The sequence below is a fragment of the Protopterus annectens genome, chromosome 3.part0 (assembly GCF_019279795.1).
Source record: "Protopterus annectens isolate FY-2018-M chromosome 3.part0, PAN1.0, whole genome shotgun sequence".
In the NCBI taxonomy this organism is placed as follows: Eukaryota; Metazoa; Chordata; order Ceratodontiformes; family Protopteridae; genus Protopterus; species Protopterus annectens.
The window spans coordinates 870792813-870864901 of record NC_056731.1 but is presented as its reverse complement, the minus strand read 5'-3'; positions in this window follow the sequence as shown (position 1 = coordinate 870864901).

Genomic DNA, 72089 nt, shown 5'->3' with positions numbered 1-72089 from the left:
TGGAAATATATGTACATATACTTATCCAGATAGCCATATATATATATATATGATTACACATGTGTAGTACTTCCAATTACCACTGTCTTGGCAACCACCCACTATAAATCCCTACATCATGTGGGCATGGTCCCTTTACATTTCCTGTGTGTGGGCATCAGTGTTGCAGACAGCAGGTAGCACTACCACTTACAGGAGAGCCTGCACACTCAGGGCAGCTACATATCTGTAGGAGGTTCAGGAACTACAGACAGAGTGTGAGTAGAGTTGTGTTATGCTTTGTATAGCACTGGTGTTACACTGTGTGTGTGTACAAACAACTATACCTTGGAATGCAGTCTGTCTGCATAGCTCTCAACTGTGGGTCTATCCACTTGGTGGCCAGAGGTGTGCCTATCATGTGTTGTCTGTCCACCACACAGGTCCTGTGTCAGATATGTCACTGGCAGTGTGTGTGTTGAGTGCTATCAGTACATGGGTACATCCATTTCTGTTTCTCATCTCAATACCCTGACTAAGGGTTTGTTGCAGACTATCCTGTAACACCAGAACCTGCTTAGTGTATGGAAACAGTTATCCACATGTGTGCCTGTGTCCCAGCCACTGTTCTCCACCTACATATCAGGCTTTGCACATATGACATACTGTAGGTAGTTGTTCCATAATGGCCAGTGAGTACATCACACTGCCATTGCTGCCAGCAGTCCACTTCTGTTGTATCCCCCACACATATGGTGGGGCTGGGGGCCATATATGTGTGGGCATCACCTACACAATACATGTGTGCTCTTAAGCACTCCAGAGGCCAGTGTATGTAACAGTGGTATATGGCCCTGTATTAATGAGTTGGGGGGAGCACCATAAATGACCTAGGCTGTTAAAATATGTGGGGTATCAGGGGTAAGCTGCCTTAAGGTATCTAGATGTACAGTACTGTATACTTCACCTATTTTTACATTACTTACATATCCTGGGTTAAAACAAGCCTACCGCCTCCTGCCATACAGACTGTTCTGTTTGTCAGTGTGCATGTGATGGTGTCAGTTATGCCTTATTATGTAACAGTTACAACCCATTTGGTCACATGATCTTTACCACCTACTGATGTGTTTAGAGGATAGATAGAGGCTGCTGAACTATACACCTGCATTACATGCTGTTGATCTTTTGGTATCCTGTGGCACAGTCTGTCCTCACTATTGCACAAATTGAAGGGTTTGGCCTTGACAGCAACAGTTGTGAATCTTTCCAGACTACTGTAGTAGTGTAACTGTTTCACAGTTGCATTCCTCTGTGTATATGGATGTCAGTGTCTGAACAGCTATATGACATGGCATATAGAAATGTAATAGCACACAATAAAAGGTATTACATTTCTGCAGACCTGTGTGTGGTGTTTTCCCTATGACCTCTCTGTGGGTATATGTTGCAGGCAATGAATGTCATTTGTATGGGTGGCCCATACAGTGTCCAGTTGTTCAGGTGTTAACTGTAGGCATAGTGGCTGTTCCATATTGTGTGCACCTTCTACATATGTATTGTACTGTACATATAACTGCATGTGTATGTGTAGTCACATGTATATACATATATATGTATATATAGTTATCCGTATATATGTGTGTGTATGTATATATATATATATATATATATATATATATATATATATATATATATGTTGTTGTTTTTCTTTTGGCTTTTCCCAGTTAGGGGTCGCCACAGCGGAACTCCGGTCCACTAATGATTGGCAGTATGTTTTTACAGTGCTGAGGTGCCAGCCTGATGCCCAGCCTTCAATGAAGGCACACCCATTCACGCATGTCTTTCGAACGCCACTCGACAATGGGGAGGACATGCAGACTCCACACAGAAGCCGCTCAAGCTGAGAATTGAATGGGAGAACCTCTTGCTGTGAGGCGATAATGCTACCACTGTACCACCGCGGCTGTCATATAAATATATATATATATATATATATATATATATATATATATATATATACATATATAGATATATATATATATATATATATATATATATATATATATATATATATATATATATATATATATATATATATATATATATATATATATATATATATATATATATATATATATATATATATATATATATATATATATATATATATATATATATATATATATAAATACACACACACACACACACACACACACACACACACACACACACACACACACACACACATATGATGGCTTCCACAGTTTACATTTCCTATGGGAGGCAGACTGTACTGCATGAGATGTGACCAATACCAGCCTGACATCATACAGGTGGCATGTAGTGCTGTTAACATCTTGTGCCTATGTCGTGTCAAGTCCTGGTTATAGGTTTTGCAACACTTGTATGTGTGTAATGCAGGGCGGATGTGTATGACTGTGGGGGGGAGGCCTATTTGTACAAGATGTATAGTGTGTGGGGCCTCCCAACCCCATTAACAGTGCATGTGGGCATATGTGTGTTTGTTACTTTGCCATTGCTATCTAAAGATGTATGGCCATATATACCGATATAGAAATATATATCTGCTTACATATAAATAACTATGTCCATATATACCTACATAGATGTATATCTGCGTACACATATGTAACTTGCTGTGTATATGTAGACATATAGGTGTAGACACATATATGTGTTGATGAAGGCATTTGCATGTATATATTTTCATATATACTTATATAAATGTATAGAGATCTAGAAATTATATATATATACATATATAGAAATGTATCTGTTTACATATTAAAATATTGCCACACATACATCTAGAAGATGATATACATTCTCTGTACTGTTACATTACTGGACTGGATGATATGTTTGTGAAAACATCAAGATTATGCATATCTGCCATGGCTTAGTGGTAAATCACTTTGTGTATGGGGTGCAGGGTGCTTGGTTCGAGCCTTGCAGGAGCTGTTTGTTTTGTTGTTGGGCAGAATGCAGCCCATTGGATACAGACAGATTAAGGCAATTTTTAGCATTTGTAAGCAGGTCTGTGTGGAGGTAAGCACTGCCTACACAGGTTAAGCAATACAGAAGCTAACTGACTGTAAGTTACTGTAACTGGAAGTTGGCAGTGTTTTGCTCTGAGCAAACCCACGCAAACCTGCTTAGAACTGCATTAAAGTGCCTTAATCACTCTGTATCCAATGGGCCGTGTTCTGCCCAGCAACAAATTGAACATATCCTGCAAAGCTTGAAGCCAGGCCAATGCACACCATACACAAAGAAAATTTACCACTAAGCCATGGCAGATATGCATAATCATGATGTTTTCACAAACATATTATCCAGCCCAGGTATTCAACACTACAGGGAATATATTCCACCATGTAGATGTATGTGTGTATATATATTTATATTTAAATTGATATAACATATCTATATATGTAGATATAGATATAGAAATAGTACACACACACACATATATATATATATATATATATATATATATATATATATATATATGACAATATATACATATATATATATATATATATATATATATATATATATATATATATATATATATATATATATGCCAGTATATACATATATATATATATATATATATATATATATATATATACATAGATACGCATACATCTATAGATATATATGCACACATCCATATGTTCACATATATACAGCAATACATGTATATATATGTAAGCATATATATGGTTCACCTTTCAGAAGGAGAAAATCATTTCTCCGAAAGCTGGAAGATTGAAAGTAAGTTTTCAACATTGCAAAATCTTGGAATAAATGCATCGAATGTGCAATGAGCGAATGTCACTATGCATTCACTCATTGCAGATTCTGCATTTTGGGTGTGGATTGCACTATAGTGGGGATCTGGAAAATGTCCCTTTCCCCACTGTAGTGCGATCTCGGAGTTAGAATATTAAAGTAGGGGGGGTGTGGGGGCCTCAGCCCCCCAGATGGGGGGTGTAGGGGGTCTTGCATTACAATATGTATTCCAACTAGTAGTTTGAAAATCAGTGAATCTGCTTTTTGATTTGCTGAGTTTTGAACTCCTGTGCAATTCGAAATGACGGATTCGTCCTTTTGGTTCGCAGAAAGGGCCGTTCAGAGAAACGATTTTCTCCCTTTCAAAGCTAAACCCATATATATCTATATAGGTATATATGGACATAAATTTGTAGATGAAATTGGGAACATAACCAAAACATATATGCCTACATGCACCATTAATGGATTTGAGAGACCCAAACAACATACGTCTGGCATGGATAGGTATTCCTCCCCACAGCCAAACATGTCTGGCCTGCAATACACTACCAATCTTAGCAGATCCCATAACCAGGACCTTACACAACAAGGGCAGTACATGTTAACAGTACACCACCCCACCTGTATGAAGTCAGGCTGGCATCAGTAACATATTATGCAGTACAGTCAAGTGAAGTGTCATGCTTGAGGGAACCCCCTGGGTAGGCTCAGTAAGTAGCTGGGATCCCTCATATGATCCAATGATTCACCAGTGTTGCCAAGGACAACTACAAATCCACCATGCCAGCTGGGAACTACCACCCAGTAGACTGATGAGTCTGGTCTGCAGGGACATGGAACATATCAACAATGAACCCATGGCCAGTGTCACTGTTAATCTTCAAAATATAACCACAAAGCCTTCTTTAGTTATGTTAAGAATCTAAGTGGCAACTCGCAGATATGCACTGAACTAGTGCAAAATAGCACAAAATATACTGAACCTACAGATATTCCCAACATCCTGGCAGATAGATTCAGTGCAAACTTCAACCCCCCCACCTCCAAAAGGGCCCACAACAATACCGGAAAAGTGTAGTGTCCTGAAAATCACAGATGCACAGGTGAAAACAGCCCTTTCAAAAGCCAAAAACACAGCATCAGTGGGACCATATGGTGTCCCAGGCTGCATCTTGCATGAACTACAGAACAAACTAACCCCCCACCTAAACACGCTGTTCAACCTCAGCCTCCCCACAGGCTACTTGCCTATAGAATGGCGCACAGCAACGGTTATTCCTTTCCACAAAGGAGGGACCACAACTGACCCTGGTAACTATTGCCCCATAAGCCTGACTAGCCTGGTCTGCAAGGCTATGGAGCGCATCATCATGGAACTCATTAACAAAGACATTGGGAACCTCCAAATACTTGACCAGACCCAGTTCAGCTTTGTTAAGGGCAGATCATGCCTAGTAAACCTGGTTGACTTCTTCGAGACAGTCACCAAGGCCATAGACGAGGGAAAGGTGGTTCACGCATCCTACCTTGACCTCGTCAAGGCTTTCAACACCATCCCCCACTCGGGTATTATAGAAAAACTCACCAGCCTGAACATAAACCCCTACGTCATGAGATGGGTTGCCAACTGGCTTACAAACAGAACTCACACGGTAAAAATAGCGGGTTCCAGGTCCGACTGTAAACCAGTCACAAGTGTTGTCCCGCAAGGCTCAGTCCTGGGACCCCTACTGTTCGACATATACTTCTCAGAAGTACAGGCAAACACAGGAGGACCATAGCTAACCAAGTTCTCTGATGACTGCAAACTGGGAACCATAACTGACTATCCGGCTGACACGGACATCCTCCAAAAGGGCCTTACTGAGACAGACACCTGGTGTCAAAGTCTTGACCTCAAGCTAAATGCCAAAAAATGCATAGTCATCCCATTTGGGAAAAACAAAACACCCACAAATTACCACATAGGTGGCAACCCCTTAATACAGAAGAGGTAATAAGAGATCTGGGGACCCAGGTTGATAGCAATCTCTCCCTTGACAATCATATTGCCAAAGTAGTTAGGAAATCCTTGTATGTGGCCCATCTATTACTGAAGGGTTCACATCTAGAAATAAAGAGGTTATAGTGCCCCTCTACTCGTCACTCATTAGACCCTTCATAGAGTACAATGCCCCATTTGGGATGTACCTCACAAGACACTTCCAGCAGCTGGGAAGACCACAGAAGTACCTCATCAAGAGGATCACTGGTCTCAAACATATGTCCTATGCAGCCTGACTGAAAAGACTGTGGCTGTACTCAGTGGCATATTGCTTACTCAGAGGTGATCTCTGCCTGACTTACAATGCCATGTCCAACTCAGAATTGATGGACATGCTCCACCTAAAGAAATCCAAGTCACTGCAAGCCACGTGCTCTAGTGAGCTAAACCTCACCACAACAATAAATAGAACATGCTGGAGGGATAGATTCCTGTCACAGAGACTCTCCATGCTTTGGAACAAAATTCCAAATTACATCAGACAGAGCCCCTCACTAACACTCTTCAAGAGAAACCTTGACGAGTGGATGGGTAACAGAAAATACACTCCTGGGATCACTTCATTGGCTCTGCTTGACAGAGGATCAGTTAATTAATCAATGTGGTGATGAAAGCCGACACACTCTGGCTAGGCTTATAAATGCCCTCGGCAGGTAGCCTAGTACCTACCTATGAACCTATGAACCTATGGACCCCACCAATGTTGGACTTGTCAAAGGCAGAGAATACCACGTGAACCTGGTATACCTCCTTGACGCAATCATGATAGGTGTAGATAAGGGTTAGGAGGTGCACACAGCCTATGTAGATCATAGCAGACTTTTGTACACCATCCCACATGTAGGAATGTGTGTAGATCTACCTCCATTCACAGAATATGTTTCCCCCAGGACTGCTTGGCAAATGCCAACATTCCACAGATGCCATCCCGTGGACATACAGTCTTTCACAGATTGTAGATGTGTTAATGCCCTCCTCCACACAGTAGAGGTGTGCAGTAATACTGGGATTGCTATAACTCACTGGGTGTGGCTGTTGTGGACACATCCACCATCATTGCAGTTACTGTTGCATCTATCCCCCCACATAGCTATCTGTGGTACTGTACAGTGTATGTTATCAGGTTGGTTAGTTGTTGTTTACACCATTCACAGTAGTAGAGCACCTCACACCCTCCTAAGGGTAGGGCTATGCCACTGGCATTGGCACACCCATGTTACTGAGGTGAGGATCGCAGTAGAGTGGGGAAAGGAACATACACCCTGCTGTTAGCATGTTCAATGTCATTCAAATAGCAGACTGCGTATATAACAATGTGTGGTTGTGCCTATCCTGTCTTGGTGGGATTAAATGGGCAACATATGTATTACCTGCGTGGGGACATACCTCCATGTGTACAGTCTTGTATCTGTACTGCATCCAAACCCAAGGTTCTGTGTGTTGTACCTAGCCATGTCATGTGTACCACCCACTACACTTACTGGTGTCCACTGTAGAAGGCCTGCTGACATCACTACACCCATCAGCTATGTAGCACATGGACAACCACAACACAATCAGAAGAGATAATGGTGAAAACAATACAACATTGTTAATTACAGCTATAATGCATCATGGCTGCACAGCTACACCTTCCAGGATGTTAGCATTTCACTTTACTGCTGACAACATGCTACACAGCATTCCATTGCTACACTGCTGTACAGTCACCCTGTACATCAGCACCATGTTAGCCTGTCCCTGCATCAATGTTACGGATGACAGGATGTGGCACAGGTATCATCACATGCACAGGGCGTGTTGTTGGTTTGCCAGAGGCCTAGGCTGAGCCATACAATTGACAACGTGTGTTTGTGTGTGTAAGGGGGCTGAGTAGTGTTATGGGCCAATGATGATGTCATGTGTGCAGGTATGTGGTTGCCCTAAGTTTGTTGTTTATGTGTGTGTGTCTGTATGCACACAGTTCCACCATGTGGCTGCCCTATACGAGGATTTGTGAGACAGTTGCAGACTGTACCTGGCAGAGTTTGCAGTTCTCCATCGCCAGCCATGGACATGGGACATGTGCTTGGCAGGGGTGCCACAGGCAGTATCAGGTACAAAGCCAGATAGGGTACTATCCCCCGAGGTTGACAAATGTCCACTGGATTCAGGACCCTCCTGGAACTGGCTAGGGCCACGTGCAGGTGGTATGCTATGATGGTCTGTGGACAGCACCCACCACAGTGCTGGTTCTGGTACTGCCACCACGGAAGCGGCTGTGATGGGTGGGATGTCCATGGCAACCTCCAGCTGCTGATGTTGCTGGCATACATCCATGTGGCTGTCGCAACAGTCCCGCCCTGTCCTGACACATGGACATGACATTGTTGATGAGATCCAGTGTCTCACCCCACAGTCTATCCATGACCTTGGTGTAATTACGAATGGCACCTGCTAGGTCATGGATGCTATCATTTACAGAGGTGTGATGAGCCCTCTGCACCCTTAGACCCTGTCTGGTGTACCGTTCCATTCATGCCTATGCCTCCATGACAGCCTGGAACATGTGTGTGCTAGATACACATGTGGCACGTCTGCCGGGGGCATGATGACCAGCAGTGCTCTGACGAGCACCCCTGAACATCTGCCTATGTGGTACGCTGCTGGACATCTGGCTATGGCTGCTGTGTCCTGACTCACATGTCATGGATACCACACTGTTCTAGCCAATGTCAACTGTAGACTGTCCCTCAGCTAAGGCCAGTGGGGATGAGGTATGTAGAGGCAGTGTGACTGTGTGCGTGGATGGGGTAGATACTTGTGGGATGTCAGTTGGTGGCCTAGCGGCAGCCCCTGATGACCCTGCCAATGCCTCAACACACCTATCCTCACTGTCTCTGTCTGTATCAGTGACATCAGATTCCCTGCAGGAGGGACCCAGCCCCACCTCGCCACCTGTGAGGGGAAAACAAGTAACAGACTGTAAGACCTGTACATCACCACTAAACAGTACACACACACACACACACACACACACACACACACACACACACACACACACATGTAGACATGGCCACACACACAGACATACACATATGCAGTCGACATACATGACCACCCATACACTCCACCAGACAGCACTTATAGACAACTCCAGCACCCCCATAATACACACAATAGCAGATGATGGTGCAGTACATTATCACACACAGACCTGTAATTACACACACGTCAGCATGCAGGACATGTGTTGCTCAACAGCATGCAGTGCAACTGTAGTCAATCCCCTTACCAACATTATACATGGCTGTGATGCATGGTTTCTGTTAGTAGGTGATGGCCCTCACCCTGGAACACACTGCAACCATGTCCACAGCATTGCTGTGCATCTGTTCAGCACCCTGGCATGTACTGTGCACCATACCTCACAGGTGTACACACCATTGCAAAAGTGTATCTGTGTGTCAGTTATGTTTCCTCTGCTGCTTACAGCCTCTGCGTGTTTCTGGATTATATGTGGACACGTGTTTTTTGAATGCCTGATGTGTATTCACAGATGTCATCATCAGTAGTGCATGTATGAGTGATAGAATACCATTAGACCGACCACAGACACATTGTACTGTACCTATGCTGAGTGTACAGACCATTATTGACATGGCACCCTCTTCCAAGACATGCCATGGTGCAACACTACTGCATATGGCAACACTGCACATACCTGATATGTGACATATGACCTAGGCAGTCAATTGCATTAAGAGTCATATGTGTCAGTTGGGCAGATGCTGATTGGCATGCATACCATTTGTGGGTGCATATGTGTGCACACACATATCATGATGGCATGTAGCAATAACTGCTATGTGTATTACTGTGGTCACAACACCTGGCAGGGGTATAGTAGCATGTGCCATTATCATGAGCCAGTAGTTGGTCAGTCAGGCCTGCAAATGTTCCCCAAACCTGCATGTTTGCATGCTAGGCATGTGCACAGCCCTTGGAGGTCAGACAGTACCATCACTAGTGCTGTGGAGTCAGGGTTATGTCTGCCACACTTCATGACCTTGACTGTGTGCAGATACATCCATTCTCAGTGGGTTTGTCTCTCCCCTCCAGTGCACTGTTGTGTTTCAGGATGACACACCCTCACCATCTCCTGCTACATTGCAAATGCTCAACATCTGTGGCCTACACATGTGTCATATTGCAATATCCCAAACTAGGAACACCATGTGTACTGGCATATTTCCTGCCAATGCAGGGCAAACATGCAGGTGTACAGTGGCACCAGCATTGTACAGATGGGAATGTCATCCCTGGGATGGGGTGAGATGTGGATTGTGCAGCACATGTATCATAACTGCAACTTCCTGGACTTGTGCTGGTACATCAGAACACATGGCAACACATGGCTTTGGCAATGTCCCACCATTATGCAGGTCATATTTGTATTGAGCCCTGGCTGATGTTGCCTGTGGTACACATAGGTTCATAGGTGAGTACTAGTCTATTGGTCCTGGGGCCTACATAAGCCTAGCCACAGGGGTTCCCAGGCATGTACCACCCAATAATGTTATTCCCCTGTGCCCCTGTCAGGCTGTGGCACAGATATACTACCCAGGGTGAATTCCCCATTTCCCATCCAGTTGTCAAGTGTTTTTGTAAAGAGGGCCAATGAGTAGCATTGCCTGACATGAATGGTTAGTCTGTTCCTGAGTGTGGGAATTCCCCGGGGCAGGGCCCTATCCCTCCAGTATATTCTGTTTAATGTGTTGATGAGGTTTAGAACCCTGGAGTGTGTGTTTGCAGAGGGACTGGGATTTCCTTATGTGTAGCATGTTCAACTGCTCTGAGTATGACATAGCTGTGTATGTTTAGGCAGATGTCAGCTGTGCCCGGACAACATGCACTGGAGTGTAACCACAGTTGTCTGAGATGGTCTGTGTATTGCATGTGTCTGAGGCTGGTAATCCCATTAGTGAGGTGTGTGCTCTGTCAGTGAACATGTACAGCATGCATTATGGGTAGGTGTGTTAGACGTGTACATGGCCTACACCTTAGCTATGACATGCACAGTGTATTGCCAAGCATGACCTTAAACCATACTCACCAGCATCTGGCCGCTGCCTTGTGGTATCCCAGAGGTACCTACATTAGGATGAGATAGAGTTGATGTCAGTGGCCACAGCTGTGGCATTGCTACAGGGTGGGTGCAATATTAGAGTAAAACAACAGCTGAAGTCCACAGTACTACAGATTATGCACAACTGATTATCAGTACTACATAGCAATAGACTCCACATCTCACATATGCATGATCTACCTGTACAGACGCATACACAACAGTGGTCTATTGATACGGCTTGGAACCTTACCTGCATGCTCCATGTGTGGTGTGTGGGTAGCACCCACCTCCATGACCTCTTTAACTTTGCTAGATTGTGTTAATAGTCTGCTGAGTGGGGGCTGGTTCTTTTGTGTTCTTGTAAAAAAAAAAAGTTGTTCTTCTGGTATTTAAGCCCTAACTTTGATAGGGTTTCTGTCTATACACACTGAGCAGAGTGGATAAGTTGTTGACCGCAGCTGTTAGCTGAGATACATAAGTATCCTGTTTTTTTTTTTTGATTATTTATACAGATTATTGTTTTTAACAATTAATATATAGCACGTTTATTGTCTGCTTTTTAGTCTTCGAGTGTATTTTATTGCTATTAACTAATCTGAACAAGTAACTGATTTGTCTGCAGTTAAAGGCATTCTGTATCTTTACAAATCTTTATCTGTTTGTGCTTTCTCTAGTGCTATTTTCTGTAGGCTATTGTCCTCACCCTCCCTCCCAGTTGGTGTCTTGCTCTTATACTTGGTTGCTTTGCAGTTGCCCGCCCCTACTGTAAATCTGATCTGTGACACTCCTCCCAGTCTAGTGTCATTAGCTCATTGCCTTAATATTGCTACAACTCAAGTGCTCTAGGTTGCACTGCATCTGAAGTGCTTGTGTGTTTTAGCTGCTTTTCTGTATATATAGACTTCTCTGTTTCTTTAACTAAATAAGCTCTGCAAAGTGGTTTTATTGCATTCCTGCCTGTATTTCTGAGTTTTTTGCACGTTTAAAGTTTGTTTTTGCTTAGTTTAACTGGTAGGCTACACACTCAAGTGCGCTAGCCAAATTAAAGCATTTACTGTGTTTCTGTACCTAATTTCTACTACTTTGTTAAAAAAAAAAAAAAATCCTTGTTTTCGCCTTTACTGAACTAGAATAGTCCAGTCTTCAGGTATTGCTGATCTCTGGGCTGTGTCATAGTTCCTGTGTTGCTCATATCCTTATTTGGATAGGAGGAATCTTCTTTGTTCACCAGTGAGAGTGGGGAGCTCTGCGCAGCCTATCTGTCCCTTGAGGAGTGGTTCCAGCCCAGTGACCTGTAGCTTATTGGCTGTTTTGGGCAATTTCCTATATCTTTCTAACCCCCTGCTTTAAAGCCAGCTTTAGCGCGCTTTTGCGCTTGTAATTTAAAGTTTATCCTGTTTGTTGCATTTACCTGTTGAGGCTACACACTCAAGTGCACTAGCCTGTGTTACATATTTATTGCATTTTTCTGCTGTTTGTTGCAAAAAAAAAAAATTATCCTTGTTTCCCATCTTTCCTGACATAGAGTAGTCCAAATACAGGCTTTGCTGTATTCTGGACTTTTGGAAAGTTCCTGTGTTGCCCATTTCCTTTCTTGAATAAAGGGAGGCTTCTTTGTTCACTAGTGGCAGTGGGGAGCTTGGAGCAGCCTATCTATCCCTGGAGGAGTGTTCCCAGCACAAGAATCTGGTAGTTCCTGTGTTGCCCATTTCCTTTCTTGGATAAAGGGAGGCTTCTTTGTTCACCAGTGGCAGTGGGGAGCTTGGAGCAGCCTATCTATCCCTGGAGGAGTGTTCCCAGCACAAGAATCTGGTAGTCTGTTTGTTGCAAAAAAGAAAAAAAAAATTATCCTTGTTTCCTATCTTTCCTGACCTAGAGTAGTCCAAATACAGGCTTTGCTGTATTCTGGACTTTTGGAAAGTTCCTGTGTTTCCCATTTCCTTTCTTGGATAAAGGGAGGCTTCTTTGTTCACCAGTGGCAGTTGGGAGCTTGGAGCAGCCTATCTATCCCTGGAGGAGTGTTCCCAGCACAAGAATCTGGTAGTCGATTGACCGTTTTGGGCCAATTTTTAGCTCTTTCAAGTCCCCCTGTATCAAACCCACTTAGGCGCGGTTTTTACGCTTGTTACTACTCAGCCAAGCTCCTTGTAGTCCTACAGAGTGGTGCTAGCAGCAGAGAGGCTAAAAGAGCGACTGCTAACCTGATAAAAGTGTTTGTTTTCCTGCTACTACCTGGGCGATGGCCCGATCTAGCTAAACTGCAAGTATTTCTGCTTCTTGAACTGTTTTAAACTGTTTAAAGTTGTTTTTGCACCTGCACTTTTAAAGTTTGTCCTGTTTGTTGCTTTTACATGTTCAGGCTACACACTCAAGTGTGCTAGCCTGTGTTACATATTTATTGCATTTTCCTGTTGTTTGTTGCAAAAAAAAAAAAATTATCCTTGTTTCCCGTCTTTCCTGACCTAGAGTAGTCCAAATGCAGGCTTTGCTGTATTCTGGACTTTTGGAAAGTTCCTGTGTTGCCCATTTCCTTTCTTGGATAAAGGGAGGTTCTTTGTTCACCAGTGGCAGTGGGGAGCTTGGAGCAGCCTATCTATTCCTGGAAGAGTGTTCCCAGCACAAGAATCTGGTAGTCTATTGGCCGTTTTGGGCCAATTTCTAGCTCTTTCAAGTACCCCTGTATAAAACCCGCTTTAGCGCGGCTTTGTGTGATTTTGTGCATAGCGCAGCATCGGGCAGCGCTGCTTAATTGGGTTTAAACCATTCTCGGCTCCACAAAGTCTGGTCTCCACTTTTTCCCTTAGAACTGATCTAGTTCTCATAATAAACACCCTATTCCCACTCTAAAGCCTGGCACTTGCTCACTAAAGCAATTATATAAGTCAGCACTAAAAAATTAAAAGCGCTACACCCTCACAAACTCCCCTTGAGTACTTTGTTCCCCATTGGTCCTTTTTTCAATTATAAAGGAATTCCCAATACTATTTTAGCATGTCCAAAAGTCAGTTGTCAATCTCCCCTCTGGTCCAGCTGGTGAATCTGGGAATCTTGAGGCAATGTTACAACTGCCTCATGTACACAGACAACCCTCTCCTCCTCCCAACAAATTCCAACACATGTGAGAGATGCAACCATATAGCCAAACTGGAGGCTAAGCTCTCTCAACTCAGTACTGGCGTAACCAGTCAGGAGGAGAAGGAAACCACACTCACTACAATTCTAGTCTCACATAGACCTACCACGACAGCAAACCAAACACATAAACACACAAAAACATACTCAGAGGCTCTAAATAAAAATCTGCCTAAGCAGCAGAGACCTCAAAGTAGACACCCAAGCAACCGCTACCCCAAAACAAAACACGTGCAACACATAGCTCACAAAGCCAGTGTGCCGAACAGTCACAGCCCTTAAGGCTAAACAACACACCTGATACACTTGTAATAGGTGACTCTATCATTAGGCACACTGACATCCCGCTCACCAGGCTGAACAAGGAGAAGGTCACGGTGAGCTGCCTGTCGGGCGCTATGATCCGCCACATAACACAAGCACTTAGGTCACTCCAAGGCAAGTACAAATATGACTCAGTCATTGTCCATGCTGGTGTGAATGACCTGAGATGTACCTCCCTGGACTACATGAAAAGAGATATAGAGGAGCTCTCTGATCATGTAGCCCAGACCGGTATGACCCTGACCTTGAGCAGCATCTTACCCTCACCAAGAATGATGCCTCAGTATAAAGACAAAATGATCAATTCCAACAATTGGCTTAAGTATTGGTGTCATTCAAAGGGGATCCAATGCCTGTCTGCCTGGGATGACATGCTCGACAAGCCACGATGCTTCGCTAGGGACGGCTTGCACCTGTCACTCCTCGGCTTTCGGATATTGGCAAAGGCTCTTGCCACCCCCATAGTGCCTTTTTTAGGCAAGGCTCAAAAGAGAAACCCACCTCCATAGGTATCACAAGGGATAAGAAACTAAGAGTAATGCTACTCAATGCCAGAAGTCTAAACCTCAAGATGCACGCACTCAAAACTCTCCTTAGCATGGAGAACATTGATATCTGTGCAGTAACAGAAACCTGGTTCAAGGCTCCCAAGAGCACCCCAGCACTACCAGGTTATACCTCATACCATGTTTTTCAGCCCCAAAACTTGGACCAAACCACAAAAGGAGGGGGAGTATCAATATTCGTCAAAGATACCCACACCTCCAGGTTGGTGGCACAGCACGAAGCATCAGAGACTATCCATGTGCAACTAACAGTGAGTAAAACTGCCTTCCAGTTTATAGCCTGCTAGAGACCACCCTCCCAAACCCAGGAACCCCACTTGGCCTTCCTGAGAACACTGGAAAATATGAAGGTCTCTCCAAACACCATTATATTGGGCGACTTCAACTACCCTAACATAGACTAGGAGCATTACTCTAGCTCCAACACCCTAGCCCAAAGGTTCCTAGAATTTATAAACTCAAATGATATGGAACAACTTGTTGCCACTCCCACAAGAGGGGAAAACATACTGGACCTGATCATCACCAACATGGGGACTCTATGCTCCAGACCAGAAGTGTATCCCTCACTGGTAAGATCAGACCATAAACTAATCTCACTAGATATTCACATCCCGACCCCAGCCCCTGCCCAGAAAATCACAGTGAAAAACTTCTCTAAAGCAAATTTCACACTCCTCAAAACCAAGGTGGAATCCTTCAAAGCCCCCGGGCCTGTGGAAAATACAGCCCAGACCGCAGAATCCTTTATAAACGCATTCAATGAACACCTTCAGGAATGCATGGATCATGCAATCCCAAATAAAACCAAGACCCAATCCTCCAAAGTTAGGCATCCTGTCTGGTGGACCCCAGCCATAAACAAACTATACAACAGAAGGAGGAAGCTACTACATGATAGAGCAAAATCCCACAAAGGGAAGGCATCTTTGATCAGTATTAGCAAAAAACTACGGGCACTCATAAAATCGTCTAAGGCCAGCTTCCAGAGAAAAATTGTACAGAACACTAAGGATAATCACAAGGCTTTCTTTAGTTATGTTAGGAACCTGGGTGGGAATTCCCAGATATGCTCAGAATTAGTCCAAAATGACAAATACACCGAACCCACAGACATTGCCAACATCCTAGCTGACAGGTTCAGCGCAAACTTCTCCCCCCCTTCCCCACCAAAAGGGCAAATATCTATCCCAGCAGAGTGCTGCCCCCTGACATCTCAGATGCTCAGGTAAGAGCCGCCCTCTCCAAAGCAAAAAACACAGCATCAATGGGACCAGACGGTGTCCGGGGCTGTGTCCTACATGAACTCCAAGAAGAACTAAACCCAAGCATAAAACTACTGTTCAATCTCAGCCTTACTACAGGATATGTACCCAAAGAGTGGCGTACAGCAACAGTGGTCCCTCTCCACAAAGGTGGTGCCTCAACAGATCCTGGAAACTATTGCCCCATAAGCTTGACTAGCTTGGTCTGCAAAGCTATGGAAAGGATCATCATGGACCTCATAAATAAAGATATTGGGGACCTACAGACACTGGATCCTACCCAGTTCGGCTTTGTTAAGGGCAGATCCTGCCTCTTAAACCTGGTTGATTTCTTTGAAACAGTCACCAAGCCCATTGACGAGGGGAAGGTGATCCACACAGCCTACCTGGAACTTGCAAAAGCCTTCGATACAATACCCCACTCGGGCATTACAGATAAGCTCATCAGCTTAAATATAAACCCCTATGTCACTAGATGGGTTGCAAACTGGCTCAAGGACAGAACCCACATGGTTAGAATTTCTGGAGCCATGTCAGACTCCAAACCAGTTACAAGTGGCGTCCCACAAGGCTCAGTCCTGGGACCTCTCTTGTTCGGTATATATTTCTCGGAGGTACAGGCTAACACGGAAGGACTGTGGCTGACCATGTTCGCAGATGACTGCAAACTGGGTGCCATAATAGACTCTCCAGCCAACACAAGCATCCTACAAAAGGGCCTCATAGAAACAGACAACTGGTGCCAGAGCCATGGCCTCAAGTTAAATGCCAAAAAGTGTATAGTCATCCCCTTTGGCAAAAACAAAGTGCCCACAAATTACCACATAGGTGGTAATCCATTAAGTACAGAAGAAGTAATTAGGGACCTGGGGACCCAAGTTGATAGCAATCTCTCATTTGACAACCACGTGGCCAAAGTGGTTAGAAAAACATTTTATATAGCCCACCTAATCATGAAGGGATTCACATCTAGATCAGGGGAGGTCATCGTGCCTCTTTACTCATCCCTCATCAGTCCCATAATTGAGTACAATGCCCCTTTTGGGATGTACCTTACCAGACACCTGCAGCAATTGGAAAGACCCCAAAAGTACCTCACCAAGAGGATCAAAGGGCTCAAACAGATGCCAAATCCTGCCCGGTTAAAGAAACTCCAGCTCTACTCAGTGGCATACCACCTGCTCAGAGGCGATCTGTGCCTGATGTATAAAGCCATGTCCAACCCGGAATTAATGGACATCCTGCACCTCAGAAAATCCAAATTCCATCAAGCTACGTGCTCGAGAGACTTGAACCTCAGCACTGAAATAAATAGGACATGCTGGAGGGACAGATTCATAACCCAGAGGCTCCCTTCACTCTGGAATAAAATCCCAGTCCAGGTTAGGCAGAGTCCCTCATTGACTCTCTTCAAGAGGAATCTTGATGAGTGGATGGGAGATAGTAGGTTTACCCCGGGTATAACTTCTGTGTCACTGTTAGACAGAGGCACAGTATACTAACCTCAAAAAGGGCATAGCAAAATTAATTTAAAATGGGTGGCGAAAGCCAAACACACTCTGGCTAGGCTTATAAATGCCCTAGGGCAGATAGCCTACTATGAACCTATGAACTTTATAGTTCTGTAGCTCTTGTGGGCTGGCAGGTGCCACCAGACTCATGAGCAGCTCCTCAACTCTGGTGAGGGGGGAATGGATGTTACACCCCACTCCTGTTGCAAGGTGGCCACCCCGCATGACAGCAGCACGGCGATGTACATGGCAGAACAGGTCACTACAATGATGGCGGACCTGCTCATATGTACAGCTGTGCATGCCCACCTCATTTACCCTGCAGACCACATCATTCCACATGGTGGTGCGCTCATGCTGGTCATGGCTTGTCCTGGAGAACAGCAGCTGGTAGTGCTGGATGAGGCTGGTGAGTATGATGTCATCCTCAGCGGCACTGTAGGCTGGGTTCCTTGGATGTGCCATTGTCCCTGAAAGACATAAAGATGGAAATATGTCTGAGCAACTCATATGGCACGGCTACCATAATACTATACACATACCAGTCTCCCACCACCATATCAGCTCCAACTTAATGTTCACACAACGCAAGTGGTATGTCTCCAGTTTATCTACCATAGGGACATATATTGTATTGTACAACACTTTCTTCTATGTGTTTATAGACATGCTCCCTGTGGGGACACTAGAGTTGCTGGACTGTTGCAGAGTATTGCACCTGCATGCCATTGTCACTGCCACTATGTTTCCACATATGCATGTGGTATGCTTGCTATGTGATTGCTACACATCTGCCATTCTGTGTTATTAGGGGTATCTATGCATGCTGTTGGACATGTTGTGGGATTGTGTGGACTATTACAACCTACATATGTTACATGAAAGTGACACAATAGTATGTGTAGGGGATATTTGCCAGCAGAAACACCTCTCCCACCTAATGTGGACATGTTAAGAGGCCACATCACATCCACTACCCATCATGGAACCTCATTATCTACTGTTCCGGCACTACCTTCATGTGGAACCACCTCAGGGGATGATGTCCCCCCCCCAAGGAGCACACACAGACATATGTCTGTCATCCACAGTTTGGTCCAAGGTCTGGTGCATAAGGAGCTACACAGAGACATGGGGTATGTACTACATCACCTGGAGGCATGCAGTACACATACACAAGGTTAGACATGCATGTTCCTCCTGTCCTCCTGCTCAGCCCACAGCCCAGGCACCTTTATGACCATGTAGATGCTGTATGTATACATATATATATATACACATAAGTGCATATATGTGTAGATATCATTATGTGTTGTTTATATACCTATATATATGTATAACTGTCCAAGGTTCTGTAGACATACACAGCTGTGATTATATATCACACATATATTTATCTGTATGTGGGGTGCATACAAACATCTGGTCCACACTTTTGTAACTCTCTTTACTTCACGGATGAACTGTACTGCCTTGCTGTAACACAGACAGTTGTCACATGTGAACACAGACTAACATTAGGGGGTATATATGGTGACAGATTTTAGATAAGCATATTATACATCTATGGCAGTTGGGCATGCTATGCTACACTTTAACATGACTGTCCTGCAGGTGGTGTACATTCACACCCATGTGTCTATCAAGACAGTATTAATACCACTACCAGCCATTGGCCATAGTAATGTACAGAACACAGATATTATGGGTCACATCTTTGCCATTCACTGCTGATCTGCACAGTTGTCAGGTATGTCCCACTGCCCACAAGGACAGACACTATTGTCCAGAGCAGTTGTTGAGCAGAACATCATTACAGCAACAACTACTGATGGCACATATAAAGCATTTCACATTATATAGCCTATTATTCTATGCCATATACTACATGCAAGTAAATACATATATGTTTCACATACCTTTTTCCACCGTAACAAATCCCTGAGCTTTGTTATTTGTTTTTAATTTATGTTTTTTTTCTCTCTCTCTCTCTCTCTCTCTCTCTCTCACTCAGTCTCTCCAGTAGAGTGATTGAGCTGGTTTGAATAGATTGCAGCATGCTTTTGTAGGTATTGCACATGATCGGGTGATGGCCTCTGCACATGTCAGTGTCCACCAGTTGCTAATTGCATGCAGCCTGCTGTGTAGTACTTCAGATAACCACTGTCATGGCAACCCAGTACTATAACTTGCTGACTTCTGTGGGCGTTGTCCCTTCACCTTTCCAGTATGGAGGACATTCTTCCTGTGTGTGGACATCAGTGTTACAGACAGCAGGTAGCGATACCTCTTACAGCAGAACCTGCAGACACAGGCCAAATACTCATTTGGGTAAGGTTCCAGACCTACAGACAGCATGAGTAGTGTTGTTGTGTGCATTGTATCTTGCTGTCCTTACAGGGTTTCTGTGTACATGGTACTTTAGCATGGAATGTAGTCTATCTTCATAGCTCTCAACTGTGGGCCTATCCATTTGATAGCCAGATGATTGGCTGTTAAGTTTTGTCTGTGCACCACACAGGTATTGTCCCAGATAGATCAGTGGCATTCTGTCTGTTGAGTGCTATGAGCACATGGCTACATCCATTTGTATTTCAATGTTGTATCCCTGCATAAGGGTATGCTGCAACAAATCGTGTAACACCAGCAATTTCCAGGGTGTGTAACAGCAATAATGCAAATATGGCCCCATGTTCCTGCCTCTGTCCTCCACATAGATGCCAGTCTTTGTCCTGCTGTGATACAGTAAGGGGTTGTTAGGTAATGACCTATCATTATTTACTGCTAGCATTACTGCTAGCATCCCAGTCATGTCATGGACTCCCACACCAACTGTTGGGCAAGGTCCATATATATGGGGGCAACAGCTGGACAACATATATGTGCCCTTGTACATTTCAGAGGTCAGCGTGTGGTACACAGTGTTCCTTTCCCTTGTATAGCCTTTTATGGGGGGGGTGTTCAATGCCATTAACCTAGGCTGTGACACCTTTTCAGGGATATAAATGTTAAGACACACTGAGGTGTAAGGGTGTACACTTTCATACATTCCTCCATGGGAACAGTGGTGGGCTATAGCTTACAGTGTTACACAAAGTTCAGTCAGTCAGTGTGATACTGAGATGTTAGGTTAAGCAATGTTACATATGAGATACTGTGACATTACCACAAGTGCTACATTTCCCCCTAGGGCTTGACTACAGGGTGTAATTGAAGGTTGCTGAACTACATCTGTAATTGTTGATTGTTACTTATCTTGAAGGCAAATCCTGTATCTACTGTTGTACTAATTGAAGGCATTGGCCTGAACAGCATAGTATGGTATATATCCACATTACTTGCATCTACTGTTTTGTGTGGCCCTTGCATTCATCACTGATTACATATTTCAAACTTTATGTGGTGTAAGTACTGGCATACTTTATTGTTTAGTACACAAGTAAAGGTTATCTGTGTATGCATACCTGTGTGTCATGTCATGTCCTTTGAATTGTGGGTGGGTATATGTTTAATGTAGGTATTCTCATTTGTGGGAATGGTTGCCACACTACACATTTCACAGGTGCCAGTTACAGGGCTTGTGGCTGAGGGGATATACTTCCACACTACTTCTACATATGTATGGCTACTAATACCTGTCTGTGTATATGTGTATGTACCTCTATATATATCTCATATATATATATATATATATATATATATATATATATATATATATATATATATATATATATATATATATATATGTATATATATATATATATATATATATATATATATATATATATATATATATATATATATATATATACATATATATATATATATATATATATATATATATATATACATACATATAAACATATTTATCTATCTATATACAACTGATGTTATATGATTATTTGTGAGTCATACATATATAATATATACATACATATAGCTATCTGTCTACATTTACAGATATATATCTGTCCATATGTCCATGCATGTTCGGCTCATATTTTGGCCTGTACCTCATTTTCTTGGCAATTTACATGGATGATCGCAGCATTGAAGTCAGTGACTACTGCCGACACTTTTGTGTTTCAGACTTCATCTCCTTCTACATATGTGTTCTAATACATATAACTGTGTAACTAGCAATGTTTAAGTGTATTAGAGCAGTAGTTGACATATATCCCTATTTGTACCCACATTGTGGCTCACTTTGTCCAGACGTCTTGCATTAACAGGTTGTGTGGTATGATATTACTACATTTCCTGTACTGTTGACTGATTGTGCTGGATGATATGTTTGTGAAAACATCAGTGTTGTGTATATCTGCCATGGTTTAGTGGTAAATCACTTTGTGTGTGGTGTGCACAGCCTTGTAGAGGCAGTTTATTTTGTTGCTGGGCAGAACATGGCCCATTGGATACAGAGTGATTAAGGGACTTTAAAGCAGTTGTAAGCGGGTTGGTGTGGGTTTGATCACAGCTAAGCACTGCCAACTTCTGGTTACAGTTTCTTACACTCAGTTAGCTTCTAAATTGCTTAACCTGTGTAGGCAGTGCTTACCGCCACACAAAAAGGCTGAAACCCGCTTACTGCTACTTAAAAGTGCCTACTCCCGCTTACCCCCGTGCTAAATTCTTTAAAAGAAAAGAAAACAGGGTGATAGGAAAGTGGTGAAAAAGGGGCACAAAGAGGGAAAGACAGTAGGCAAGATATCTAGGGATGTGTAGGAAGGGTGTAGGGAAGGTCCATAGCTGCCCATTTCTTCTACAGCAACAGCTGTGCATATGCTATGAATTTGAAGGTACATTTGAACACTCCAACCCCAGGGAAAGGGGTGAGGAAAACAATATGTTGTGGTGCCAATTAGACCAGATTACATGTGTCCAGTGGACATGTGTGCAAAATGCACAGCTATGTATGGGGCGTGAATTTTTGGGGGGGAACAGATTGCCCTTTTTTTTTTTTTTTTTTTTTTTTTTTTTAAGGTGAGAGTGAGATGTTGGGGAAGGAGAGTAGGTATGCTCGGGGAGGATAAGTTGGGTAGGATGACAGACAAGACAGACAAGACAGCATACAGGGGCAGTATATGATACATGTGGGGGGGAAACACCTTGGAAGGGGAGGGGTGTTTGGAAGTCGCAAGCCCATGAGTTCCCAAATGGAAACAGTGGGGCTGAGGTCCCCACCCATGGGAATTCACCACTGCACCTTCATGGCCCCAAAGGTGGCTGTGCTGGGGGCTGTGTAGGAGGGGAAGGCTCACCCTCTAATTATGCCAAGCTGGTGTAGCAGGTCTCAAAACTCCATATCGAGCTCCCTACGCACCATGGCCCGGACCTGATGACAGGTGACATGTTCCTCTCCATGCTCACTCCCATCCCCTGTGGCGGTTCCACCTGAAGGTAGCGCAGGTCCAACAGAGGAGGAAGTCCCAGACTGGTCCCCAGATGTGCTGGTGCCCGGTGCCATGGCCAGCTGAGGTGGGACAGGTGGGTCCACTGGAACCGGCCTTCCCATATGAGTTATGTTGTAGCAGGTTTATGACAGACATGGGTTAGTAATAGTCAACAGCATTCAGGATTAGTTATAACAGCATGCATAGGTATTCTGATTAACCCAAAACACCAGATTTAAAACAATCGCAGAGCAAGCAGAACACGTGCATATATGGAACAACAGTGGCCATTACAACAGCATGCAGGTTTCATTGATGGCAACAGGCCACCAATATGGTTGTATTTTAACATGGCACATGCATAGAAACAAATGTGAATATTTATAAACCATTAGGACATATGTCCCAACATAAGTTTGGAGTGTACACATACAGATTGAGGTGTGTCATTGGGTTATTTTTGCACATATGGTAGGGGTGACAGTGAGAGTTCAATTAACAACTAATATATCCTTGTAGTTTTCACAACATTCTTAGTCACTGTAGTGATCTGTCCCTTACATGTATTATTACACTACCCAATGGCCTTATATTGTACACTGGTATGTTTATAGATTATTATATATGTGACCTGTGTCTTACATACAGGAGTGACAAGATGCAGGTGTTAATGCAACATATGTTGAAAATTGCTCTCATACACTTTGGGTGATGTGCTAGAATGACAGGTTTGTTTTCATATACATTCTCTGAGTATGTACATATCTATCAGTTATATGTCATTAATGGCTGCCTACATTTATTGGATCATCACACTGATTTTTCAGGGGAACAGGGTACCAGGCTGGTGACGTGGGCCATTTATCTGGACATGCTGGACAGATTGGAACAGTTGTGGGGTATGAATATGCATGCAACTTTCTAGTTGAACATTCTAGCAAATTCTGTACAGTTGTTGGGTGTAATTATGCATACAGCTTTCTATCTGAACATTGTAACAAAATCTGTACAGTTGTGGGGTATGATTATGCATACAACTTACTAGCACTCCTGGGATTCAAACCCCTGCTGTGTGTGACAAAAGAATTACAGTTAACATTACAGTACACTGTGCTATCAGGGAATCGCTGTGAAGCTTTCTACTGTTTTCTGTGTAAGTCTCCCTCACTTGTACAATATGACTGACCTCTTGGCACTTCCAACATTGTTATACAAAACTTCATACACATTTTATCTGCATACCAGATTGTGGGTAACACTGCTTAATACAACAGCACTATTTATAGTATGCAACAGTTCAACAACATATGAAAGAAGAGTAAACAGAAGCAGTCCAGGGGTTATACCTTTATTCACAGAATATTACACATTTATTTCTACTGGTACAACACTTTCTAAGGCTCTTACATTTATTTGTTATGACAGCACATGCTGAATAATTACTAACCTGCCTCACGACGCAGCCTTTGCAACCTAGCATCATGGGCTTGCTGGTTTGCAGCCCGCTCATCTGCAGCTGTCAGAGAAATACAGTGATATTTAGCCATACCTATCCATAGTATACACAAGGTAGGCAATTATTAACTACTTAGTAGAATGAGTGCTTACTCAGTACTGGGGTATTAGGCATCTGCCAACACTCCTGGATCCACCATTCTAGTACACCCCCCCTCCACCGCTTCAGGTCAGCATGGTGGTGCCTGACCTGCTCACCAGTCCGAGGGATACCTGTGGCATTGGTGAGGTCATGGGTGAAACTGTCCCAGGCCTCCATTTTATACTGCAAGCCTTGGTACTGGCCTTGCAGTAGTCTCTGCTCATGGTGTTTTACCAGGAGCCATACTATAATTTTTGACTCCTGGATGCCCCAGCACAGCTCCCTGAATCGAGTGCCTTCACCCATACCAGCCATTCTGCCTGTAGTAGGAAGCTACAATCAGTTATGAGAAGTATTCCTACTTGTGGGGTTTAAATACGGCCAAATTCCCGCACTTTCCATGATAGGCCAGTTTTGAAAAGGCTAAGCTATGGGCAGACCTGCTTACCTAAGGTTGGCAGTGCTTAAGGAGGTATACCAATAGGCAGATTGAATCAGCTGCCCTACAAATTGCTTACACTTAACAAACTAAGCTGTGCAGTGGTTAGCATTGCTTAACAGTTTCTTAGCATTATATTTGCTTTTTGGCCGTGATTTGTTATTCATTACAGGTTATATATGTGTCTGGTAGCCATGATTCATGTGTACATACACTGTATGTTGACCTGGGGACTTCTACAATTTATTACAATAACACCTCACATCTGTGCTTACTACAGTACTCCAGTTCACATATTTATGTGATGTAGCTGGGTATACAGCATAAGGCTGTATAGAAAGTCCTTTCACATGTTCAGCTTGTTTTCCTATGGAGAGGTCTGTTTCTTAAAACCTCACTCTTATGTCCTGTTGTGTTGGCTTAGTGGTTAAGTACTGTGACTGCAGAGTACAGGGTTCACGGTTCACAGCCTGCAAAGGCTGGTTATTTTTTCCTGCCCAGAACGGCAGCTGATGCATACTGACTGGTCAAGGCAGTTTTGAGCACTTATAAACAGGTTTGAGCAGCTTTGCGCAAGGGTAAGCAATGCTAACCTATGGTTACATATGCTTACAGAGAGTTAATTTCAATCTTGCTTCACCTGTGTGCGCATTACTTACCCCCGCACAAACGGCCTCAAACCCTCTTACTAGTGCATAGGTGTGCTTACTACTGCTTACTAGTGTTTAAGAGTGCTTACTACCACTTACTAGTGCTTACTAGTGCTACATTTTAGACAGTCATAGTGTAATGGTTCTTAGGGAGGTGGGGAATTTGAAGACATGTATGGACTTATCATTCATTATGCAGTTTACCTTCCATTTGTATCTATCATATTGTATGGGTCACGTGATTATCTGTGGACTTTGCAACATTATGACACTGACTCCTCACATCTACATTGAATGCAGTATTGCAGTTCAGAAATATATGTTGTTTATTAGATTATGCAATAAAAATATTTATCATAGACAGTGATTTGGAAGGGAAAATGGAATGTACTGGAGGGGGACTCGAACCGGGAATGACTGCTCGGTACACTACACTATTGCTGTACTGCTTCATTTGCATATATCTTACTTTTTGTCCTCTTTCTGCTATTTCACCTGTATTAACCATAGCTAAGCAATGGGCAAACCCGTGCACCTACGGTTAAACCTCATCTGTTTTATTAAAAAAAAATTACTTTTTATTTTTCATCTTCAGTATTGCTTTTATACATGTGGGGGGATGTCGCTGGAGATATACATATGTCTATGATCGGTCTCGCTCATTGTTTATGATCATTCTGCAGTCCTTCATTGCATGGGCGTGTATATTTTGAGAGGTCTGCTCTCAGACATGCCCCCTGCACTCATCCACGCTCCGTTTAGGATTTGGAGCTCAGGCAGCGCGCCTTCATTAATAGGCATGGTGCGTTGCCATCCTCCTCCTAAGCGGCCGCTTATGTGCATGACTAGACTAGTCCTGCATGGAAGACTAGTAAATCTGGGGGAAAAAGTTTAAAATTCTAATTCTTGCCATTTGTTAAGCATAATTCATCATATTTTCTCCAAAAGTCCCAATTTCAGGAGAGATTAAAAGGGACAGAGCTAATACTGTAGTCAAAATCAGGCACTGATCAATACATAAGTAAAATAAGCAAAGTTAGGTGAATAAAACATAAATAAACACTGACACTATGTTGTTTGAGTCTTATGCATAGTTCTTACATCAATAAAACGTTGCATTGGCCAACCTGGTGCAGTTCTTTGGCTAGGATGACAAAAGTATTCACAGGAACTTAAGCTTACAGGAAAACATTATCTACATACATTACTAAGGTATAAACAGTAATGAATAGTCAGAGAACTCTACACAGAATATTTTCTATTATATATATTATTGGGAAAACCCATAAGACATTACTTTTATTGCTTATTCAGGAAGATACTGTCTACATTAGAAACCCACAAGCACCAAATGATAGTAGCAGTAGTGAACAGTCAACAGTAAAAACATAGTGAGGACATGAAAAGGATAGAAATTAGTGGGAAAAATAAAAAGGGAAATAACTTTTTCCAGGAAAATATTATTCTACATAAATAACATACAAGCACCAAATTACAGCAATTGTTTTCTAAACTTAGAAAGTTGCTTGAACAGGATTTTTGTTAGTGGCATTTTCTGAAGCACATGAAGTCTGAAACTCAAATGTATGTCATTATTTAATGATTTGAATAGGTTCATAGGTGTGTACTAGGTTAATGGCTCTGGAGGATATATAAGCCTAGCCCAAGAAAATTCCCTGGCATCATGCCGCCCAAAGTTAGTTCCCAGTGTCCCTGCCAATCAAGGCCACTGAAGTGATCCCTGGGGTGAACTTCCTATTGCCCATCCATTTGTCAAGATTTATCTTAGAGAGGGCCAGTGAAGTGCTCTGCTTGACGTGAATGGGAAGTTTGTTCCAGAGTATGGGAAGTCTCTGGGTTAGGAACCTGTCCCTCCAGCATGTTCTGTTTATTGTGGTAATGAGATTTAGGTCCCTGGAGTATGTGACATGGAGGGATTGGGATTTCTTTAGGTGTAGCATATCTAGCAGCTCTGGGTCAGACATGGCTTTGTAGGTCAAGCAGAGATCATCTCTAAGTTGGTGATAAGAGACGGAGTATAGCTGGAGTTTTTTGAGTCTGTCAATATAGGGCATGTGTCTAAGTCATAAGATCCTCTTAGTAAGGCATTTTTGTGGCCTTTCCAGTTGTTGTAGGTGTCTAGTGAGGTACATACTAAATGGCATGTTGTATTCTATAATAGGTCTAATGAGGGATGAGTAGAGAAAGATTACAACCTCTTTCTTCCTGGATGAGAAACCTTTTGTAATGAGATGTGCTACATAAAAGGACTTTCTGACTACAGTTGTAATGTGGTTATCAAAGGAGAGGTTGCTGTCAGTCTGTGTCCCCAGGTCTCTTATTACACCTTCGGTGTTTAATGGACTCTCACCTATGTAGTAGTTCATGGATACCGAATTTTTCCCAAAGGGCATGACAATGTACTTTTTGTCATTGAGCTTAAGGCCATGGTTCTGGCACCAGTCACTGGTGTCAGTGAGGCCTTTTTGTAGAATGTCTACATCAGTTGGAGAATCAATAATGGCTCTCAGTTTGCAATCATCTGTGAACTTGGTCAGCCAGAGTGCCTTTGTGTTGGCTTGAACTTCAGAGAAGTAGATGCCAAACAGGAGAGGACCTAGGACCGATCCCTGTGGGGCACTACTTGTAACTGGTCAGTAGTCAGATTTGGAGTCCACTACTTTCACAGTGTGGGTTCTATCAGTGAGCCATTTGGCAACCCATCTTATGACATGGGGTTTATGCCTAGTTTAGTGAGTCTATCTATGATTCCTGAGTGAGGGATGGTGTCGAAGGCCTTGGCAAGATCTAGGTAGGCTGTGTAAACTACCTTGCCCTCATCTACAGCTCTGGTGACAGACTTGAAGAAGTCTATGAGGTTGAGCAGGCATGATCTACCTTTCACATACCCAAACTGCATGGGGTCCAGAGTTTGGAGATTCTCTATGTCCTTATTTATAAGGTCCATGACGATGCGCTCCATAGCCTTACATATCAGACTCATCAGACTAATGGGGCAGTAGTTCCCAGGGTCTGTAGTCGCTTCCCCTTTGTGGAGGGGGATGAGTGTACCATTCTGCCATTTGGTAGGAACAAAGCCTGAAATGAGGCTGTGATTGAACAGGGTAGTCAGGTGTGGTGCAAGTTTGTAATTCATGTAGAACACAGCCAGGGATATTATCAGGTCCCATAGAAGCTGTATTCATGGCTTTGGACAGTGCGGTATATATATATATATATATATATATATATATATATATATATATATATATGTATATATAAAATAGGGGCTGGGCATTCCTCAGGTATTGTGATAGGCCCTTTAGAGTGTTAAAGGGAGCTAAAGTTCGCACTGAACCCATCGGCCAATATGTTGGCAATATCAGTTGGTTCTGTAAATGTATTGCCGTTGCGCTGTAACTCAGAGTAGCTCTGAGTATTGCCATGTAGATTCTTGATATAACTATAGAATACCTTGTGGTTGTCTTTAGAATCTGCAGCAATTTTGTTTTCATAGCTAGCTTTAGAGGATTTGATGATGGATCTCAGTTTTTTGCTGAGACTAACAAGGGAGTTTTTCCATTCTTGAGAATTCACCCTTTTCTGCAACAGTTTTTTCCTTCTGTTGTAGAGTTTGTTTATGGTGGGGGACCACCAGATTGGCTTCCTTTTTTTGGAGGAGAGCATTTTGGTTCTGTTTGGTATGGCCCATTCCATGCACTTGTGTATGTTCTCATACAGTGCATTGGTGTATGATTCAGCAGTCATGCACCTATTTTCCATTTGCATGGGTGTCATGACGTTAGCCACCTCTGTTTTTAGAAGCCCAAAATTGGCTTTGGAGAAGTTTTTTACAGTGATTTCCTTTGGTGGGGTGAGGGTGGGATGTGGATATCCATAGTGATTAGCTTGTGGTCAGATCTGACCAGGGAGGAGTTGATTACTGGTGTAGAGCAACGGTCGCCCATGTTAGTAATGACTAGGTCAAGGATGTTTCTACCTCTGGTGGGGGAAAGAACGAGTTGGTCCAGGTCATTGTAATTAATGAATTCCTGAAAACATTGAGCAAGTGTGTTGGTACATGAGTAATTTTCCCAGTTAATGGAGGGGTAGTTAAAGTCTCCCAATATAAGGGTATTGGGTTGTACCCTAATATTTTCCAGTGTGTTTAGGAATGTAGAGTGGGAGTCATGGGACATGGTGGGGGATCTATAGCAGGCTACAACCTGGATTGCTGTTTTACCCAGTGTTACTTCTACCTGAAGTATCTCTGATGCATTATGTTGGGCTACTAGTCTGGAGGTGTGCATATCCTTTATGAATATGGAGACACCACCACCTTTAGTGCTTCAGTCCAGGTTTAGGGGCTGAAAGGTGTGGTATGAATTATAGTCTGGTAGTGCTAGGGTGTGCTCTGGAGCCTTGAACAATGTCTTGGTCTCAATGATTTGCCAGAAAACCAGACATTTTATGAGAAACAGACCAAAAATATGAGGCAAAAGTCTGGATATTCTGCAAAAATCTGGAACCCTACTTCAGTCTGAGACAAAGTTTAATCACTCCTATATTCTTCACATTCAGCCACTTGCCACTGCCCAATAAAGAAACAAAGTGCCTGCAGCTCCACAAGTCCAGTAGTCTACAACCCCTAAATGCAATCAGGAAGAAAAAAAATTAATCCAAGGCAGAGATATAGATCCCAGACAGCAAAAACACCACCACGACCATCCTAACCCAAGTAAAGCAAATCTCAGCCCTTTTGTAAGCTCTTTTCCCTCAGGTTGTTAGTGGTCTGGTGTACAGTCACTGTACCTGATGAACTGCAGTGCCCACAGCAACTTCTTTTCCACCAGTGCAACCTCGTCCAGTCTCTGTATCCTGCCGTTCTTATCCATGGTCAGACTGAATTACTGTTCAAATTGATTCTCCTCCTTAGCTTGAAGGTATTGCAGTGCCATGAAAACTGGTAGCAACGTGTGATTTGCTGATTTGTCTCAGAAGTAGTTATTTGATTAGCTCATATACCGTGATGCCAATTGGCCGCAATTGCACTATGCAAGCCAGTCAAAAATCGCAAAGCAGAGCCATCACTGTGTAATTGAAGAACAGTGGAATAGTAGGCAAAATTGATCACAAATGCGGAGATTTCGTCACAATCCAAAGCATTTGGGTGCTCAGCATGTGGGACTCCAAAGAGACATGGAAGAGAAAAAGGGCAGGCGTGCAAAATTTGACAAAAACTGAGTTCTGCCTTCAAGATAACTAGAAATAACAGATGTCTCTTGTAATTTTACAGTAGTTGTGAACCCTGGAAGCTTTAAAGACTGAGACATGGAACATGGAAGAATATATACTATATCCAAGATTATGATATCTGTTGGTATTCCTCCTATTTCAAGGTACAGTGACCCCAGATTTATTATGTATAATCAGCAAGGGTATGGTGGCACAAGCCTCATATCAGGGTTGCAGGGGGATTAAACCACCTTGCAAAAACACTTTTATAACATTACAGTGAATTTCATAATTTGTTGAAAAGGTAATGAAATTGTACTTTATTTTTTGCAGTTAAGGTACTAACTGTCTTGCACTTCTGAAATAGGAGCTGGAATGCCACCTAAAATCTTTAGGATAGGTTGCAAGGACAGAGACAGAGATAGAGAGAAGATCTGATAGCCCCATTTGGTATGTACCCCTCAAGACATCTGCAACAACTGGAAAGGCCACTGAAATACCTCCCTAAAAGAATCACAGGCCTAAAGCAGATGTCCTATGCTGACCACCTTAAAAAACTCCAGCTATACTCTGTCGCATATCATCTACTCTGAGGCAATCTCTGCTTAACATACAAGGCCATGTCAAACCCAGAGCTGTTGGACATGCTACACTTGCAGAAATCCCAATCCCTCAAAGCCACATGCTCCAGGGACCTAAATCTTGTCATCGCAATAAACAAAACATGCTGGAGAGATAGGTTCCTGACCCAGAGACTCCCCAGACTCTGGAATAGACTACCCATACATGTCAAGCAGAGCGCCTCTTTGGCCCTCTTAAAAAGGAACCTTGATGATTGGATGGGAGAAAGAAAATTCACTCCGGGGATCACGTCAGTTGCCCTGCTAGACAGGGGTCCAGGGAGGTAAATAGTGTGGGAAGAAATAGCCAGGGAATTGTTATGGCTAGGCTTATATAGGCCCTAGGGCCGATAGCCTAGTACCAACCTATGAACCTATGAACCTATGAGCAATTACAGATTGACTGCATAAAAGGCTTTACATAAGCATCAAAAGAGAAATCCAGTAACATTTCTTGCACCAAGGTGCTTGTTGATATGGTCTGCTAAATTGTGTAATTATGTGTCTGTCTTGTGATGAGGTCCGAAGCCATGCTGTAAAACAGAAGTAAAGATATTGGTAAGAAAATGGTGAGGAAGTTAAGCCAGAATGCATTTCTAAAAGATCCGACAAGAGAACAGTTGGGCATTAATGTGCCAAATACAATGACTAGTTAGATTGTAGCTTTGACAGACAATTTCAAATATTCAGAAGGTACATTGTCTAGAGAAATTGAACCAGGTTTTATTTTGCATAGAAATTTAAAAATCTGATGAGAGGAGAGCACATGAGAGATGAGCACTTGGGGAGTTGATGCACCGGTCCATACAAAAAATATACAATGCTAAGCTTTTCTCCTTGGGCCTCTGCTGAAAAGGGACTTTGCCTAGTCAGACGTTTCTAGTAATCAAAGGCAAATAAATAAATAAATAGTTGTAAATTACTGAATACAGTCATGAAAATAGTTACATAAAATGTTTAGCAGTCCGTTGATTACTAAACTAGAGAAAAAGAGGGATGGAATAACAGAATGACCTGTGTTAAAAACAGATTTAATACAGGTGCAGGTTTCATAGGTTCATAGGTTCATAGGTAGGTACTAGGCTATCGTCCCTAGGGCCTATACAAGCCTAGCCAAAAAGGTACCCTGGCTTTCACCACCCAAGAAAATTAGTTTCCTGTGCCCCTGTTGAGCAGAGCCACAGAGGGGATCCCCGGGGTGAATTTCCTATTTCCCATCCAATCATCAAGATTTTTCTTAAAGAGTGCTAATGAGGAGCTTTGTTTGATATGGGTTGGGAGGGTGGCCTAATGGTTAAGGTGTTTGCCTTACAAACACAAAGCACAGGGTTTGAGTCTCACAAGGGATAATTGGCTAGGCTTAAAATGGCTCACAAGGGCAGTTAGCCTAGTACTAATCTATGAACCTATATAGATAGGTCATTTGTTCCAGAGTATGGGAAGTCTCTGGGACAGGAATCTATCCCTCCAGCATGTTCTGTTTATTGTGGTGACAAGGTTTAGGTCCCTAGAGGGTGTAGCTTGGAGGGATTGGGATTTCTTTAAGTGGAGTATTTCCAACAGCTCTGGGTTTGACATAGCTTTGTATGTTTGGCAGAGATCACCTCTTGAGTAGGCGATATGCAACGGAGTAAAGCTGGAGTTTTTTGAGACAGTCTGCGTAGGGCATCTGTTTGAGGCCAGTAATCCTCTTTGTGAGGTATTTCTGCGGCATTTCCAGTTGTTGTAAATGTCTTGTGAGGTACATACCAAAAGGGGCTTTGTACTCTGTAATGGGTCTAATGAGTGACGAGTAGAGGGGAACAGTGACCTCTTCTTTCCTGGATGAGAAACCTTTTGTGATGAGGTGTGCCAAGTAGAAGGATTTCCTGACTACTGTGGCAATGTGATTATCAAAGGAGAGACTACTGTCCACCTGTGTTCCAAGGTATCTTATCACACTTTTGGTGTTAAGTAGACTACCACCTATGTGGTAGCTCATGGGTACAGAGTTTTTACCAAAGGGGATGACAATGCACTTTTTGGCATTGAGCTTGAGGCCATGGCTTTGACACCAGGCATCTGTCTCAGTGAGGCCCTTTTGTAGGATGTCCACATCATTAGGAGTTTCAATTATGGCTCCTAGTTTGCAGTCATCTGCGAATGTCATTAGCCAAAGACCTTCTGCGTTACCCTGTACTTCAGAAAAGTAGATACCAAACAGGAGAGGACCCAGGACTGAACCCTGTGGTACTCCACTTGTCACTGGTCTGAAGTCGGATTTGGAGTCTGCTACTTTCACAGTGTGGGTTCTGTCAGTGAGCCATTTGGCAACCCATCTTGTGACATAGGGATTTATACCTAGTTTAGTGAGTTTATCTAAAATTCCAGAGTGGGGATGGTGTTGAAAGCCTTGGCGAGATCTAGATAGGCTGTGTAAACCACCTTACCCTCATCTACAGCTTTGGTGACTGCTTCAAAGAAGTCAGTCAGGTTTAGGAGACATGATCTGCCTTTTACAAACCCGAACTGGGTGGGGTCCAGAGTTTGGAGATTACCAATGCATTTGTTTATAAGTTCCATGATGATATGTTCCATGGCCTTGCAGACCAGGCTTGTTAGGTAAATGGGGAGGTAGTTCCCGGGGTCCATGGTGGCTCCCCTTTTGTGGAGTGGGATAACCATTGCTGTGTGCCATTCAGTGGGCACAAAGCCTGAGGTGAGGCTATGACTGAACATGGTGCTTAGGTGGGGTGCCAGTTCATTCTGTAGTTCATGTAGAATGCAGCCTGGGATGTTGTCAGGTCTCATGGATGCTGTGTTCTTGGCTTTGGAGAGTGTGGTTTTTACCTGTGCAGCCGTGATTACAGGAACTTTGCATTCTTCCGGAATAGGGATGGGCTCTTTGGGGGGGGGGTAACGTTAGCACTGAACCTATCTGCCAGGATGTTGGCAATATCAGTTTGTTCTGTATATTTAGTGCCATTGTGCTGTAACTCAGAGCAGATCTGTGTGTTGCCATTGAGATTCTTGACAAAGCTATAGAATACTTTGTGGTTGTCTTTAGAATCAGTGGTGATTTTGTTTTCATAACTAGCTTTGGAGGATTTTATAAGGGATCTCATCTTCTTACTGAGGCTGACCAGGGAGTTCTTCCAGTCATGGGATTTTACTCTTTTTTTGCTTTGACAATAAATATTTATGCCACCTCTTTTAGTTTTGCTCTGTTTCTAGCCTTACAATATGAGATGGAAACCTTAAATAATTTGGATTTATGGTATATTGACTAAAAGTGGTGTCTAATTATCAACATGATTTTAACTTCTGAAGATATCCAGTGGACATTGACTACAAAAAGGATAACTTTTAAAAGTGTGCACTATACAGCTTAATATGGCCAGACATATTGAACTAAGGTTTTCAATTATGTCTTCCAGGTTTAACCTATGCAAACAAGACCTGCTAAGATTATAATAAAGAGAGGTCAGATCAGATCTATGCATATGTAGGAAAGTTGTGTACTATACATGAACTGAATATGATAATAGCTTTTCAAATGTCAGGTTATTCCTAAACTACCAAAAAACATGTAGCAATATTTCAGTACAGCAGCTGATGTTTAGTATTGCAATAGAATCAAAAGAGTTTGAATAGCAGGGACTTTGAAATAAACTGCATAATGCAGTGTATTCAATGTTGCATTATTAAAATAACTGCTATGGAAACACATACTTAAATCTGACACGGTTTTGCGTTGTTGTTGATTTTATGTGTCACAGTAGTTAGCTATACCTCTAGTTATTCCAGTTTCTCTTCTGCTATCAGCTTTAGCATTCTGATCGTGATTGTATTTGTTTTGTTTTTTTTTTGTGTGTGTGTGTGTGTGTGTGTGTGTGTGTGTGTGTGTGTGTGTGTGTGTGTGTATCCAGAATATGCTTCAGATCCTCACAAGCTCAGAAAACTAGTCAACTTTTTCCTCTCTGGCTTCTGCAGTTTGAGCATAAATTTATGTCACTATAATACTGAATAATGTGCCTTGGAGTCTGATTGAGGTCATTTTATGATTTTGGGAGGTTGTAATCAAACACTGACTTTGACATGCTTTTATTAACTATGGAGGATGCTCCATTTCTTCCTCAAGCTTTTTTTCCTCAGCGGAACATCTGGTGATTATCCTATGTAAAATTATCCCATTTTAGTTCATTAATTCCAAAGATGTCAATATTTATTCTTATTATCTCATCCTTAACTACTTCAAGTTTACGTTGGTTCATAGTTTTTACACTGCAAGCTACAGTCATATATAGTTCTTCCTAGCACTGGACTTTCCTTTTCCCTCTGAGCTGCTCAGCAAATGAACATCCTCTCTGCTTCGATCCATCTTTGTCATAACCTCTAGAACCACTCATACTTGTGCTCTAATCTTTCCCAGTTTTTAATTTCTCCCAAGTTTTTTGGGTTTGTAATACCATGACAGGAATGGACCCCATTTAAAGGTCATGAAAGTAGTATTGTTTCAATCTTTGATGTCAGCCAGAAGTGCTCTTCGCAGCACCCACAATGTGCCCAGTAATGACTCCTTCTGCAATACATACAGGGTTACATGTATCGGTAAAATATCTAAATATGATTGTAGGTTTTTTTTATAAGACCCACTGTTCCTACTACTATTGGAACTGTCTGGGTATCTTTCTTCCACATTGCTCTCATTTCTGCCTTCAGATCCTGATATTTTATGACTTCGTGTCTCTCTGTACACAAGACACTGTAGTCAGTGGGTGTGTTGATTTCATTGATTAATGCTACTTTTGTCTTCTTTTCATGGACCACTATATCCGATTTTCTAGCATCTATCTTTCGAACTGTTGGTAATGGGTGATCACATGTGATGTGAACTTCATCATTTTTTATGATGCTTTGTGCCTCATGTTTCTGGTGTTTTTCAGCCACTTCAGTATGATAATGTTTGCACAATCCCCAGTGCAACAAACTTGCCACATTATTATGCCTTTCAGTATACAGTCCTTCTGCCATTACTATATCACAACCAGTAATGAGGTGTGCAACTGTTTCCAATTCAGTTTTACAAAACCTACATTTATCTGTTTCTCCCACATGTTCAATGGACATTGTAAATTAGTGCGTATGTAGTCCACTGTTTTGGCCCGCCAATATTAACCTTTCATCTCTTGGTTTGAATTAGCCTGTCCTTAACCACTCCTGAGTTCATTTCTGATCAACATGAGGTTCTTCCAGAAGTTTTCTATACTTGCAACTGTATTTATGCACTTTCCATATTTTCAGCATTTTCACATTTCCACAGCAGCATGCTGGATACATTTAATACTGAGGTTCTTATCTTCCAGTGTCATTTCAACATGTCACTTTTGTCCATGGGGTTTTCTTGGCAAACATACTGGAGTAAATTGTCATTACCTTCTCCAGTGCATTGTATTTATTTTAATCCCTCTGTCATGAACGGTCTGTCATAAAATGGAGGGTTCCACTATCTTTACTTTTGTGGTCTTACACTTGTGTCTTTATGTGGGTTCTAATTTGTGGCCTTCCACTTATGTTCTCCTCTGTGTTCTACTTTAGGAACACCTTGTAAATCAGGTGAGAAAAGTACCCTGAATTATAACATAATTCATAAATTTTAGTGTCTACTATTCAGATTCTTTAGTCTTGTATTTATGACATCCTGGAAGTTCTAATTTGAAAATCTCTTAAAATAAGGCAAGCAAGACACGTGCCCTGACTCATAACTTGCTTTAGCCCACAGATACAGAGAACCCTTTAAGAGCAGAAAACAGGATTAGGATGAGATCAAGTTTCAGCTGTTATTATTAATAGTTGCTAAGCATTGATGTTATACTTCACAGCTTGGCTGAAATATTTTTACAAAAATAAACCCTCATGATTATTAAATTATATGAGATTCCCTTATTGTACACAGTTGATGTTTTCTGGGTAGTAGCTTATTTTTATCAAACTAACTGTAAATATATCAGCACATATGTAGATCCACATCACTCATTAGTGTTCCTATGAGAAGTAAGGAATGTGTGTTATATAACCTTTCACATATCCCAAGCATCAGGAAAACTTCCATTGCACCTCTTGAAAGCATAAATAAACTCCCAGGGCTACATTAATGTCAGTGGCACATAAAATCAGCAAAAAGCAAAACCATGTTAAATGTAAGCATGAGTTTCAATACCAGTTATTTTTATAATGCTCAAAGATAAGGTCAGACTGTTTGCAACCATGAATGCACTGTACTATGCAGCTTATTTTGAAGTCTCAGTGGAGCTCAAATGTTTCTTTACCTGAATAGCAATTCTATATTGCATAGTGCATAATTAAAACAATAATTTCAGTACCAAGCACAACATTTCAGAAAATTATGTGTATAAGTAAAACAGTAATTTCAATAATAAGAACAACATTTAGGCCCTTTGCTACATGTAAAAAAAATTCTGTGCATTGTGGAAATCCAGAATTTTTCAATTTATACTGTGATACTGTGATAAATGCTTAGATAATTAGCACCTCAAACTTATATGCCATATTCAGCTGTTAAGAGTAGTTCAGATCACAACAGTGAGAATATTTCAGTATTTGATCAGGGAAATGTCTAATAAATATTTAAGTTGTCAAAACACATGGCTCAGCATCCAAGTTCACCAAAAACAATAATAGGGGTGTCCAACCTTTTGGCTTGCTGGGGCCACATTGAGTGAACAGAAATGGTCTTGGGGCCGCATATAAAATATATCATATAGTTAACTCTTTTGTTGCTCCGGAAGACCACAGTCGACCTCCTGGCTGTACTGGTAGGTGCATTTGAACAATGAATAAATGTAATAAATGCCTAATATTTGCCTTAAAATTCTAATTATCATTCTAATTCTAATTCTCTAATCTGTTAACTCTAACATCTTAGTTAATATATCTATCTATCTATATATATATATATATATATATATATATATATATATATATATATATATTTACAATAAACAGATATTCACTACAGCACTAGCATTTCTCACTGGGAAAACCATTCCAGCAGTCCAACTATTTAAAATGTCAACATCAGCAGTTGTACAATACTGTAATCCACAAAAATAACCCAACAAATTTGCAGTAAAGTAAAGAATTCACATTACTGACTTAATAAAACAATTCTGAATAAGCTACAAGAGGGTCTCACCCAAACAAATAACTGGTGCCAGAAATATGGCCTCAAGCTAAATGCCAAAAAATGCATCATCATCCCCTTTGAGGAGAGTAATGTCCCCACAAATGATCACATTAATAACAATGTTGTAAGCACGCAATCAGTCATATGGTGCTTGGGCACCCAGGTTGATAGAAACCTGACTTTTGACCACCACATTGTCTCCGTTGTAAAGAAAGCTTTTTTACATGCCCACTTCATTAGCAAGAGTATCTCATCCAGGGACAAGGAGGTCATAACATCCCTGTATTCTTCCTTTACAAGAGCCATTATTGAGTGCAATGCCCCTTTTGGCATGTGCCTCAGCAAAACACCCTGCCAAAAGAAAGACTACAACCATTTCTGACAAAAAAGGTCAAAGGACTAAGTTCACTTACTTATCCAAACAGACTAAAAAGCTTTTTGCTTTTCTCTGTCTCTCACTGGCCCCTATAAATTTCAACATTGGCTTGCTTTCCAGGCTAAGAAAGATCCTGCCTTAAGAGATGTCCTCTACCTCAGAAATACTGGTTATACTTAAAACGCTCACTACAAAGACCACAGCCTTCACTGCAACATAAGCAAGCCACTTTTTATGGACAGGTTCTTGACACAAAAACCTTTACCTTCTGTAAAAAGCTCCTCTCATTATCAAACAATATAGTTCAGCAACACAATGGCTGGATGGATAACCATAAATGTAGTCCTTGGGTAAGTAGCATAGCCTTTATCAAACCAGATGGAAAATCCACATACTAACCTTTCCCAGCTGGATGGCTAAGATCTAATATTGGTTACTCAAGTCTAGTTGCCCAAGAAGAGGGGCATGTTTAACTAAGAATTCCATTTGCAAAATTATATTCAGTATACATATTAAATCTCTCTCTTTCTTACACACACACAAACACACACACACACACACACACACACACACACACACACACACACACACACACACACACACACACACACACACACACACAAGCCCCTACTTTTAAAATAGGCAACCTCATTAATCACATGACACCAACTCACTGAATGAAATTGTCTGGAAGCCAAAATATCTGAAAAAAAAATCATAATAGAGATGGATTCATCCATGTAATTTCCAACCACAAAAAGGGCCATCAATAAATCAACAAACAACTGCTCGGCAAAAAGTAAATCAATAAGAAAACCATAAACTATAATGCTACTTACTGGTGTAAACATATAACTTGTGTCAATCCCCAGGTTAATCCATACCAAAAGATTGTTTCAGAGCTTCAGCTATGTACAAACAGCTTTCTCCTAAAAACATAACTCATTGATATTTACCTTGCTGTAATTATAACTGTAAAAAAAAATGTTTTTAAGTTTATTCTGTGCCTCAATGATTCTCACTGTTACGGGATGTAATTTCTGCCATATTGTATGAGTACTACATCCATAATTTGCTGTCTCTCTCTCTCTCTCTCTCTCTCATGTATTGTATTATATTGTTTTGTGTTATTTTTGGAGCTTTTCTCCCCGGGCCTCCACTGAAAATGGACCTGTGTCCAGTCGGACTTTCCCAGTAAACAAATGTAAAATAAAATAAAATAAATAAAAATAAACTTCCCTCCAATCTAAAGCCATTTGACATTCAGACATTTTAATTTGTGCAGAAGTTACTCACAGACTGACAGTTTACTGAGCTGTAATGCTGACCTTCGCTTTTGAAAAAAACAAATTCCCAGACTTTGTCAATAGTTCAAAGTCTCGAGAGGATTATTTATTTATTTATTTTTGGAAAACATCTTTAAAACTGTTAAACTGATTACACACCCAGAAACACAGAAAAGTTATTGTGATTATGTAAACCACAGACTGCTGCAAGAAATCAAAGTCACATTAGCACTCTATGCTTATGTCCGAACAGATGAATCATACCTGTCAATTCCAAAAGAAGTAAAGTAGCTTAATAAGAAGGTTATCTGCAAGGTTATATAGCAGTTTATATTGGAAATAAGCAGAGATATTAAAAAGGCTCTGTTTTTCATAATTATGCCGAAAAGTCTTCCAAGGTAAATACAACTTCTGATTTAGTATGGAACCATACCTCTCAACCTTAGAGCAAGAAATCTGGACAAAGTGAAAAATAAAAGTAGGACACAGGCCCAAAAATAGTTATGCATCACAGACACCATTGAAACAACTGTAGCTGCAAACATTATACATCACGTATAATCTTTCTATCCCATTATTGTCAGTTAAACATTATATGGATTCATTCAGTCCTGCCTTGTTTTGCATCAAAGAAAACCATGCTTTGAAATGACAAATGCATTAAAAATAATAAATTAAACACATTGTATCAGCATCCTGCAACTTCCTACCTGCAAGCAACCACAGAGCTTTCACTGAAACTAGGGCTGCTTGTTTCTCCAGAATGACAGCTCTCCCTAATTAAGTCTAATGGTATACAATCTACCAGTATCTGGACTACCTGAAAGAAATTAAATTATAGCCTGTAAATTGAAAGTACACTTTGTTTAATTAAACTATATTTCTAAGCCCACTTACTATATTTTTTCAGTAACATCCCAATATCCATTTCCAGGTCACTTTACAAGACATTGGCAGTGGTAGACTTAGCATCATTCAGAACCCCACAGGCCCACACTAATACATTGTCCATTAAATGTAAATATCCATCCACTGTAAATGGCAAGAAGCTATGTCTTAAAAAATCTACTTCTGGTATGCGTACCCAAGTATTAGGTTTTGAAACAAAGAAACATATTCTCCACAGTCCGTAAGTCTCTGTCTTTAATAATCGTCTGCTGTTGCAGCACTCCCAACACATAAGCAAACACATAAATCCCCAACATTTAAAAAATGACATTGTGCCAACTTGATTTGCCAGTATTGATGATCCGCCAAAGCTATGCTTACTGTTGTTCAATCTATCACTGCTTAGAACCCACCAATGAAAAAACAGTACTAGGTGCTTTTTTTGTTTGTCTGAAAAAACAATACAATTTTATATACTACAGACCCACATAGTCAGTCCACTACTGACCCATTAACCCTAGGCTGCTGTCTCATTCTTACTCCCTGGAACTGCATTACCTTGGATGACTACTTTTATTTCCTAAGCAAAAGACACAAATTGGAAGATGAGGCAAAAATCCAGACATTCTTTGAAAATCCATACAGTTAAGAGGTATGAGTTAATGTTCAATACAACACTCTCCCTGTCAGGAAAGCCGCAATTTAATGAAAGTGTACTCTTAATGTATGATGTATTTGTGAGCTAACTGTTTGTGTTCAGTAGGTAGACTGATCATTGTTAGCCTCTTTGTGCATGCATCTATCTCTCTGTCATGCACACATATACACACATACACACACACACATACTCTTCTTCTACTTTCACGCACACAATTCTGCTTTCATGCATGCACTCACTCACTCCGTACTTATCTATTAACACAGGTAATTGCTGTCTCTTTCAAAGGCAACAGCGGCAAATCCATACATGAGTCCCTCTTCAGGGAGAACACACACACACACGCACACACACACACACACACACACACACACACACACACACACACACACACACACACACACACACACACACACACACACACACACACACACACACACACACACACACACACACACACACACACACACACTGATTGTTCGGTGCAAAATAATGGCGTAAACACACGGACCCTTTTTTGGCTCAAAAACAAAACTAGAAGGGTGCTTTGGCACATGCACACACCAACATTAGCATTACAGGTCACAGGAGCGAAAAACACAAAACAAAAAAAAGTGTTTTGGGGCATGCGTATATCGATGTTGCAGTTAGAGGTTGAGGGCCGCATGGAAGAGCTCTGAGGGCCGCATGCGGCCCGCGGGCCGCAGGTTGGACACATCTATAGTTTTAATCTCCAGCTGTAAACTGTGGCATTGAGCACAACTTGCTTTCTAATTCTGAAACAGTGAAATGTTTACTGAGTGAATCATTGCTGTGGCCACTGTATTATTTATTTATTATTTATTTTATTTGCAGTTTGTTAACTGAGAATTTCCAGTGGGCTGAGATGAGCCCTGTTTCAATGGAGGCCCGGGGAGAAGAGCTCCATGTACATACATACAAAACAAAATTAGCAACAATTAATACAAAATTAATACAGGATATTGCAACAGTAAAAATCAACAGAAGTAATTACAAAATTTTGCACTGCATAAAATTAATAGAAATCTATTCAAACAGTTACAGAAGTAGCGATTGGATTTGTATAGTATGACATAGCTATAGATTTTGAACCATCATGAGATAGTAGGCATTCTGTTTTATGTAGGAAGCAAAATGCCTATAATATTTAAAGTGAAAGAGGGAGCAGCAAGTTATAAGAGAAAGACGAAGGAGGAAGAACAGGATGGGTAGTGTTCAGTAGAGTTTAGAGAAGATAAGGTTGAGGGAGGTGGGAGTAGAGGGTGGAGATTAGGAGGGGTGGGAGCAGGAGTACTCCCAAGTAGAAGTGAGATAGGAATGGAGTGAAGTCTTAAAAGTGGAGAGGTTCTGCATAGTTCGAATATGGGGAGGAAGTGAGTTCCATTTTCATGCTGGGGAAAATTACAATAGAAGTTGGCCAGGAGTATGTAATGGTTTGTACACTTCAAGGAGGTTTTAATTATTAGATCTGAGAGATCGGTCAGGAAGGTGCATGGTAAGGGTGGAGGAAAGGGAGAGACGTTGAGAAGGCTTAAAGATGAGTTTAGGGACAGTAGAGAGTTGAATGTAAGAGAGATAGTTGGTGAGCTCCAGCCAGTTCAAGGAGTGTAAGGAGTCGCAGTGGTGAGAGGAGGATTTGGAGCTGGTAGCATACGTGGAGATTTTATTTTAGCAGAAGGCCAGTTTAGCTTTGAGGATGGCTTGAAGATTGGTAAGGATGGGTTCCCCATACATGAGAGAGGGGAGAAGGTAAGTGGTAGAGAGGGTAAGCTTAGTTGAAGAGGTGAGATAGTAATTGTGACGATAAAGCATTCTGAGTTTTCAAAACGGTAATGTCTTCTCTTGGCCGAGAGACAAATTCGTTAGAGATTCCAACAAACCTATTTCTACTACTGATATGTTGAATGCCAATAGTAAACGTGATACTTCACGTATACTAGCTACTACTGCTTCCATGACGTCAGCAAATGAATCCACCTCCAACGTACGACCTACGTCAACTGATGCGTCTACTCGACGTGAGATATCTACAATAACACACACACATACTGTGGAGCGTCCTGCTAAACTTTTGACATCTAACGTGATAGTACATTCTGAACAGCTAGATGAGATTACTCTGCTATCACCGTTACCTTCTTTAAACTCTGCAGATATAAAACCGGAGAATGATATAAACAGTAAACGAGCTTCAGCTACTGTAGCTACTACAACTTTGATTCCATCTGAGGTTTCTGCCCCCTTGGAATCCAACAGTTCACTGTTTTTTCCTCTACCTATCTTACAACAAGAAATGAAAACATGGTTGCCATACAACCAAACGAGGAAGAGAAAATACATAGAGGAGACATTTCAACAACAGAAAAAAACTCTGCGACCCATAAATACGACCTAGTCTACAATATCTCAAGGTTATGAATTAACTGATTTTGAACTACGAGTTCTCAGCAAAGGGTTGAATTTTATACCCTCTTGCTACACTGATATTACTGACATTATCTTAGATATTAAGTTATTCACTAGAAATATTTCACTAAAGTTGTTATTTGGTGATGACATTGGAGACTCTTGTCCGTTTAAGAAACCATCAACTTTTATACCACCATCACACTCTGTTTTGGAGGCGTTTGAGAGGTCCTGTGAAGATGACTTGTTTAAACTTTATAATCAACATGATGTTAAACCAGATTTTTACAATATGAGTAAAAATGAGCATGAAGCATTATCGAGTTTGCAAAACAATACAAATATAATAATCAGACAGGCTGATAAAGGTGGGGCAATTATTGTCATGGACAGAGATGTATACATATATAAAATTGAGTCTATGTTAGCAGATAAGGAAACATATAATATGCTTAATGGTACAGCCTTGAATAAGTTAATAAAAAATGTTCATAGTAATCTTTATGACTTGTTGTTAGGTAATATTATTGATATGACATTGTATAATTACTTTTTGGTTGATAAGCCATTAGTTCCTACCTTCAGAGGTCTTCCTAAAATTCATAAGGATGCCCTTGATCCTCCTCTAAGACCTATAGTATCCAGTAAGGGCTGGCTCACTGAGCCCATGTCTATATATTTAGATAAACAGTTTAAACCCATACTAGCCGATATTAAACAAGTATTAAGGGACACACAACAATTTCTTGAACATTTAGCTACATCTAATGATGAAAGACTAATAAAGAACACAGATTTTTTAGTGTCTTTAGATGTAAGATCACTTTTTACATCAATTCCCAATAATATGGGAATATAATATGTAAGATTATTACTTTTAGAACATGGAATATCTAATAATCAAGTTATAAAATTGATGTTGATCCTTGAATCTATGTTGGAAAATAATGTGTTATGTTAATGGGGAACATATTATCTACAAGGCAAGGGCGTAGCCATGGGTACACCATGCGCCAATGCATATGCCAACTTGGTAATGGCGTATTGGGAGAACACGTACTTGTTAAACAACTTAAGATTTAAAGATCATATTAAATATTATGGACGTTTTGTAGATGATGTGTTCTTTGTATGGGACAGTACAGAACATGATCTTATGGATTTGATTACATACATTAATAGCACAACTAGTTTTTTATTCTTTGAATATACTTATTCACAAACTAATATACAATTTTTAGATGTTATGGTTCAGAACGATATTGATGGTATTAATACATGTATGTATAGGAAGACTTGTTGGAAAAACAACTTGTTACATCAAGATAGTATGCACCCCAAGCACATCTATTCAAATATTATTAAGAGCCAAGCATATAGAGTTTCTAGACTGACTACAAAGGAGAATGAATATATACAACATAGTGAAATTTTAAAAGAGAACTTTATTGACAGAGGTTATAATAATAAAGAGATAAATGAAGCATTGGGTTTTTGCAAGACACATAGGAATGGTAAAGGAACCCCGTTCTTTCAAAGACATAACAACCATAATATTGGTAAAAAGAGTCAGATTGGAGACACAGTTATTGGGAGAGCTAACAACAAGAAATTTAAGAGGAATAAGTTGGTTATACCATACACGAATAGAAATACACAGATAAAAAAGATCATTGAAAATAATTGGAAGATTCTACAAGTAGATGAAAAGATCAAAGACTTATTAGACCCCTGACCATATTTAACATACAGAAATATGAAGTCACTGAAACGTATATTATGCTATGAGGATGCTAAGACAACGAAAATGCACTCACAGAGAATAGGGACTTTTGCGTGTAGGTCCTGTAATCAGTGCCCATATATTTCAAAAGAAAACAGATTTAAACATCCTACTACGGGTCGTGAGTATAAATTTAATTTTTATGCAGACTGTAGGTCTCGTGATCTGATCTATTTAGCACAATGTGAACTATGCAATAGTTTCTATGTTGGTATGACAAATAGAACTCTGAGAGAACGAATCAGAGAACACATATATGCCATTAATAAAGAGAATATGAATAATGCTCTTGTAAAACACACTGTAGAAAATGGCCTTAAACATGTTTTTAAGTTTAGGGTGTTACAATTAGTGAATAAAACATCTAGGTTAGGCAATATTAAAAACCACACAGAGGAATTGGAAAACAAATGGATCATTAGGCTACAGGCATATATAGGATATGGCTTAAATGATAAGATGTCACTCAAACCGCACCTGGCAGCTAGACCATATAGTCATTAATTATGGTCTACTGCTATTATACAGGCCCTATGACATAGGAGCTATATACACATAGATTTAATATTTTAGAATGTGTCTTATGAGTTATATACACATGCATAGATTTTTTAAGTCCCTAGTTTTTTATATATATATATATATATATATATATATATATATATATATATATATAATTTTTCTTTTTATATATATATATATATACATGGCTTCTAGGGTTTTATGTTAGTCATGGGTTATTTTTATGTAGATGTTCTATAACCTATGGATGTTGTTGATTATGAAAAAATTTTTTTAAAAAATGTACTATTGCATATGAGTGTTTGTATGTCTTTAAATGCTTAATTGGAATACCATCTGATTGCTTAATTGTAAGCACTATTTAAATATGGAGTAATGGCAAGTTTTTTATTGAAGTCTGATGAAGTGTTGTGAACCAACGTGAAAGCGCTAACTTTTGGGATCCTCTTCGAATAAACCTTGAAGTGAATACTGTGGTTTGGAGTTTTTACCTTCTTCTTCCTTGGTGCACTGCTTGTTTTTTATCTTCATTGTGGACTGGCTGCTAGTGAGTACTTTACTTAGTGGTGGATATATATACACACATTCTGAGTTTCTGGTGAGTTTTCTTGATGTTAGTTTGAAGGTGAATGTTAAACTTTGGTTGTTTGTCAATAAGGACTTCTAGAAGCTTAGTGTGGGGGACTATTTCAATGGAAGTCATATTTTGGTTTATTACAGAGAAGGAGTTTTTGTCTATTTTGATGTTTTAGATAGGGTAAAGATCATGACTTTGGTTTTAGATGCATTGACAGCTAGGTGATTGTTTAGCATCCAAGCCTAAGTGCTATTAAAAGTGGCCTGAGTTACTTGCATGAGTCTGGAGAGAGATTCAGCATAGCAGATGATGGTAGAGTCATCTGCGTATTGGATGAGTTTAGCATTTGGGATGCAATGATGGAAGTCATTAATGAAGATGTTAAATAGTAAAGGGCCCAGGATAGAAACTTGGGGGACACCTGTCAGAGTGCCAAGGTAGGAAGAGGTACATTTAGGTTCATAGGTTCATAGGTAGGTACTAGGCTATCTGCCTGAGGGCATTTATAAGCCTAGCCAGAGTGTGTCAGCTTTGGCAGGCCCATTGACTAATTAACTGAGCCTCTGTCAAGAAGAGCAATGAAGTGATCCCAGGGGTGTATTTTCTGTTACCTATCCACTCGTCAAGGTTTCTCTTGAAGAGTGTTAGTGAGGGACTCTGCCTAATGTAGTTAGGAATTTTGTTCCAAAGCATGGGGAGTCTCTGTGACTGGAATCTATCCCTCCACATGTTCTATTTATTGTTGTGGCGAGGTTTATCTCACTAGAGCGAGTGGCTCGCAGTGACCTGGATTTCTTTAGGTGGAGCATGTCCATCAATTCTGAGTTGGACATGGCTTTGTAAGTCAGGCAGAGATTACCTCTGAGTAAGCGATATGTCACTGAGTACAGCTGGAGTTTTTCCAGTCGGGCTGCATAGGACATATGTTTGAGACCAGTAATCCTCTTGGTGAGGTACTTTTGTGGTCTTTCCAGCTGTTGGAAGTGTCTTGTGAGGTACATCCCAAACAGGGCATTGTACTCTATGATGGGTCTGATGAGTGACGAGTAGAAGGGCACTATAACCTCTTTATTTCTAGATGCGAACCCTTTAGTAATTAGATGGGCTACATAGAAGGATTTCCTAACTACTTTGGTAATATGATTGTCAAAGGAGAGATTACTATCTTCCCGGGTCCCCAGATCTCTTATTACCTCTTCTGTATTAAGGGGGCTGCCACCTATGTGGTAATTCATGGGTGTTTTGTTTTTCCCAAACGGGATGACTGCATTTTTTGTCATTTAGCTTGAGACCATGACTTTGACACCAGGCGTCCGTCTCAGTAAGGCCCTTTTGGAGAATGTCTGTGTCAGCCAGTGAGTCAATTATGGCTCCCAGTTTGCAGTCATCGGTGAACTTGGTTAGCCATAGTCCTCCTGTGTTTGCCTGTACTTCTGAGAAGTATATGCCGAACAGTAGGGGTCCCAGGACCGAGCCTTGTGGGACACCACTTGTGACTGGTTTAGAGTCGGACCTGGAGCCTGCTATTCTTACCGTGTGAGTTCTGTCTGTAAGCCAGTTGGCAACCCATCTTGTGACGTAGAGGTTTATGTTCAGGCTGGTGAGTTTTTCTATAATTCCCGAGTGGGGAATGGTGTCAAAAGCCTTGGTGAGGTCAAGGTAGGCTGTGTGAACTACCTTCCCCTCATCTATGGCCTTGGTGACTGTCTCGAAGAAGTCAACCTGGTTTAGTAGACATGATCTGCCCTTAACAAAGCCGAACTGGGTCAGATCAAGTGTTGGAGGTTCCCAATGTCTTTGTTAATGAGTTCAATGATGATGCGCCCCATAGCCTTGCAGACCAGGCTAGTCAGGCTTATAGGGCAATAGTTACTAGGGTCAGTTGTGGCCCCTCCTTTGTGGAGCGGAATAACCGTTGCTGTGCGCCACTCTATGGGCATGTAGCCTGTGGAGAGGCTGAGGTTGAACAGTGTGTTTAGGTGGGGGGTTAGTTCATTCTGTAGTTCGTGCAAGATGCAGCCTGGGACACCATCTGGCCCCATTGACGCTGTGCGTTTGGCTTTTGAAAGGGCTGTTTTCACCTGTGAGTCTGTGATTTCTGGGACACTACACTTTTCTGGTATTGTTGTGGGCTCTTTTGGGGGTGAGAGGGGGGTAAAGTTTGCACTGAATCTATCTGTCATGATGGTAGCAATATCAGTGGGTTCAGTATATTTTGTGCTATTTTGCACTAGCTCAGAGCATATCTGGGAGTTGCCACTTAGATTCTTGACATAGCTAAAGAAGGCTTTGTGGTTATTTTTTGAATCCTTGGCTATTTTTCTTTTGAAGTTAGCCTTGGAGGATTTTATGAGGGACCTTAGTTTCTTACTGATACTGATCAGGGATGTCTTTCCTTCTTGGGATTTGCTTTTTTTCTGAACTAGTTTCCTCCTTCTGTTGTATAGCCTGTTTATGGCAAGGGTCCACCAGACTGGTTTCCTTCTCTTAGGGGAGTGAGTCTTGGTTTTGCTAGGGATGGCATGATCCATGCATCCTTGTAGGTGCTCATAGAGTGCACTTGTAAAGGTTTGTGAATCTTGGGCAGTGTTATCCTTTAGCGTGGGGGCTGTGAAACGTACCACCTCTGTCTTAAGTAAGGTGAAGTTTGCTTTAGAAAAGTTTTTACTGTGGTTTCCTTAGTTGGGGGTGGTGGTGGGGTGTGGACATCCAGAGTGATTAGTTTATGGTCTGATCTAACCAGTGATGGGTTGACCTCTGGTGTGGAACACCTGTCGCCCATGTTGGTGATGACGCGTCCCATATGTTTTCACCTCTGGTAGGGGAGTTTACCAGCTGATCCAGGGCATTTGAGTTGATAAATTCCAGGAAGCGCTGGACCTGGGAGTTTGTACTTGAGTAGTTTTCCCAGTTAACGGTAGGGTAATTGAAATCACCCAATATCAGGGTGTTTGGTAGGACCTTCATGTTTTCCAGTGTCTCCAAAAAGGCAGAGTGGTGGTCCTGGGTCATGGTGGGTGATCTGTAGCAGGCCACAATTTGCATTGCAGATTTGCCTGATGTTAGTTGCACATGGATGATCTCGGAGGTATCATGCTGCACCACTAACCTGGAGGTGTAGGTATACTTGATGAATATGGATACATCCCCTCCTTTTGTGTTTCGGTCCATGTTCTGTGGCCGAAATGTGTGGTATGAGCTGTAGCCCAGTAGTGCTGGGGTGATCTGTAGAGCCTTGAACCAGGTTTCAGTTACTGCACAGATGTCAACGTTCTCCATACTGAGGAGTGCTTCGAGCACATGCATTTTGAGATTTAAACTCCTGGCGTTGAGTAGCATTTAACGGCCTGTTGTCTATTTGAGAGGTAACTGGAAAATCAATTGATGACTGGAGAGTAAAGATTAAGGTGAGAGATCTTGGAAATAGTAGGGTATGGGAAATGGTATCAAAAGCCTTGGATAGTTCTAGGAAAAGGTAGATACAATATTACTTGAGTCATGGGTGCGGTTGATATTATCACGGAACGATAGGAGGACTGTGGTGGTACTGTGACCGGGTCTGAAACCATGTTGTGTTGGGGTCAGGAGATGATTGTCTAAAAGGTAAGGTAGATATTGTAGTTGAATACATTTTTCAAGTATTTTTGAGATAGGAGAGAGAATGGCTATAGGGCGGAAGTTGGAAATATCAGTGTTGCTGCCTCCTATGTGTAAGGGAATGAGAAAGACTTTTTTCCACAGGAGGGGTACATAGGATTCTTGGATGGAACAATTAATTAGAATACAGATGGGAAAAACTATGCCATGTGCAGCTAACTTGAGGAAGTTGGATGGTAAGTTGTCAGGGGCATTACGGCATGACTTTAATTTTTGGAGGAGTTTTTTTATAGTGTTGACAGGGATGGGTTTAAGGGAAAAGGAAGGGTGGTGGGTAGTATTGATGGTAGAAGGAGAGGATTTGTAGGAGAGAGATGTGGAAGGAGCTAATGGGTTCTTAGGGAAAGATGTGGTGAGCTTGGCTATTGAGTCAATGAAGAAGGAGTTAAATTTGATGGCTATGGTATGATCTGGAGCGCTAGGGTCGTGGCAAGGGTTGTCTTTTCTGCCGGGACTAAAGAGGGCAGAGATGCTACTTCAAAATTTCTTGGGGTTGGATTTGTGATTATTTTGAAGCTTACAGTAGTATGATTTATGGTCGGAAGCAATATATTTTTTAACTGCATTACAAAGTTGTTTATATTCGATAAGAGAGTTGCGTGTTTTGTATTTTTGGTAGAGTTTCCATGATTTATCACAGGTATGCATGAGTGTTACTGTTTCTTTGGACAGCCATGGGGCAGTTTTGGATTTCACTCTTTTAGTTCTAGGAGGAGCAAAGCTGTTTAGTATGTTAATGAATGAAGAACTAAAGTAAGTAACAGCATTGTCGAGAAGAAAATATAGTTATGCTGTAGGTGTAGTGAGTAAGGAGACCGATGTGCAAAGGCAAGAAGGTGATCGCTAAGGGAATCAGGCAAGGTCCCACTGTCAGAGATATTGTTGGAATGGGAAACCAATATCCCGTCCAGGATATTGCCTGACGAGTTAGTTTTGTTAGGTCTGGTAGGAGATTTAATTAATTGAGAGAAACAGTATAAGTTTATACTCTGGGAGGTGGAGGTTGAGTGTAAAGAAGACCAGTTAATGTTAACATCTGCTAGGATAATTGCTTCATTACTAATATTAGCTGAGAACAAAGCTAGAAGATCTTCAAGAAGGGGATATTGTTTCCGGGTCGAATATACAGAGCAGCTATGACTATGTTTTTGTGGTTGTTAATCTTTAGAAGTGCCAGGGTTAATTGGGCTGTAGCAAATTGAGATATAGGGTTGGTGTATGGTGTCTCTGTTAGAGAGGGGGAAAAAGTAGGGATGTCCACCTCCTTTCTTTTGAGTTCTGTCATTTGTAATAATTCTGTAGTTAGGGGGAGTGATTTCAGAGTGTTTCAGGCATGGCTTGACCCAAGTTTCAGAGATAGATAGAATGTCAGGGTGGTTATGGGAGAGACAAGCATAAAAGTTGGTTAGTTTATTGCAGAGGCTTTGGGCATTAATAGTAGCAAAGAGGAGAGACTTGTGGGGGAAGGTAAATGTGTTGGAATGGAGTTGGTATTATGGTTTGTAGGGGGGCCAGGGTTAGGGTGAATAGCTCTGGAAAGGAGGATAGAGATTAGGTCAAGAAGGAGGGATAAAAGTTCTTTAGAATCCCTAGAGTGGGAGTTGAAGGGAGGAAACAATATGGGATGCAGAATATAAGAGGTGGGGATGATATCTGAGGTCACAAGGAGCTTTCTGTTAAAGAGGAGAGGGTGATTGCATTGATAAAGGTGAGGGGAAATGTAGGCTGAGTAGAAGGGTTCTTTATTGGGGTGAGTAGAGGTTATGTGGAAGGGTGGGGAATAAGAGAAGTTGGGAAGACAGGTAAGGTGTAGTAGAAGGTAGAGAGAGAGAATGGAAGAAGAATTCTGAGTACTGGTAGAGCAGATATGGTGCGCATAGTTAATGTAGTTTTATAACTTTAAGAAGTCCTTTGTGTACTTAGTCAGCCATCTTTTTTATTGGTGTCTTTTTTATAACTGCCTTATATCGATAACTCTGTTTTGTTGTAGTATTTCAAGTCAGCTTCAGTTGTGACAGGAAAGGTGCCCTGTATTTGGATCGGCTGCTAGTTGCTGAGGTAAGTTAAGTTCATATTGCTAGATTTCTGGCTCATAGCTCCAGGGTCAAAGGTTTAGTCCTGACCTCTGGACATTGTCAGTATGGAGTTTTGTCTGTTCTCCCCATATTGTATGTGCTTCCTCTCTAAGTACTCCAGTTGCCTATCACCTCCAAGAAAAAAGATGGTTGATTGGTGATAATAAATTGCCCATACATATGTTGCATTTACCTTTGCTTTGACTGGGCCCTTGCTGAAAAGAGCCTGGGAAGAACAAAGTCACTTTCTCGGTTAACAAATATACATAAAATAAGATAAAATGCCTCTGATCACTTTGTTAAATTTATAGTGGTACTGCATTAGAACAGACATACGTAACAATATGAATGTAAAACTGCACATACATCTCTTCAACTGCATTGATATTACAGCTCATATCAAGCCTATAATATATATTATTTACTGCCATGTGATTTTCTGTTACACTCATGAACTAAGTCCTAGGCATATAAGTATCCTTTAGTTTCCCCCTCTGGCCTCCTAAACCTTTTCTGCTTTTCAGTCAGCTTTTCTGTGTTTGATGCAGTATTTCCACATTAGAATTGTTCATTCTTCCTTTTCTGCATCATATTTACTGTGTCTTTACCAGAGGTACTTTTTTCTTGTGTTTATCATGTTTGCATATGGGTATATGCTAGCGTGAGTGTCTCAACAGGTAGCATACTTGTGTCTGGTGTTGGAAGATCAGATGGCCGTGGGTTCTATTCCCACAGCAGCTACTTGGGTTAATTTTCCAATACTGATACTGCAGTGTGGCATAAGGGGAGTGCTGTACTCCTGAGTGTACCTTCCTTCAGATGAGACATTATGAGACATTAAACCAAGGCTCCACCTGTTTGAGCCGGGGGTAGCTTAGTTGGATATATAGGATCCCTTGGCACTTATCAAAAAAAAAGAGCAGGGTAAGTTCCCCAATATCATGTGCAAATGTTTCCTAATCAGCAGGAATACCACCTCAGGTTTCCCAAAAAAAAGGACATTGACCTATTTGGACTATCCAGTCAACAACGATTAAACAAATGTCTTCTTGCCTATACATGCACTGTAGGTTGAGAAAGGATTCTGTACCTCAAACCCAACACTGAAGAAATGGAATTTCTAACTTCCTATAAACCACTGCTCAGAAGCAACACTTAGAGTCTCTACTCCCATGCATATACTTTTTGATGCAGCTATAGTCACTTATACATACATTTATTTAATTAATTTATTTATTGTAAGTCACTGACCATTAATGCTCCAATGATTAATGTTACTTGAACAGAATAACAAACAATTAAGGTACAAACATGAGGTAAGCATTTTGCTATAAAACAATAGTTGCACAGTTTCACAAAGCTTACAGTTGGAAGACTATAAAGTAGACCATACAGTTCAAAAACATCTGACAAGGTCACACAAAACGATTTTATGTATAACCTAGTCAAAGACGTGTACATATCACAGGTAATAAAAGAGCACATCAAGGTACACATGAAGATCAGTGATGTGATTAATTAAACCATCAAGCTTTACAGTCAAGCAGATTCATTAGAGGTAATACAGAATAAGAAGTTGTGATGATGCAAATCAACAGAGGGCAGTATTGAGGCAGATCATTTCCTGACAGCTAAATTGCAGTAGAGTGGAGTTCCAGGAGTTGGGAAAGGGCAGAATAAGGATAGTCATGAGGGCAATATAGCTGTCAACTGTCCAGATTTTCACAGAATGTCCAGTAGTTTGACTCATATTTTTGGTCGGGTTCTCATAAAATTGTAGTCTACTGGCAAATTGTTGAGGACTGACATCAGTAAATAGTAGAAATTTGATTTTCAAACTTCATGTCCTTCAGAAAATTAATGATAATGCAAAACCTGTTATTCTATCAACTTTCTAAGTTTATAAAAGCAATATTTAAAATGTGCCCCTATTTTTGGGCCTTTGCCCCCCCCCTCATTATTTGTGGCGTTGTCCAGATTTCTTGCTTTTGCAGGTTGAGAGATATGGCAGTCACATTAAGGGCTATGATGCCCTGAGATGGTAAAGTAGTTGGATTAAATAGAACAAGTAAGCAGTATACATTTAAATTGCTGTACAGCTATACCACCTGTTGTTACACCAATGATCCTGAAGTGCTTCATTATTCTAATAGAGTGCTGAATGGGGAGATTGGGAGATTAAGAATGCCATATAGACTTAATCATATTAGTGAAAGCAGCACATGCATGTTGAATCTGGGATATTATTACCACTGGACGTTTAGAGGTGGAAGAGAGTAGGGGCCTTTTAGGTTCATACCACATATTCACAACAGTAGTTATGGCAGGACAAGAAGCTTTATGGAGTATGTGGACAAACATTAGTTTTGCTGTTTTTAATTGACTTTCAAGCTCTATCCAACTAATAGGATCAAGTGTTAGACAACACTTAGGCTGACACCCATCCTGCCCTCCTGATTCCTCCCAACATTTATATTCAGTAGTAGCAGGTCAGTTGACCCACACCGGGGCTAGACATTTCCCTGACTCTGGTTAGACCTTAGCTGCTACTATTGCCCAGTGAGATCAGATATCCCTAATGACTATGCTTAAACTATACTACATACCTTGCTTCAACTGCAAAACTACAATGAAAGATTTCTTTACTTGCAGGTCTGCTACTCTAACATAGTTTAATAGGATACATGTTATAACTACGACTGCACTTTACCAAGAATCATTTCCTTCCCTTTTTGTTCTACGCCCATGAGTCATATTACTTATTACTACCACCTTCCTTCGCTAAGCCCAGATTACTTCCCCTCTACTAACACTGCAACATAGAGTAAGTTTATATTAAATAATATATTCAGCTAAATGATTCATTTTTCTCAGCTAAGCTGTAGTCCACCTTCACCTATACTCCTTTAACTTATATAAAAATGTAAAAGCATATCAAGTTTCCAAAAAATATTAAAGGAGAGAGTTTGAAGGCAGTTTTTGAACTTAGTGATTATAAAGGAGGAGGCAAGGGGAGGGCAAATTTGGCAGTAGAATACTTTTTATCAAAACTAAAAATTTATTTTCAGTGACTTTTCATGTTAGATTTTACTTCCTCTCAGTTTGATCATTCTTTTTTGGTAAAGACAAGTATTTATCAATGCTGAATGCTGGTTTGCAGGGCAGTAGAATTTTAACATTAGAAAAAAGGTACCAGATGCTTTGTGGGGTATACTGAGTGGTATCATATTGTGGTGGTTAGGAAAGAAATAAATGAAGATGTTTTTCTCTGCATGGCTGACATTTTGCACTGCACTTTATTGTACCAGAGAAGTGATAATTTAAAATGATTGTGGAAAACAACCTTTGGCACTGTAATATTTGTACAAGTAATGACAGGGTATTTTAAAAGAAGTGAAGCCACAAGCATTTGACATTGTCAGTAAATAAAGCTGAAAATCCAATGACGTGCAGTAAATATCCCCATATTGTGGCATTACATATATCACACTTAATAAGGGAGTTTGTCTGGCTTTGTATAACAGAGGATACAGTCGTGACTGCAACCCAGGCAACTGGAGTGTGACTAATAAACTCAGTACTGGAAGAACTGGATGAACTGAGGGAGGAGTGAAGAGGTGGAGCTCGCTCACCGCAGTCAGGGGTGAGGGCTTGAGGGGCATATGCCTGGGCATACTGTCAGTAGTCATCAATGACTAATACTATTGTCCACACTGAGGTGCTGTCTACAAGAGGCAGGACAGTCTGACTGAGTGTTCACAGATGGGGGGAGGGGGGCATGCATCGTTAAGCCCATGCACACCACCCCCTTGGATGTTACAGAGGCATTCACAGGGGACTGGTAGGACTAAGAGGGAAAAAAACCCATCCAGCTATGCATATGATAATCTGCATTCCCAGTTCACATTGTCTCCACCCCAGGAGTGAGTGAGTGAGTGAGTGAGTGAGTGAGTGAGTGAGTGAGTGAGTGAGTGAGTGAGTGAGTGAGTGAGTGAGTGAGTGAGTGAGTGAGTGAGCTCCCACTGGGGAAATGAATGTATAAATGCGGTGCTGGAGGAATAGCTAATAGTCAGTAGAGGATGCTGCAAAAACAGTTAAAAAAATAAAGATTCTTAGAATATACAGTATACTTTTTAGAATGTTCTGTGGTTACCTTTGTTGTTTTTGCCACATTTTCCAGCTTCAGTTTGATTAGCAACCAGCAATGTTCTGCAAGCTATTTTGAGTATTGCTATTTTTATTGCAATATATTTAACAATTATTTTGTACATTTACATTTAACACTATTTTAATACAGCACTGACTTCTGTACAATGCATCTAATTTCCTTTTATGTTCCTTCATCCAGAATTAAATTACTCATATGCAAATGTAGCATTCCTGCTCAGAAAATGCATTTTAGTATTTGATATTGAGCATCCCAAACATTCAGTCATCTTTCAATTACTGTAAATTCAAAAACATTCAAGTGTAAAGTTCAAAATGTTAGTATATATTTTTTTCAGGAAGCCTAGAATGCATGTAAAACTTTTTCAGAAGGAATATTAAAGCCTCTGGCTTTAGAACTGAAGTTTAAAGTCATTTGCTGCCATATCAAAGTGGACAGAATAAGAACTGATCATTTAGCTTACTCAATGGACTAAGGAATTCAAACAGTTAAGTAGTGAGAATAAGCACTAAAATTAGCCTCAGCATGTTATTTTATTGCAGAAATTTAAAAAAAATATTTAAAACGTCCATTCACAACAGTTGCTTTATGTAAATTCCCACACAGCAACCAAATAAAAGAAAAACATCTCAGAAATTTAAATTTTTCTTATGGCTAAAACCAACATTTGTACATAAATTGTTTTTGATCTTGATAATGATATTTACTCCCTGGGATTCATTAACACTATGCTAAGTGTACACTAAGTGTACACTGTTCTAAGTGAACTGGCAACACTAGCATAACTCACACCTTATTCCTCCAAATTTTAGTTTTCCTACTGATTTATGGGTGGTGCAGTGGTGCAGCGGTTAATATTGTCACCTTACAGTAAGAGGTTCTCTGTTTCGATTCTCGGCTGGGGTGCCTTCTGTGCAGAGGCTGCATGGGTTTCCTCTGGGTACTCCAGTTTCCTCCCACATTCCAAAGACATGCATCTAGAGCATTTCTCCCTGGGCCTCCATTGAAATTAGGCTCTGTCCTAGTCAGACTTTCCCAGTCAACAAATGTTACATAAATAAATAAAAATTTTCTTGCAGCCATAAATATCAAGGTTGATTCATAAAGGTTACTTATTGTAATCTTTCTGAGTGAAGTGAAGTCACAAAAAATGTGGTAGGGATGTTCTTGAATACAGATCATGTACACTTAGTGTACGCTTAGTAGAGGTATTAATGAATCTGGCCCAGTGGAGCTGATACTTTGTAGGTGTCATACTTAAGTATTTAAATTGGAAAAAAACACTCGTTGGTAGTCCTTACTTTGATACAATTGAAAACCAACATATAGCATGTAAAAACATGTAGAAACCAATATTTGACATTGTGCTATTAAATACAATAAAATCACAGGGCACACTGCAAGACAGACTATGGTAAATGTGGAAAAAGTAATCTGATTTTCAAAGGAAAACGCATAAAAGATTAACTGTATTGAAGTTGTATCAAAGTAACAAAAATGTGTATAAATGTTATTTTTAACAGATTAAAAAAGTTGCATTACATTTATCTTTTCAGTAAATGTATAATATTTAATTGAAATGTGCAAAGTGGAACAGAATTGTATTTTAATTATAAAATGTACTCCACAAATGGTGTATGTTATTGTAGTTTCTGATGCTTAGAAGTTGCTGGCCTAAGTCTCACAAATATTTTCTTATTTGGACTCTGGCTTGCTGAATGCTATCCATTCCCCTTGGACATGCAACTGTGGAAACAAAAAGGGAACTTATGATTTCAGACCAAAGCCACAGAAAATCCTGTTTGGGAGCTTATAAATGGGGGAACCATATGCTTGTCTAAGTGAGTTAACAGTTACTGCTGGAAAGATACCCTTTAGACAGAGCCTCTGCCTCTAATGACTCTAAACAATTTACTTTGGACTTTAAAGCTAGAGACAGAGAGGGCACAGTTCAGGTTTAGCCAGCAGCAGTCATATTTTAATTAAATATTAGATAGAATTTTCTGACCAGTAACTACCCTTTTATAATTTAAAGGTAAACAATGAGCTGCATCCTTGTTTTGTTAGTCTTAACTAACTAGTGGCAGAATACTTTAAATCTTGGAATCTTGGGAGGTATGGAGTAGGTCCTGCAGAACTACTATGTTCTCCCCATGCTTACACAATGTGTGTGTGTGTATGTGTGTGTGTGTGTGTGTGTGTGTGTGTGTGTGTGTGTGTGTGTGTGTGTGTGTGTGTGCATGTGCACGCATGCATATGTGTATGCACTCATGCTTATACACACGTGCAAAACAATTCAGAAGAAGCTTTTGTAAGGTTGTACTTAAAGGCATTAGGCTCAACCTGAGTTATATGAAATCATGGAGAGCCAGTAATTATAACTCTGATTTGTAGCTGGGGAGTGTAGAGCTTATCTGAGTGTTGTATGGCTTGACTATTAACCAGGTAGAAGTCCACATTTGCTTTATATCCTTAAATCTGAAAACGCCAAAAAATAACAGAAAATGCAGCACGGACTGTGAAAATTAAATCCTTTAATGAATCATTAAAGGATTTCATTTTCACAGTCCGTGCTGCATTTTCCGTTATTTTTGGTGTTTTCAGATTTAAGCATCATTCCGTAGCTTTTTAGTTTGGATTGAACTGTGTGGTTTGCTTTATATCCTTAAGGCTGGTAATACTTTGTATTTTAATGGCTGCCAGTGGTGGCAGTCAAATTTCCTACTGATGGTCCCCTGCACGTTCAAATATTGATTGTAGTCATACAAAAATCAGAACCCACAGGCCCTACCATTATATATAAACTGATGACAGTAGGTGGGATTACAAGCATGTTTATCACACACTGTTAACAACATAGCTCTGTTAAATACCAAGAAACTCTATTCTAACATACATGATGTGGTTAGGAGGTTTCTCAGTAGAGCTGTGACATTTCTCATTTCAATTTACAATAACACAGACATGAAATATTAAATGACAAAGTATGGAAAAGACTGTTTTCCAAGTGGATCTGTGATATAAAGCAATATAGTGCATTTTAAAATAAATGTGGAGACTGGCATTTAAATTGCACCCAGGAATTTAACAGAGACATAAAAAATATAATAATAAGTGTTATTTTAAAGTATAACTAAATGCATGGTTATGATAAAAAAGAACATAATCCTTATAGTTATAAATTTACTATAGTAAATAAGCTGTGCAACATGTTCAGTTCTAAATCTAAGTGAAAAAAAAATGTCATTTTATTTGTAGTCTTTATTTTGATGACTGGGATCACTTGAAAGTGTTGTAGCAATGGAAGCATTTCAGAAAATTGTAGTAAAAGGGATCTATATTAGGTTGCCGAAATGTTATTCCGGCGAACACCTATTCATTGACTCGTAATCAACGAAAATCACATCTGTGATTCGTTGAATTTACTAAGGGCAACTAAATAGTTGCCCGAGCAAAGGACAACTTCAGAATTTTGCCCTTTTCTCCACTGTAGTGTGATCTTGGAGTTGGTGTATATATAGTTGGGGAGGGCAAAGCCCCTCCCATTCAGAAGGTCGACTCATCAGAAAGTCGAACTTCATATTGTCTAGACCATGTGATCTACTTTCCAAAAAGCCAAACTACAAAAAACAACAAAAATCTATATTTTTGCTAGGGGTGCAAGCCTCTTCTGCATCCCCCACACCCCATGCATATTATATATACCAATTCCAAGATCATACTACAGTGGGCAAATGGGTAAATTCCCTGATTCCCACTGTACAATGATTTCCATTTAAAAGCTTCAACATTTCGTCAATCATACGGTCTCGACCATGCAAATTTCGACTTTCTGATGAGTCAAGCTTCTGAATGAGACCCGTACATAGACAGATATAGATAGAGCAAGAGATATAAGTATAAACACACACACACACACACACACACACACACACACACACACACACACACACACACACACACACACACACACGTGTAAAGCAGATTCTCTGACATTTGTCAAACTTCATTTTGTCAACAGACATTTTGTCATTCATGAATAATTGATAAACATTTGATCAACTTATTGGTGCTCGATCATTATTATAGCAGGGAGGGGATTAATCCATTCCATGTTATGTACAATCTCTGAGTTGGAATTGGTAAGTAACAGGAGGTGTGGATGCATAGGAGTACAGCCGCGTGATCCCACATTTGTGGTGCAGGGGGACTCGCTCCCCCCTGCAAGAGAAAATTGTTATTTAGTTTCCATGTTTTGGGATTATTTCCCAAAGGATGCATAGTTTACTGTCGATCTGTTAAGACTGATGAATTTTTGTCTATTTTGTATGAGCTGATCTGTTAGTTAGATCAACTTACATATATGTCTGTGTGTGCGTGACTAGATAAATAATATATATAAATAGATAAATGATATATGTGCTCATGCATGTATACACACATGCACACTTGCATGTGAGCATGCACACACACCCATCCACACACACAGATATGCACGTGTGCGCGCGCATGCGCGCACGCACACACACACACACACACACACACACACACTCACACACACACACAATACAGGCATAGTATTTTACAGCTAGATATTTATGTTTTCTTTTTTTTTACTGATTCAGTAGTGGTATCAATATGCAGCACAGTAGTTTTACTAGCTTAAATAACTGCGGTGGTGGTGCTGCGGTAGTGTTGTCACATCACAGTAAGACGTTGTCCTGTTCGATTCTCAGCTAGAGCGTCTTCTGTGTGGAGACATGCGTGAATGGGTGTACCTTCGTTGAAGGTTGTGTGTCAGGGCCGGCAACTCGGCACGTAAAAATCTACTGCCAATCATTAGTGGACCGGAGTTCTGCTGTGGCGACCCCTAACTGGGCAAAGCCGAAAGACACAACAACAACATGGATTGTAAAAATAGTTACCTTTTATGTATGGATGCCATGAATAAGTACATAAATTATAATCAAGGTAATAGAAAGTATAGATATTTATATTTGAATAACTATTTATTAAGGCATGTAATAATCCGGATAACATTTAATGGATTAGTTGTGCTCATGTTAGCACTGTCATCTTTGTCAATCACAGAATAAATAGCAATCTAGTTGTACGATAGTTATAAGCAATACAGATGTTTTGCCCACTCATGAAGAGTGGACTACAGTTCTGTCAGGTTCCTTCAGTGGTACACAAAGAAGAGGCAGGGTAGAGTGCAATGATGAGGAGTAGGATATGGAAGAAGTAATTAAACGTTGTGTGGCCAGGGAATGGAAGTGGCAGCATGTATTCTTGTAAAGGATAAAAAACACCAAATGGCCATGTATATCCAAAAGTGAAAAATGTTTAATAAAATAAATAAAAAACTCTAGCGCCTTGGCTAAAAAAGCCTTCAAGGAGTAAAAACAAATTAAAAAAGATGCTTCTTATATTCTTGTAAAGAAAACCGAGTACAGTGAGACAGATATACCTTCTTCTATTTTTCTTTTTGCTTTATAATGTTTATAGGTACTACTATGTGCTTATAAACCCTCTGAATTAGTGGATTTCTGGATGAGATGGACTCAATGCTTTAGTGTTTTGACAGGAAGTCCAACAGGATTTTCCTTGTATTCCATCTAAGGCTGTAGGCAGTATTCCCTATCCTGCTTGAAGTTCATTATAATGGGATATACTGGGGGGCATCCATTTTGTACCAGTTCTCCTGATAAAGCAGGTGGTAAGTGCACTTGCTCTACAGCCCCAGAAACAGTACCTTACTGGCTTGCAGCCCCATGTTAACACGACTGATAAGATCACCTAAGTTTTTGGTATGCCTTTTAGCCTGTTACACTGCAGTCTCTGACATATCTAGCCCTGAGTGTGGAGATGACGATGTCTCTTTCTCTGCTGCAGTCTGATTAGAAAGTGATGAATGGATTAATTGTAAGTGATAGATTTGCACTAGAAACATTGACAGTATTAAAAAAGGCAGAATATTAACAACATAATATCAGTGTAACATATTCCAAGTAATATCCTCACATATTACTTGAAATTTATTTCACAAGGTAATATTTATCATGTATTGTCACATTTCAGATATAATAAAATTAATATGAGCATGTAATACACTTAATATATTTTTTTTACCAGTGGTCAATACCTCTAATGCTTTCAATATTGCAGCATGTATTAGAATCCACCCATCCATCCACAACCACTTTTTCTCATTTCCACACATCTGATCACAGTGTAATTTTAACAGTGACCATCATTAGAACCAATGTTCACACCATCAGGTGGCCAGCCCTGCTGCAATTGTTCTCCCATATAATACATACATACATGCACACGCACTCACTTCTATGGACAATTTAGAGCATTCAAACAACCTGCTGCATATCACAAGTATATTCTTACTATTACTTACAGTAAAATGCTACTACTATATTGCTAGTAATATTTTGTATGAATACCTTTCATTTTTGTCATTATAGCTTAATTCAATGAAATTAAATATTGCAAAGTGTATTAGAACAATCCTATTGCATTGTTACCATGAAGTAAATGTAATTCAGCAATGGATATTCCAAAATATTAATAAAATGTTTCCCTTGTCTCTAATTTGTTCTACAAATGTATTTAATTTCAGTAAAATTAAATATTGCACAGTTGATTACACCAGTAGTATTGTATTCTTAGGTTATTTTTTACTGTTCAGCTGCTCATGCCACATTTGCTTGCTGACAAATGCTCACCTGTGTATTCCAGTGTGATACACCCAAATACATGAGTTATGTCTGTACATATGGAATTTGTACAATACTGTATTCCAGTGTGATACACCCAAATACACAAGTTATGTCTGTAAATATGGAATTTGTGCAATACTGAATCCCAGTGTGATACACCCAAATACACAAGTTATGTCTGTAAATATGGAATCTGTACAATCTCAGGGACAGTATATTTATAGTGTTGGGATGAAGACGAGTTTGCTCCCAGAAAAACAATACTTTCTGTAAACTTGCTGCTGATCACAAGTAGTGAGTTGGTGAAACTCCAGCAGTGGTTCAAATTTATAAAGTAGCTCCATACGCTTGACACCAGTTCAGTATAATTCACTAATGCACACTGAGCTGCAAAAGTGCTGCCATACATAAAGTAATTTTATGCAATATTTTTAAGGTGCTTTTTCAATGTAGTTCATTTAGCTAGAACTGAGTACAGAATGACTGAAACTACCGATGCTGTTTTCTATAAGAAAAGTGAAGTATGTGCTTTCATTACAGAAAGACATTGAGCAGGATTATGCACTGCATAACCACTATCCACTGTTTCAATTGCTTTTTCAAAGAAAATCATGAGGTTATAGAAGCAGGACCTTTCTTTGACAAATCCAAATTTGTGAGGGCCCAGGGTTAAGAGATTTTCAATGTCCAGATTAATGAAGTCTGAGATAATGCACCTCAGAGTTTTACATATGTGGCCAGTAAGAGTAATGAGTCTATAGTTATCAGGGTCCGTATTTGGGCCACTCTTGTGTAGTGGCATTACAAAGGCTGTTTTGAAGGCTTCAGGAATGTAACCAGTAAAGAGGTTTGGATTAAAGAGTTTAAGTAGGGGTTCAGAAAGAACATGTTTGGCACTGATAATCAGGCAGTTTTACACATTATCAGGACCCATGGATGACGTATTACCTTAGTTTTTGAAAAGGCCGAGTTAACTTGTTCCATAGTAAATAAAGGGGAGCTGAGACTGTGGAAACCTATGGAATAGTTATAATTGTGGGTGGAGTAAACTTTGCACTAAATTTGTTAGCTAGGATATTACCTACTTCCTTTGAGTCAGAGAGTGTAGTTTTATTGTGGACTATCTCTAAACATTATTGGGTATTAGATCTTAACTTCTAGACATAGTTAAAGAAAGAGTTGTTGCTATTTTTGGTTTTAGTGACCATTTTAAGACCATACTCAGCTTAGAGTTTCCTACTGGTTCCCTAAGTTCTTTGTTATTTTCCTTAAGTGTGCTCTTAAGGTAGGTAAAATGAAACCTCTCATAAGCATTAAACATGTCTTCTCCGGTCATATAATTTATTTATACTAGTATTCTGCCATAGGGGGTTGTTTTTAAAATTCTCATTATGTTTGGTGTGGATTGGCACTAACTTAATAATACAGCTATTTAAATGGGAGTGGAAGTCAAAGGCAAACACAGCAGCTTTAACAATGGGATACTTCAGAGGTGGATTACAACAGAATGTATTTAAATTATGAAGTAATTGAAGAAAGTTTGCATCTGAGAAGCCCCTAAACACAGAGCTATTTACAGGGAGAAGTACCACCAGTTTAAGGGAAAAGTTCTCTAAATTATGGCCTGATTTAACAGAATGTGATGATACATATGAAGCTGTACAAGAAGTGGCCACATTTGAGAGGATATTAGGGCCCCTGGTAGGATGATTAACTATTTGTTAAAGAGCATTTGCATTTATGTCAAGGAAACACTGAGCATGATGATTATTGACAGTGTCGGTCAGCCAGTTTACTGATGGTCAGTTTAAGTCCCCTGTAGAAAGGTCTTGGGTTTAATGGGAATTTCAGCTAATGCTTTAAGATAGCTATCATGCTCAGAAGGGGACATGGTAGGTATTCTATAGTTAGTTATGAAGTGGTAACTGGCCTTGTTTATGGTGATTTGGACTTCTAGTTCAGACATGGTATCCAAAAAAATTTGTCCTGAGGTGATGAGATCCTTGACAAATGCTGATATTCTCTCACAACTGCCAGTAGATCTGAAGACATCATAGGTGTTATATACTCATAAATACAGGAAGTGTTTTCATTCCTCTGAAACCACGTTTCTGTAGCAATGCATATATGAATGTGTTCAAGTTGTAGAAGAAATTCAAGTTAGGGCATTTTTGTTAAGATGTCTGGCATTGAGTAAAACCTCATTAATGTGTTCCAAATTAAAATTTATATTTTGGAATGTCCATCAGGTGGACAAAAAGGCATCATGGGGTGGCAAAGGCTCTAGTTAGAATGTAAAAGAAAGACTTGGTAAGAGTGGTACAAACCATCACTGGCAAAGCAGGAAGGCTTATCAGCCATTTCATACCATACACACTGGATCACGTAGAATGAAACCAGCTACATAGCCAACTATTAAATGAAATTATTTTGTCTTTGAATCTCAGCAACATTCTGAGTGATGGCAAAATACCACTCAAGACCAATTTCTTTCCCGCCTCAGGCACATGTATAGAAAGCTCAATCATATCCTTCTGCACATCCCTCTGGGTAGAGTGTCTGAGATAATTCACTCCCACATAGACCACTATCAGGTCATAATCATATTTGTCAGGATGGAGGGAATCTGAAACCTTCTTATGTCCCGTATCCTAGCTTCAGGGAGACAGCTAATTATCACCCTATTCTTATCCAGCCTAGTAAGGGTGTTGTCTGTATGTCTAACTATAGAGTCACCTGTTACTAAAACAGTACCGTGGTTTGATGCAGTATCAGTGGGCCAGTAGGGCTTGGAGTTTGCATCATTGTGACTCTTAGAGGTAAGACACTTCTAAGCATTGCTAACCAGTATGTCACTAATGACCATCAGTATAGATTCCTTCCTTTATTACCTTTTTAATTCAGTTTTAATAATAACATTTCATAAGATTTGTAATAAAGCTGGTACACTTACTTAGCATTAATTGTTAGTTTTAGTTATACTTTAATATTAAAAGTAGGCAATTGAGTCAGAGAGTATAATGGCAAAAGAATATGTTAACAATATACCACCTAATAGCACAATGTAGTTAATAATATATGCATCTTTTTTTTTGGGGGGGGGCATTCCAACCCCTTATATAAGGTTTGGTATGTTTTTGCCTTGCTGCTGTGTGACCCCTTTAAGTTCACTACCCACTCTGTGAATACATTTTGCAGTACCCCCCTGAGATTTAACCCCATAGAGGTGGGGTCACTGTTGCCCCTTTTCACTGATAATGTTAAGTCTTCCGTGTCACTGGATTAGTCTGGAAGCTGCAACAGCCAACAAAGACAGGCTATCTTGCATTATCAGTTATTCCCTATCACCCCAGTGGGCATGCATCACCATTTGAAGGCATGGATGAGAAATGAGACATAGTCTATGAGTACATATACCCAGCCCATGCCCTAGAACAGTCCCACCTCCCCAGAAATTACATATGCCCAGGCTGGCTTCCATTCTAGACCTCAGTGTCTATGCCCAGGCTGACTTCCATTCTAGACCTCAGTGTGTCCATCATGGTTACAGTGTATTGTCTGCTGCCTGTCAGCATGTTTCCCATGTCTCTCCCTTCTGGGAAAGGAGAAAAGGTGGTAGCTTGTCATTCCTTCCTTCATCATCTCCACCAACTTCAACAAGTGCCCGAACTGCTAATTAAACACAAGTCACCTGGGTCACTTTCAGGGTTTTCTCCCTCTGAGCTGGCTAATGTGTGAATTTTTTTATTAATTCTTATAATTATCCGACAAAGAACCAAGAGTGGTGAATTTATGTAACTTTACTGCTTTACTTATATTTCATAAATGAAACACTTGGATCAAAACATTCTGTAATATGTATTGACAGGTTTTGTTCATTTTATTATGTCTTTTGTCAAACATAATATTTGCAACATTAAGTTGAACTGTGTTTGAATGCTGTTTTATTGATTGTTAAACTTTGATTCGCATCACTCTATTGACAACAGTTCCTTCATATGCCGTTAGATTAAAAAATTGTACCAAAACACCATTTGGCAATTCTCAAAAACATTTTTTGCAGGGGGGCAAGTTTCCATGTACCCCCAAATGTTGAGGCCATGCCCTCAAATTATAGTTTCCGATATTTAGGATGCAAAACAGTGGAGAAAAGAGAAACATCCACTGTCAATTTCTCTATTGACAGTCAAAGAAATGTCTGTTGTTAGACTGACTGCATCACCTGAGCCATGTTTGTTCAAAAAGGAACACATGTTTGTACTTAACAGTAAAAGTGAATGGGTTTGTGTCCTTCACTTACACTTCAAACTTGCTAAATAGGAAATTTAGGCCTGGGGATCATAGGATCATAGGATCATTGGAGCTTACTAGGCTATCTACCCACAGGTCATTTCAAGCCTAGCCATTTCATTGAAATGTAATACCATAGCTACACTAGTCAGTACCCAGAATTGCATTTAGTAATGACTGCCCATAACCAGGAGGGTTGTGGTCACTAATCCTGGTAAGAATTTACAGTGCCCCATCCACTCATCCAGGTTCCTTTAGAACAGTTGCATAGAGGAGCTGTGTTTCACATGAATTGGTAGCCTATTCCAAATATGCAGCAGTTGCTGGAAGGCAAATCTGTCCCTCCTATTTAAGTCGCAGGCCATATTTAGCTGGAATGGATAGCTCTAGTCCCGCCTGATTTATGGATGTGCAGCAAGTTCATTAGGTTTGGGTCTGGGACTGCTCTGTAAGCCAGGCATACGACTCCCCTAAGAAGTCTATATGATACAGAGAATAGTGACAGGGACTTTAGTCACCAGCCTATTTTGAAAGCATTTTTATGGTATACTTATCATTTCTATGGCATTTTGATTGCATATTTATTATTATTGGGGTATGATTTTGTTGCCTCAGTTTTGTAATTTTTAAACACTTTTTAAACACTCTTGGAAGGTTTTTATTAATGTATATAAGATCTGATAGTGAATTTATATGATTATTTGATTAACTCTGTTGATGGTAGTTATTTATCCTGTGTAAAATTATGTACATTTAATTTATTATTTCGTATAGGATTCCGTTTTATGTTTATTGGTGTATTATTAACAAGGGGGTGGACCTTCACCTTTAAAAGCAACTTCGTAACAGTATTCTCAATTCGTGAAAAAGTCTTTGAATAAGCAGAGATGAAAGCGCTTGAATTATTGCTGTTTTATTTTCACGTGAATAAAGTGCAGTTTTAGCCTATTTTTTTGACTATGTATTCCTGGACTTGCTGCTTTGAACTTTTTTGTATCATTTGTGGATTCAATAATTGCACCTAGTTTGCAGTTATCTGCAAACTTGGTCAGCCACAACCCCTTAGCTTTGGCCTGAACTTCTGAGAAGTATATACCAAACAGTAGGGGGCCCAGCACTGACCCTTGTGGCATGCCGCTGGTTACAGGTCTGCTGGCTGACACAAAGTCACCCACTGTGATAGTGTTTGTCCTGTTTGTGAGCCAGTTGGCAATCCATCTTACAATAAAAGAGTTTATATTCAGTTTACTAAGTTTATCGGTAATGCCTGAGTATGAGATTGTGTCAAAATACTTTCTCAACTCAAAGTATGTTGTGTGCACAGATTTGCCCTCTTCAATGGCCCTGGTCACATATTTGAAGAAATCCACCAGATTTAACAGGCAGGATCTGCCCATTCAAAGGTGAACTAGATTGGATCCAGGATTTGGAGGTCGCCTATGTCTTTATTTATGAGGTCCATAATGATACGTTCCTTGGCCTTACAGATGAGGCTGGTCAGACTTATGGGTCAATAATTCCCTGGGTCTGTTGCTGGGCCACCTTTGTGGAGGGGAATAACTGTTGCTGTTCTCCATTCCACAGGAACAAAGCCTGTTGTTAGGCTGTTATTGAAAGGGGTACTTAATGGTGATGCTAGTTCATGTTTTATCCTGTTTAGAAGACAGCCTGGGATACCATCTGGTGCCATAGAGGCTGTGTTTTTTGCCTTGGACAGGGCTTTAATGACCTGCTCTTCAGATACAGTATTTAGGGTAGGGGGGAGTTTGTGGCAAGGTTTGTGATAAGTTTGGAGGGGATAAAGGAGTGAAATTTTTGCCAAACCTGTCCGCTAATAGGTTTGCTATCTCTGTGGAGTCAGTGTGTGTGTGATACTGTTAGTCACTAGTTCAGCACATGCTTGGGTCCTACCTTTTAAGCTACATACGTAGTTGTAAAAGGGCTTATGGTTATCCTCGGCCATGCTTGTTAAGTTTTTCTCAAGATGCCCTTAGAGGATTTCTTGTCTTATTTGCCTGTTGAGGTTGAGAAGGGTGCTTTTCCATAGTTGAGGCCTTTCCTTTGTTTTCTTGCAAAGCAACTTTTTACATTTGTTGTAACATTTGTTGATGCTGGATGTGCACCATGGTGACTTGTTTTTACTTGGGGCTCTAGCTTTGATTCTTTCTGGTACAGCTGACTCTGTACACTTATGCAAGTGATTATACAGGGCTTTAGTATAAGGTTTGGTGAAGTTACCACTTCCAGCTGGGAGTGGGGCTTGGAATGCATTTATACCTTCCCTTAGGAGGGTATAGTTTGCCTTGGTGAATTTTTCTAGCCTGACTTTACCCTTTGTGAGTTCTGGTGTTAGAGCCAGCTCAAAGGTGATTGATTTGTGGTCAGATTTAACTAATGAGGGTCTGACAGTTGCAGCAGTGCATCTGTTTGTCATATTAGTGAGAACCAGATCTAGTATGTTTGTTTCTCTTGTTGAGGTATGAACAATTTGTTCCAGGGCATTTGAGTTAACAAAGTCAAGGAACTTTTGCACTTGTGAGTTAGGGCTAGAGTAGGTTTCCAAATCAATAGTGAGATAATTGAAATCCCCCATAACCAGAATGTTCAGGAATATTTGGATTAACTCCAGTTTGGTCAAGTAGGCTTCATGCACATAATGACCCATGGAGGGGGGATCTATAACTGGCTGTGACTTGAATGTGTGTCTTACCCACAGTAATTTGAATGTGGAATAACTCCATGGAGTTGACCAGTCTAACTAGCCAGGAGGTGAATTTATCCCTAATATAGATAGAAACACTGCCTCCTTTGGTTCTCACACATTCGTTTTGCAGTCTGAAGGTGTGGAAGGCATTGTAGCCTTGCAAGGCCAGGGTACTCTCTGAGGCTTTGAACCAGGTTTCTGTGACTGCACAGACATCTACATCTTCCAGTGATAGAAGTGCTTCCAGGGTGTGCAGTTTTTAGTTTAAGCTCCTAGCATTTAGCAGCAAGACCCTTATTTTGTTATGATTGGCAAATTTCATGTTGGTAAGTTTGTTTTCGAGACCTTGCCTAAAAAAGGCACTACAGGGGAGGCAAGAAGCTTTGCCAGCAGTCAAAAGCCTAGTGGTGCCAGGTGCTAACCATCTCCGACAAAGCAGCGAGATTTGTCGACCATGACTTCCCAGGCTGACAAAAACTGGATCCCCTTTGAATGACACCAAAAACTAAGCCAATTATTGAAATCAATTGTTTTTTGTTTATGCTGTGGCATCATTCTATGTGAGAGTAGTATGCTTCTCAAGGGTGGGGACATACTTGCCTGGGACACATACTCAGAGAGCTCACTCATGTCTCTCTTCAAATAGTCCAGTGAGGTACATTTCAAATCATTCATTCCAAATCAACTGTGACAGAGTCATAATGGCAATTGTTGCTGAGAGACCTGAGTGCATGAGTGATCTGATGAATCCTGACACCAGACAGGCAGCTGACCGTGACTTTCTCCTTGTTCAACCTGGTGAGTGGGATTGATTTTACTATGGAGTCTTCTATGACAAGAAAATTTGGGTTTTGAGTGTTACGCCTTATGGGCTTGATAGGTGAGACACTGGTGTTACCATGTGTTATGGGTGCTGTGGGAACTGTATTAGTTGTAGCAGTCTTGTGCTTTGGAGGTCTCTGGTGTTTCAGAATTTTTTTTGTGAGAACATCTGCGTGTGTTGATTTTTCTGTTTGATGTTTACTATGTGTATGATGAATAGTGGTACTATGTGCATGAGTAGTGGTG